At 43.1% G+C, this 72,089-nt stretch overlaps 1 protein-coding gene across 1 annotated transcript; it reads left to right on the top strand.

Moving 5' to 3' along the window:
• The first annotated feature begins 15,522 nt into the window (after positions 1 to 15,522).
• Positions 15,523 to 47,863, top strand: LOC311247446 (cytochrome c oxidase subunit 5A, mitochondrial-like). The gene is made up of 5 exons (XM_084337882.1): positions 15,523 to 15,662; positions 21,785 to 21,901; positions 35,416 to 35,537; positions 45,023 to 45,149; positions 47,724 to 47,863. Exons 1-4 carry the CDS (start codon positions 15,590 to 15,592, stop codon positions 45,134 to 45,136), a joined length of 426 nt encoding a protein of 141 aa, XP_084194008.1. The 5' UTR covers positions 15,523 to 15,589; the 3' UTR covers positions 45,137 to 45,149; positions 47,724 to 47,863.
• The last annotated feature ends 24,226 nt before the right edge of the window (positions 47,864 to 72,089 follow it).

Genomic DNA, 72,089 nt, shown 5'->3' with positions numbered 1-72,089 from the left:
AAATGGGATCCAATGTAATAAAACTAAGTCAACCAACGAACTAGATTCCTGTACCGGATATCCTCTCTGGTAAACAAGAATACCTTGAAGACTCTAACAGGAGCACTCATTCAAGGGTACTACGACTATGCTTGCACCTCATGGTACCAAAGCACCTCAAAGGCACTAAAAACAAGATTACAAACATCACAAAACAAACTGGTCAGACTACTGCTTGACCTTACTCCTAAAACCCACCTCACCCCTGTCCACTTTGACAACCTAGGATGGCTTAGAGTAGACGACAGAGTACAGCAACTTGCAATGGGCCTGGTCTACAAGATACACTACACCACTAAGATACCCATGTGCATGTCGAAATACTTCCCAAAGGTCAGTGAATACCACGACCACAACACCAGAGGGAGTTCCACAAATCATGTTCAACCCAGATAAAATAATAATAAAAAAAAAAAAAAAAAGTAAGTTAGCTTGGTGATTATCATTGTGATGTAGGCTAAGCTGCCTAGCTACTGTTAGCATACATGCACTGTAGCCTACTTACTTTTTCATCCACAACGTTTTTTCTGATCCAGATGCATAAATCCACTTCTTCATGTTGCTCAGTTGCTGGTTTATACTTCGGTCCTAATGTTGGCGCAAAGTTTAATTTAGCCTGACTTGTTATAGCTGTACAGCTTACTAACTACTAAACAACAACTTTCTCATAGTCTCAACTTTCACATAGTCAAAATGGGTCCAGCTGCATGTGAGGAGGATAGGTTTAGCTCGGGCCAATCTCAAGTTTCTCAAGTTTCTTTATTAGTTGTCATACAGAAGTACAGAATACTTTTATACAAAATGCTTCTTTATGTTACATTTTGTATAAAAGTATTCTGTACTTCTGTATGACAACTAATAAAGAAACTTGAGAAACTTGAGATTGGCCCGTGCTAAACCTATCCTCCTCACATGCAGCTGGACCCATTTTGACTTTGCAATGCAGAAATCTCTGATTGGATTTGCAAGGCTGCCAATCATATTCAACCTCCGTGTATTGGATGTCAAGGGCTGTCAATCAATCAATCCTCCATTCAATGGCAAGAGTTTAACTGCACAGACCGTTCTTAGATGAAGTTAATAGCCTATTTTGATTAGCTGTTATTTATTATTTATTTAACAATGGGTCACACCTGTGAAGTTTTCTTCACGAATAATTACTGCAGGCAATACTGCAGTGCAGGCCTGCTCAGAGCTGTCAATTTTGGCCATTTTTATAATATTTTATTTTCAGCTTTTATAGTTTCACAAACATACATCAAGACAAATCACAAACAAAATAAAAAATAAATAAAAAGAACACAAACAGTATGTTGCCAGACACTGTCACATCAATGAACAAACATACACCATGTCAAATGCTATACACTAAGGACGCAAGGGGCTGATTCTCTGACATATATACACATACATATATATATACATATATATATACACACATACATAGTAGTGTTGTCAATACATAGTACAGAAAATACACAGGAGGACATTGAGAAGCACTTATGTTCTAGCTAAGCATTCCAAAAAGGGACCCCATATCATTTCAAATTTGTTCAAGGTCTCAGACCTACTGTGACGAATGCTTTCCAGCTGCAGAGAGGAGACCATCTCAGTGAGCCACCTTTTAAAATTTGGAGACGACGTGTCTTTCCATTCCTTCAGGATAATTCTTTTGGCCACAGCCATACCAAACATCAGGGCCTCCTGCTCATTGTAAGGTAATTCTGCAGTGTTAGCTGAACAGCCGAGTAAAGCTAGAAGGCAGTCTGGGGCAATCTCTCTTTTGTACGCCTTGGTATACCAGTCAAAAATGTCTACCCAGTACTTAAATAGCTTGGGACAAAACCAAAACATATGTGAAAGATTACCCTCTGCGGACATGCAACGATCACAGATAGGCGATACAGAGGGATAGATTCTATGCAGTTTGGTTTTAGAGTAATGTAGTCTGTGAATGACCTTAAACTGTATAAGTTGGACTCTGGCATTAATAGAACATTTATGTATCCTGCTAAGTCCCTCCTCCCACATCTCATCAGAGATTTCCATACTAAGCTCTGTGGACCATACATCTTTAATGTGGTCGGAGGAAGCCATAGATTGGACAGAGAAATATGAAACAAAATCAGATATCAGGTGTTTTGAAACTGGTGATCGGCTCATGAGATTATAAAACTGGTAGTCATCAGGACATGTCTCAAAGTGTGGGATATTACTGCGGACATAATTTCTAACCTGCAGGTAACGAAAGAAGTGTGCGCTTGTAAGATTAAACTTAGACTTAAGTTCGTTAAATGAGGCAAAGTGACGATCAGCATATAGATCTTTAATAGTGGCCAGTCCCTTTCCCTTCCATAATGAAAAAACAATATCAGATTGACCAGGGGGGAAATTATGGTTATCACATATTGGAGCATATGCCGAGGTTGATGGTACTTTGAAAACCTTTTTGATTTGACTCAATATTCTCAGTGAGTTCCGAAGGATAAAATTGTTGAGAGCCATTTTATTAATCGTATCACACTTAGAAAATAACATTGCAGGAAGAGAGCTTTTTAGGTTCACATGCACCTCCATGTCTAGCCACCTGGGGGCGTCCATGGCTACTGTAGCATCATCTATGAAGTAATCTTGCCAGAAGGTCATGGCCCTTGCATTAGCAGCCCAGTAGTAGTGCTGGAATACCGGCAGGGCCAGCCCCCCCATATGCTTTGGCTTCTGCAAGTGTGCTTTTGAAATACGATGTGCTTTATAGCCCCAGACAAATGGCAGAAGTATAGTGTCTATCTGTTTAAAGAAAGAGGCAGTCAAAAAAATAGGCACGCTCTGAAAAAGGTAAAGGAACCTGGGGAGAACCACCATTTTTATGACATTCACACGCCCCACCAAAGACACCATTTCACCAAAGTTCAGTTTAAATAGGAGTTTGGGATCCTTTGGTATAACTACTCCCAGATAGGTGAAGTGGTCATATTCTATTTTAAAGGGTAAGCTGTCAGTAAAGGAAGAGTCTAGGCTCCCTGAGATGGGCATGAACACACTTTTCTCCCAGTTAATGGAGTAACCAGAGAAAGTACCAAACTGCCTGATTAAATCTAGGAGACATGGGACGGAGGAGGCAGGATCAGCAAGATACAGGACCACATCATCCGCATATAGCGAAATACGGCTCTCATACTTTCCCAACTTTATTCCTGTGATGTTGGGATGACTGCTGATACTGATAGCCAGGGGTTCGAGGGCTAAATTGAACAGTAAGGGACTAATACAACATCCTTGTCGGGTGCCGCGATGGAGTGGGAAGGAGTCAGATCTATCAGAATTGGTAAGAATGGAAGCTCTGGGATGAGCATACAACATTCCAATAAGAGAACGAAACCTGTCACCGAAACCAAAGCGCTGGAGGACACTGAACATATATTTCCATTCGATCTGGTCGAATGCCTTTTCAGCGTCAAGTGATATGATCGCCGGCTTAGTGTCCTTTTTTTGGTTAGAGTACAATATGTTTAGTAATTTCAGAATATTAGAAAAAGCAAGCCTGCCGGGAATGAATCCCGTTTGGTCGGAGTGGACGAGAGATCCGACATGCTGAGCCAACCTAGTGGCCAACACCTTGGCAACTGTCTTTTGGTCAAAATTTAACAAACTTATAGGCCGGAACCCTGCTGGATCAGTCCCATCCCTACCTTTCTTGAGTAAAAGGCACACATTTGCTTCGTAAAGGGAGTCAGGGAAGACATTATTAGTGATAGAATGTTGAATCATTCTAAGAAGTAGAGGGGCCAAAATGTCACTGTAAGTTTTATAAAACTCCGCCCCATACCCATCCGGGCCAGCGGCCTTCCCACTAGGGAAAGACTTTATTGCACTTGTTATTTCCTGCAGGCTGAAATCAGCATCTAGCTCATCCCTTGCCTTATCACTAAGCACTGGCATATCAATATTGTCAACATTTTGGCCATTTTTGAAGAAAAAAAAATTCACTGGCATTTTTTTTACAGAGGAAAACATTTATAATAAAAAAAAATATAATAATTAAAAAAAAAAATATATATATATAGTTTTTTATTTTTTTAATATATAGGTATATGTAAATTAATAATAATTATGAATTATGAGTGAATTTGTGTTTCACGTGTTGTCATCGAGAAACCTCCACTGATATATATATATATATATATATATATATATGTTGTGGCCTCTTGCCTTTTTGCCACTGCTTGTGTGGAATTAATATATATATATCTATGTATTGGGCCTTCTGCCTATTTTAGCCACACCTAAGAAAGAATATATACTATTGTTGTGGGCCTCAGAGCCATTTGCCACTTCTTAAGTGGAAGTATATATATCTGTATTGTTTGATGGCTGGGTGGTTCCCAGTGCCAACCTAGTTGGCTGGTGTCCTCCGACACTGTTAGTGCTTTGGTGCTCAACTTAATTATAATGATCTTGTTTGTTCTCCCCTTACCCTTCTCCCTGTTTGTTAATTGTTTGTGGGTTGTTTTTCCCTTTGTTATATATTCATCCTAAAACAGTGGAGGTTTGAAGTCCTACCCTGTATAATAAATATAATTTACTATTTTTGGAACAATGCCTTGTGTGCCTTTCTTACCTGCTCGGGACCGTGCTTAGTGCACTACTGAAGGGGCTGGTTTTCACATACAGCCCGCTTCAGCTTATATTTTATATTGTCATTAGACATTGCTATGTGACATGGGGTTGAAACCAGCCACTTTTTCCTCCGTGATGGTATAAAACTTGCGATTTGGATTTCTGTTTTTGTCATTAGTACAACGCGTAACACAGCAGCTCTTTGGCATTGTGAAGGACTGAAGAAAATTCCGCTTGATTGTCTTTAATTTGCCGCTTTAACGATCCGTTTCTCCACTAAATGAAGCGTACACAATGTACCAGGCGGGGCAGTTTCCCCCCACGCTGCAGTTGCGTAGCAACAACAGACAGGAAGTTGACTTCGAGAATCCAAATGGAATATGACTCTGATATTTTGAGCCCCGAGCCTTGGCATTTAGCCTTTATCTTGTTGTTATACTAGCGCTCGTTTCCTATATGCTTTTTCTTAGGTCTATTCTATTTAAATATTTATTTTAAAATATGTACCCCAGTTGCTATTGTATGCAAGGCCAGATTAAGACTTCAGAGGCCCCTGGGCCAGATTCTTGTGGAGGCCCCCCCACACACACATACACGTGCACGCACGCACAGTGGCGTTTTTATATGTCACTTTAAAAAATAGATAGAATATTTAGAAGTGGTGGGCTCTGAGGGCCAATCTAAAAGGACTTTGATCACCCCTGCCCACTTTGACAACCTAGGATGGCTTAGAGTAGACGACAGAGTACAGCAACTTGCAATGGGCCTGGTCTACAAGATACACTACACCAGGGGTTCCCAAACTTTTCAGGCCAGGGCCCAGAAAATAAGGCGTCAGAGAGCCGCGGCCCAATGGACATCGTCAGGCTTTTTTTTTTTTTTTTTTTGCCAGGTGATCGATTTTTTATGCCAAATATCACTTCAATCCTATTAAGTTAGTTCAAGTTAGTTATTCATTTATATGTGCTATTTATGAGAGGGCTAACTTGTTGCAAAATAATAATGATAATAATAATAGCCTCATTAAAATACTATTGTTGCTTCGGTTGTTTTCAGCGTTTTATGTGCATAATCTGTTATTTAGTTTGAAATGTTCGTTGAAATAAGTAGATTTTTCGTTTTTGTTTATTTATTAAGTTAATATAAAACCATATAGTCACATTTTAGAATAGAATAGAATAGAATTTTAGAATACAACTAGAAACACTGTCCTGGCCTGCTTCTAAGTTCAGTGGCCTGACATTTTTTTTTTTAAATAAATAAAAAAAAGTAAAAATTAAAAATTAAAAAAATATTTTTTTTTATTTTTTTTTTATTTTTTTTAAATCATCTCGCGGCCCACCCGTGGCTGCTCGCGGCCCACCTTTGGGTCGCGACCCCGACTTTGGGAACCACTGCACTACACGACCAAGGTACCCATGTACATGTCAAAATACTTCCCAAAGGTCAGTGAATACCACGATCACAACACCAGAGGGAGCTCCACAAATCATGTTAAACCCAGATTCGGCTCAAACAAGGGACTAAACACGTTTCGCAATTATGCCACATCAATGTGGAACGCCCTACCCAAAGCTGTAAAGGAATGTGAATCACTACCCACTTTCAAAAGCACTCTCAAAGAACACCTACGGGAGACTGGAATTTGAAACTGGCCCCTGTAAATGTCCTAACACAACCCCCTCCAATGTACAGTAAATGACCAAGTATGGTTTTGTCAATATTCCAATGTACAGTTTTGCTTGTACAGTTGTACAGTGTCCCCCACCCACCCACCCCTCCCACCCACCGTACCACCTCCAATGTACAGTCATCCCCACCCCCCCAACCCCACCCCACCTACCCAACCTCCTCCAATGTACAGTTTCTACGTCAAATGTATATACTCTATTTTCTGGACTCTTTTCGTATCACAAACAGTACTGTATTTGCAAATCTGGTATGTCATAAATGTATAGATGTAGCAGTACTGTCTATCTGTATGTCATGTATGTCATATATGTTATGATGAATTGAAAATGGGGGACCCTGATGTAAACAAGACGAAAGTCTTTCTCTGGTCTGCATCCCCTTAACAATTATTGAGCTGTACTGTACTGTACTGTACCCATTCTACAATCTGTTAATAAAGTTTTTAATCAATCAATCAAGAAGAGAAAAGAAACACATCATGTTTAGATGGGGGGATGGCGCCAACCTCAGGAAGAAAAAAAACATGCACACACTTTGGAGACAAGAATATAATATTAGAATAGTAAGCTTACTTTTACGTGAATGTCAATTTAAATTATAATTAGGGAAGGGAGGGGGTTGAAATGTGTTTTTGTCCTGTGTTACTGTTTGTGAATGAATGAATTAATGAAAATTGTATTTAACAGATTGCAGAATGGGTACAAATAATACAGTACGGCTCAATACACACAATTGTTAAGGGGATGCAGACCAGAGAAAGACGTTTGTCTTGTTTACATCAGGGTCCCCCATTTTCAATTCATAGTGACATGTATGACATGCACAACATATATGACATGACATCATGACATTTATGGCATAGGGACATACATGACATACAGGTATATAGTACTGTTACATTTGTGACATATATGATATGCAAATATACAGTTACCCATAGATCCTGACAGAGAGTATATACATATGATGGGGAGGGGACTGTACATTAGGAGGGGGTGGGTGGGTGGGAGAGAAATATACATACGATGGGGAGAGAATATATACATTACATACGGTGGGGAGGGGACTGTCTATTAGGTGGGGGTGGGGCTGTATGTATGTATGTATGTATGTATGTATGTATGTATGTATGTATGTATGTATGTATGTATGTATGTATGTATGTATGTATGTATGTATGTATGTATGTATGTATGTATGCATAGACGTATGCGCAATAGAGCACTCGAAGCAGCTGCTCCCCCACTATTGAACTTGGGGGAGCAAACGTGTCCCTTTGCTCCCTCACTTTTTGATCATATGAAAAATATGATATATCCCCCCCCCCAATATATAAATATAACCATAACTACGTAATTTCAATCAAATTAATAATATGCAATGACACTTAATAGCAAGTTTTTAAGTTTCCAAAGATTGCGACCCCCCCCTGCCCCATATGGTTTGATCCAGTGCCTCCCCCTCCCAGCAGACCGTGGCACGGCGCACAGCGCTGCAGCCTCCAGGTGTAATAAGGCCACCACCGAGTGTGTCATTGCTGGCCGGCAGCGTGAACACTTTAGGCACAGCCAGGCTTTTCCACTAAGTAAGTTGTTCAAACAAACTATTATGTTAGACATGTCTTTACTATTGAGTGGTAGAACTTCTACCACGCAATACAATAAAAGTGTTTCACGTCCCGAAATGCCATCTGGTCATACCGTAAATCCTCTAATAATAATAATAATAATAATAACAACGTTTCTCTCTGGTTGGCGTTAGCTTTAGTGCTAGCCGCTAGCTAACGTTGTCATATTATCTAAATGGTAAATGGCTGCTTTTTTATATAGCACTTTTATCCAAAGCGCTTTACAATTTGTTACTCACATTTTTACCCATTCACTCACACATTCACACACCGACGGCGGAGGCAACCATGCAAGGTGCCAACCTGCTCATCGGGAGCAATTAGGGGTTAAGTGTCTTGCTCAAGGACACATCTACACGCTGCCCGGGAGGAGCGGGAATCGAACCAGGAACATCCGGATTGCCAGATGACTGCTCAACCCCCCGAGCCACTAGATATGTGGTGTCAGCTGGATGACATTGACATACAGTAAAAATCAATATACAGTATATATACAGTATATATATATATATATTAATATATTATTATTATAGTAATTGGCTATCATACTGCAATATAAACTGAGTTTTATAGTGAAAAGAGCAGCTTTATTGGTCAAGATTGAAGGCTCTAAATTTCACGTACAGGTTCATTAAATTAAAAAGAAATCTGCCGTGGAGGACCCCCTCCAAACCACCCCTTGCCTGTACCAAAAAAGATTAAAAAAAAATTAAAAAAAAAAAAAAAATTAATTAAAAGAAATTAAAAAAAAATTGCACCCCCACTTTCAACTATAACTAGGCGGCCATGTATGTATGTATGTATGTATGTATGTATGTATGTATGTATGTATGTATGTATGTATGTATGTATGTATGTATGTATGTATGTATGTATGTATGTATGTATGTATGTATGTATGTATGTATGTATGTATGTATGTATGTATGTATGTATATAATGTATGTATGTATGTATGTATGTATGTATGTATGTATGTATGTATGTATGTATGTATGTATGTATGTATGTATGTATGTATGTATGTATGTATGTATGTATGTATGTATGTATGCATGTAAAATACAATAGAAATATTGACTGACGTTTCTTAGGCGACTCTTTCGAAGTTGGTTAAGGTTAGAGTATGGAATCAGGGCTGGTGTTCTATCGCCCTGCTCTAAGACAAACTCTAACCTTAACCAACTTCGAAAGAGTGCCTAAGCTTAACCGGTGAAAGAAAGAGGCGTCACACGATTGGCGCTACCAGAAACGTCAGTGGCCAATCAGAGCGCAGAACGCAAACGCGGAACTGGAAATCCGTTGGTAAAAGTATTCAGGCGTCGGGGCTGGGATGTGGAGATGCAAGGTTTGACTTTTTATTGCTGTTTTTACCTCAAACGGAAAACCTCAAACTCTTATGAAGAGGAGAAAAAATACTCAAGATTAGCCACTTGCAGATGGCAGGGTGTGACGTACTGTATATTTTAGTTGATGAAATATTTTTGTTGACTAAATATTTTAGTTGATGAAATATGTTTTCATTTCAGTGTCACAGTATGACATCGATCTCCAAAATAAGAAAACAAATAAAAATAAAATGTGGGGCCTCTAGTGACGAGGGGCCTCCAAAATTTTTTTTAATTAAAGTTTAAAAAGAATAAACAAATATAAATAAAAGTTAAAAAAATAATAATACTCATTTGGGGCCTCTTGTGACGAGGGGCCTCCAAAAGGCCTCTAGTGACGAGGGGCCTTCAAAAAAATTTAAAATTAAAGTTTAAAAAATAAATTTAAATGTTGGGGCCTCTAGTGACGAAAAATGTATTAATTTTTTTTTCTTTTTTTTGGAGGCCCCTCATCACTAGAGGCCCACGGGCCGCGGCCCGGACGGCCCGGTCGTTAATCCGGCCCTGATTGTATGTACATTATGTGTTTTATTTCTCCACCCATCGATCATCCATAGCAACACTATATAATCACCAACATCCAAGTTGGGGGATTGTTAGGGTTTGTATGCAACCCCAATAGCACAACACAAGACAGTGATCAGAGTTAGCCAAAAACAGGGCGTAATTTATTATACAACAAAAAATGCAGCACTGTCCCTTTTAAGGGCGAACAAAAATAGCAAGGTGAATACACTAGAGTGAGTCCAGGAATAATGTGAAATGTTCTGAGTCTAGTCTGTTCCAGACTCACCAGGGCAACTCAAAAAACGAGGGTCCATGGAAGGGGAGAGAGCGCACAGAAATCCTCCCCGAGGAAACAAGGGAGCGACACGACGTCTCACACCAAAAACGAGGATCCACGAAAAGATTGAAAACGCACAGGAATCCCCCCTGGAGAAAATGGGGAGCGGCACGACGTCTCACACCGGAGACGCGGTAGTAGATGGTAGTGTACTGTACAGATGGCACGACGTCTCACACCGGAGACGCGGTAGTAGATAGCACGACGTCTCACACCAGAGATGCGGCAGTAGATGGTAGTGTACTGTACAGATGGCACGACGTCTCACACCGGAGACGCGGCAGTATATGGTTGGATACAGACAGTAGATGGCACGACGTCTCACACCGGAGACGTGGCAGTATATGGTTGGATACAGACAGTAGATGGCACGACGTCTCACACCGGAGACGCGGCAGTATATGGTTGGATACAGACAGTAGATGGCACGACGTCTCACACCGGAGACGCGGCAGTATATGGTTGGATACAGACAGTAGATGGCACGACGTCTCACACCGGAGACGTGGCAGTAGATGGTAGTGTACTGTACAGATGGCACGACGTCTCATACCGGAGACGCAGCAGAAGATGGTAGTGTACTGTACAGATGGCACGACGTCTCATACCGGAGACGCAGCAGAAGATGGTAACATACAGAACGACCTGGCAACGAATGGAAGGCAGTCGGCAATACTTGTACTCTCCCGACGAGCTGATTGCAAACTCCTCTCTTCCCCCATTGGGAAGCGTGCAGAGTTCACCCAGCCCTCACAGGGATCCCCCTTTGAATGGCCCTTCTAAGGTTTCTCTCCTCCACATCGCATGTGGTGCTTTTAGGTTTTTAGTGAGTCTTTCCTTACCTTCGCTGGGGTATGTCTGGGAGTGTTGCATATTTGGATTTTTTGGCGGGTTGTGTTCTTGATTTATTGTGATGTTTCTTCTTGATTTGGATTTTATCTTTGTCCCCCTTCTTTTTCCGTTTTTCTCCCATCCCAATGTTAGTCGTTATGCCAATTCCCAATCCCCTTCCTGGTCGTTGCGCACTCTACCCCCTACCGTCGGTCTGGGATAGCGGAGACTATCACATGCTTCCTCTGACACATGTGTAGCCAGCCCACCGCTTCTTTTCACCTGGCAGCGCGGACTCTCACTGGGAGAGTGTAACGTGTGGAAGGTCACACTACCTCTCCCAGATCCTTCCCTTGCTGTGCAGGCGCCCCGACCGAACTGTAGGAGTCGCTGTTTACAACGACCAGGACCTACCCACGCCGGCTTCCCACCCGCTAACACTACCAATTGTGTTAGTATGGACGGTCGGCCAAGCTGGAGGCACCACAGCCAGATTCGATCCCACTGGCTCTGTGGTGGTAGACAGACGCTTAGTCCGCTGCGCTACCCGGCCGCCGTGATGTTTCTTCTTGACTTGTTTAATTAAAGAAGACTTGTCCAGCCCATGGGGGCAGTATGCCTTGTGATTTTGGGTTTTACTATACATTTGATTTGATTTGAGTAGTTTGATAATGGGCATCCTCCCAACACTGGAACCAACAGTCATTGCCATATAGTTATTATAGTAAGGGTTATCACATGTCGGCTATGGGTAAGCTAGAGTAGAACTGTTAAATTATTGATCAAGGTTCGAGCTCACTCACCAATATTAGGCCTATATTTTTTCTGACTTGTTAGTGTGTATCACCATAGATATAAAACAGATCAAATAGATATAAATAGATGTTTTATAACTGTGTGTGTCACACTCCTACACAGAGGAGTATAGTGACACACACACCCCCACCCCCACCCAACCACCTCCAATGTACAGTTACCCCCCCCCCCCCCCCCTCAAATGTATATACTCTTTTTAGACTCTTTTTGTATCATAAACAGTACTGTATATTTGTAGATCTGGTATGTCATAAATGTCTAGAGCTCTTTGGCTTCAGAAATGTGTTCTCCCAAGTCTTGGGAATCAGGGGAGGAAAAAAGTAAGATTTTATCCAACACACGTAAAAAAACGATAACTTTTTTCTAAATAAGATAATGTAAATCTTGTTTTATAAAGGCTAAAAAAAAACTCCAACCTCCAAGATGGATTACAGAGCTTCTGGAAGGGCTAGGACCACACACTAACACTAGTACTGTCTACATGTATGTCATAAATATGTTATGATGAATTGAAAGTGGGGGGCCCTGATGTAAACAAGACGAAAGTCTTTCTCTGGTCTGCATCCCCTTAACCAACACTTTCTCCGCCGGAAACGGCTTACGACGGGTTTCAAGTTCATGCGAATTCTGCCAGATCACGGCATACAACGTTATTCTGATCATATTTCATATTTTCGCCATGGTATTCATATTTCACTCATGGAGGATTGTCTGATGCTGTGTGAGCCGGCACAACTCTGCAACGCTTCAACGCGAGTTGCCAAACCGGATATGCCCGTTGGAGCTCGGTCCGTCCCCTAAATCCGTCCGGCCACTCGTTTATCGACGCGGGACTCAAGACACACACCGTGGATATGGATCGTTGCCATAACTCAATAATATACATGATTTGGGCATGTATTAGTAATATACAAACCGGAAATGGATCGCCTCGATTCCCATCACATAACTGGGATCTGTTTGCTCCAGTATCATCGCCCAACGCTAAGAGGAAGCTGCCGTGAGATTCAGCGTTTTTGTTCATTATTATCCATACAAACTGCTCTGATCTATATATCACCCATACTACATGAAGCATTTAACGACGATCACGGAATTATAAACGACCCCCCCCCCCCCCCCCGTTCACCTGCGCATGATCAGTCATAACGTTTAGGACCATGTACAGTTGAAATTTTTAATATAGCGTCGATCGGTATCAAACAGCATTTGATAATCTAATATATGCATTTATGCCTATATCTCACGTTCTAGGAAATACTGCAGAAAACGATAAAAACATATTTATACTCTAGACCAGGGGTGTCAAACTCATTTTCACAGAGGGCCACATCAGCATTATGGTTGCCCTCAAAGGGCCAAAGACCGTATAAATGTTAATGTAATGTAAAATAAATGTAGCTACTCATTTACATATTGTTAAACATGTTGTTTCTGTATTTATTACTTATTCAAGTTATACATATTGCATATGCATTTGCATAGATGTAAAAATATATGTTAGCTTATGTTATTTTAACAAATAACTTTAGTTTATCAGAACCCCATATTACTCCATCAATCAATGATCAAACCATTCAAGTAAATAACAAAGAAGAATATCATCAAAGCTATGACATTAAGTTTGTTCAAAACCTTTTTGTCACAGTCAAGAGGGGCAGAACTAACAACTGTGAGCTGCAAAGAATGCATGGGACAGATGTAGCAGATGTTACAAAAACAAATGGCTGCACACAACCTTGCAGAGGCCATACATCCAACTAATGGAAGATAGTTTAATTAACTTTAATTAACAGATTGCAGAATGGGTACAGTACAGTACAGCTCAATACACACAATTGTTAAGGGGATGCAGACCAGAGAAAGACTTTCGACTTGTTTACATAAGGGTCCCCCATTTTCAATTCGTAATGAAATTGCTAATATGTGTCTGCATGAACACACAACTGTAACTGTACTCAAAAATAACAAGTTTCAAGTTTCAAGTTTCAAGTTTCTTTAATAGTTGTCATACAGAAGTACAGAATACTTTCATACAAAATGCTTCTTACTGTTACGCTCCAGAGACTGTGCTAGACAAGATAGTATCAAATAACATAGTATAGCATGTAATTTAGAAGTAGAAAATGAGGTCACAGTGTTCAGTATAGACATATGTACAATGTTCGATGCAGAATAGACGTAATGATGCAGAATAGACAAATAGACAAATAGACAAAATAAGGGTTGTCTCAGTTCACAACTATATTGGTCAAGTTTTGGGTGGGACTTGTTTGCGTCCCTACAGCTTCTTATTCAATTCAATTTGGCCCGCGGGCCATGAGTTTGACACCTATGCTCTAGACGGTATTTTCGTATGAATGTGTGAATGAAAAAGTAAAACGTTCCTACATCCTGAACGATAGATAATCGATGTTGAATGGGCCATAGTAATGTCAATTTAGCAATACAATTTAAAAAGTTATAGCCCTGCAAAGAAGGTAAACATCTCCATAGACTTACAGTGCTGGCAGTGATCAAACATTGATGGATATAAGCGTGGCAGAGTTTTGATTGATTGATTGAAAACTTTATTAACAGATTGCAGAATGGGTACAGTACAGTACAGCTCAATACATACAATTGTTAAGGGGATGCAGACCAGAGAAAGACTTTCGTCTTGTTTACATCAGGGTCCCCCATTTTCAATTCATCGTAACATATATGACATACATGACATACAGATAGACAGTACTGCTACATCTATACATTTATGACATACCAGAGTTGCAATTACAGTACTGTTTGTGATACAAAAAGAGTCAAAAAAAAAAAAAAAAAAAAAAAAAAAAGAGTATATACATTTGACGTAGAAACTGTACATTGGATTGGGTAGGTGGGGGTGGGGGGGGACTGTACATTGGAGGTGGTTGGGTGGGGGGTTGGGTAGGACTGGGGGGGGGGTTGGGTAGGAGTGGGGGGGTGGGGGGGGGGGGTTGGGTAGGAGGGGTGGGTGGGGGACACTGTACAAACAAAACTGTACATTGGATTATTGACAAGACCATACTTGGTAATTTACTGTACATTGGAGGGGGTTGTGTTCGGACATTTACAGGGGCCAGTTTCGAGTTGCAGTCTCCCTTAGGTGTTTTTTGAGAGTGTTTTTGAAAGTGGGTAGTGATTCACATTCCTTTACAGCTTTGGGTAGGGCGTTCCACATTGATGTGGCATAATTGCGAAACGTGTTTAGTCCCTTGTTTGAGCCGAATCTGGGTTTAACATGATTTGTGGAGCTCCCTCTGGTGTTGTGATCGTGGTATTCACTGACCTTTGGGAAGTATTTTGTCATGTACATGGGTACCTTGGTCGTGTAGTGTATCTTGTAGACCAGGCCCATTGCAAGTTGCTGTACTCTGTCGTCTACTCTAAGCCATCCTAGGTTGTCAAAGTGGGCAGGGGTGAGGTGGGTTCTAGGAGTAAGGACAAGGTCAAGCAGTAGTCTGACCAGTTTGTGACCAGAGAAAGTGTTAATTAACAATTGTGTGTATTGAGCGCCGTACTGTATTGTACCCATTCTGCAATCTGTTAATAAAATGTTCAATTAATCAATCAATCAATCAAGGTCATCCAACTGTTTGCGTAGCATGACGGAGCACGTAGTTGCTGCGCAGCCGCAGTAGGTCCCCTCTGTGACGTCTCCTCCTCATGTCATTACTACATTACACTGCGAGCCACTGACGGGAACAAAGCGGCACGATGTTCGGAGCGGTGTTTCGACTGTCCACCTCGGGGGTCCGGAGTCTGGCGCGGTCACGACCCTGCTACTCAGGTAGGACTGTCTGCTCGATATTTGTGGGATAACAGATTTTGTCGAAGCTTTCTAATGTTAGCTTGTTGTTGGTAGCTAGCGACGGTTCCTGGTTGACCTGCCGTGTTGAGCAATGTGAAGCCGGGCTAGCCAAGGGTGACATTGGGTTATTTACCAAACGACCAGAGTAGCCCTGATTTAAATGGCACGGTTGTTGTATTTATGTACGAGTAGAACCTCTGTGTGAAGAAGCGACAAATACATTTTAGGAATCTTAAGCCGTGACCTTGCTATGCCCCACGTTCAGTAGTTCTCCTCGCTCACAGTCACAGCGTCAGTGTGTAACGTTCAACAAGCAGCTGTCACTTGCGAGTTGTCATTGTTGAAAATGTGTTCACAATTCAGTTTTAACATCATGGCCCTATTTGCATTACCTGCGCCAAGTGCAGTGGTGCAGTGGCAAATTGACAGTTGGCCCAAGTGGACGTGTTCCAAATTGCTGTCCTCGATTGACTTTGAGGTCATGCGGATGCGGGTCTGATGTCTATAAATACCAGCACCTCCACCCGTCTCGCTGGTACATATTGCGTTAGCTAGTAGGTGATGGGTAATCCAAGCAGCCACCTCTAGGAACACTATAGCCCCTCTTTGTACTTACTGCACAGGTTTCTTTTTCTGTTTTGGTCTGATGTGTGGGTCGGATTTGAGTGGGGCTAGGGGATGAATGAATGAATGAGAACTTTATTTAGCAGATTGCAGAATGGGTACAATACAGCACGGCTCAATACACACAATTGTTAAGGGAATGCAGACCAGAGAAAGACGTTTGTCTTGTTTACATCAGGGTCCCCCATTTTCAATTCATAGTGACATTTATGACATGCATGACATTTATGGCATAGGGACATACATGACATACAGGTATTTTAGTACCGTTAGTTTAGTACAGGTATTTATGGCATGGTTGATCTTGCCGGCCACACCTCACTCCGGCTCTGCCAAGAGGTCTGGAGAAATTCACATGCTTCCCCAGTTCTCTCGTTTTGTCCCCACTCAGTTTAACTGTTGGCATCATGGTACTGTAGGGCTGTAGCCCCTTTCGTGACTGTGATGCACGCCTTGCTTTGAATACAGCATAATAAGGCGTGCATCAGCAGCCAGTCACGAAAGGGGCTAGGTAGGGCTGCTGAAATTAGCATAACGTTTCATTTTCATTGTTATGACTTTAAAATCAAATTTGTATTGTCTCAGTCAAACCAAGTTGTGTAGTATTCTGTATAATCGATCATTTAGAGCTCTGTGGTATGAATACATTTGAACACATTATTCATAAAAAATGTAATCGAAATTAGTGGTTGTACCTTGCTGGTTCAGTATTCCTTGAACTTGGTGTAAGTCTCCCACCTCTCAAGTACCAAAGCAGTCCCATGTCATTACATTTCCTCCACCATGCTTCATCATCATTAGGTGGCTTCTTCGTTCCGAAGGTTGCCTATCACTCTCCAACCCATTCTGTCCCCACTTCTTCTCTCCAACTCCGTGACTCCGCCTCTCACTCCACTCCAATCACAGACATCGTCTACCCAGCCTCTTCTTGGTCTTCCACTTCCTCTCTTTCCATCCACCTTCCCCATCACCACCTTCTTGAACATCTCCCCGCTGGATCCTCTCAGAACATGCCCGCACAACTCCATCTTTCTCTTTTTCAACCTCTCCAGCAGCTGTCCTCCTTGCATATCCGCTCTTCTCAGTACCTCCTCATTCTTGATCTTATCCTTCCATGTTATCTTCAGCATCTTCCTCAGTGTCCACATTTCAAAAGAGTCTATCATCCTCTTTGCCTCTTCATTCAGCGTCCATGCTTCTGCTCCGTATGAAAAGACTGACATAACTGACATATGCTTGACGATGGTGTTAAGCTCTCTCATCCAGCATGCTTTAATTTGCTCTTCATCTCACATGTGTTCTTCTCTTTGATCCAAACACCTCAAACTAGCTTCATCTGTCCATAATGACACCACCAAACTAGAGCCCGACCGATATTGAATTTTTGGGGCCGATACCGATATTGGGGAGTGAAATTAATTAATCGGTCAGACTCTACTCCAAACTTCTCAAACTAGCTTTTACTTAATCTGTCCATAATGACACTGGGAAATACAAATCTAAAAAGATATATATTTCACTTGCAGGCTTGACACAAGGGATAGCGCTAACATTTTAGTGAATCGGCCATATGGGGGTGGGGTTATCAGCTGATGCCAGTTATTTCAAAATGCTAGATATCGGCCAGATTAATCAGTATATCACTAATAACCTACTATATATAATCTATCATTAGAGCTCTCTAGTATGAATACATTTTAACTAGGGCTGACCTTCGAAGCTTTTTTTGGCAATCGAAGCTTCGGGGCCGAGCTTCGATTTTAATTCGAAGCTTCGAAAAGAAAAAAAAAATAATTTTTTTTTTTTTTTTTTTTTTTTTTTTTTTATCTTATGTTGTGGGACTTGTACAGCACTTTCGTAAACGTTGTTGTTTTTAAATGTGCTCTATAAATAAAGTGGGTTGGATTAATTAATTAAGTAGCCCCTTTCGTGACTGACGCATCCAACAAGGTTTCACTCGGCTGTGTGATTTAATTCAAGGTGGATCGCTGTTGTCGTTTGAACAACTTCAGATTTCATGGGAACTACCAATCCCCCAAATCAAGAGTGTTTAAGATGAATGAAGTAAGATTTTGATTATTTGAAATATGGCCTGTGTAGACTAAACTATGCACAGAATTATGTCAGTCTACAAGGTCCGGATTCTACATGGTCCGGCAATGTAGACCTTGTAGACTCCACTACAGACCAATTATCAGTGAATGTTCATGCATTTTTAAGAAGGGCAACTTCCACAAAAAAACAAAGAACTCACCAAAACATCTCAGTAGCACCTTATCTAAATGTTATATTTCATATATGGAGATTCATATTTATTTATGTATTGCATTTCTACATTTTATTTCCTATTTTGTTTATTCATCCCAGTATCTTTCTTTCTTATGTGTGGAATTCTACAAGGTGCGCGCACACACACACACACACACCTACACACACACCTCCACACACACACACACACACACACACCTACACACACACCTCCACACACACACACACACACACTTACATTTAGTCATTTAGCTGACGCTTTTATCCAAAGCGACTTACAAGTTCTGTACGACAAGACAGCAAGAAGGGTACAACTCTATCAGCTGAGTAACAATGTTCATCAAAGTGTTGCGTGTTACAGTGTAGGTTAGTTTATTAGGACAAGTGCATGACAGTAAGGTTAGTCACGGTTAGATTTTTTTTTTTTTTTTTTTATCATTTCAGATAATGGTTGAAGAAGTGAGTCTTTAGTCGACGGCGAAAGATTGGACGGGATTCGGCTGTCCTAACTGGGATGGGTAGTTCACACACACACATACACACACACACCTACACACAAATCGAAGTAAAAAAAAAAAAATTGAAAATGTTTTTTTGATTTTTTTTTCCTTTTTTCCTTTTTTTTTTTAAACTTCGATTTTTTTTTAATGTTCGAAGCTTGTGCCATCGAATCGAACGTTCGAAGCTTCGAAGCATTTAAGACAGCCCTAATTTTAACGCATAAAGAATAAAAAATCAAATAATTTGTTTTGAATCTGATAATGTATGTATCGTTACATCCCTAGTAGTTCAACACACTATTATGTTTGTTAAACAATAGCCTAATTCCCCATCATTTCAATTTTGACCCAATTTTTTTGTTAATATACATGTACATACCTACCGACTGATACTGTGTGCGTATGCCCCCTACCTACTAGAGTTGTTCCGATACCAGTATCGGAAATGCCGCCGATACTGCCTAAAATGCTGGTATCGGCGAGTACACGTAAATTCTAGCCTCCGATCCCATGATGTCATTTATCTCCTGCGGAGAGTGAGGATTATAAAATGAACGTGTTTTAAAGTGTGATGCCGTTTGTCATTTTAACAGCAGATACACTTTCTTAAATTCCATTGTCCCCGACAGAGCGTGTGACGGGGAGCTCGGACGGGATGTGTTTTGCTTGCTGGTGTTATGATAGCATTAGCTGAAAAGCTAGCTAGTTGGAACAACATCCGCTTTAACGTTACATCAAATCAGATGATCGCCTGTCCTTTCTCCAGGACCAGACACTGTCCGTCTATCAACAATAATGCACCCACGGTGAATCGTATTTAAGTCAAGTAGCTACTGACTAGCGTTAGCTGACTAACGTTATCAAATGTCAATGCGGGGAAGACGAGCTAGGCTTGATAACGGTACCTTGGCTAAAGTTGGTGCTATTCATAATCCAGCAATAATGGCTGCAGACCTGCAAGCAAAGTACAGCAAGTTCCAAGTGCCAAAGGATAAGAGTCTTAGGCGGAGTCTCAAAAGAGTGTTGAATATTTATTTTGCATCGAAAATCACAACATGAACGTTACTACTAGCCTAACCTCGTTCCCAGCTTTATCTCGAGCCAGAGCCTCTGCTAGTACTAGCTTACAGACTGGGTAGCGAGTGCAACACCGTCTAATGTCCGTGCGGATCATTGGAGTAGGGTATATCTGCAGTGCCGCAGCCCCATACTCATTGATTAATGATACTAATACTAATCTATACTAGGGCTGACCCCTATTAATCGATTAGTCGACTAATCGGTCGAAAGGAGCCGTAGTCGACTGGCCAACCTCTTAGTCGAATATAATTTAAAAAGATATATATATATATAATCTTTTTTTATTTAATTTTTTTTATCATTCTTTCCAAAAGAAAAGAGGCCTAGAAGCGTGGCTAACGCTAATGGCACGCATACCAGAGGCTTACTGCCTACGAAAACAGGCACTGAAAGAGGATTTTACCCATCTAATGAACACACTAGACTAGACCAATATCAAGATGTATCCATCAGTGGACCAATTGCATGCTTTTGCAGAGCACAAGAAGCCTTCAGTCGACTCCTTCAGACATTAAGCACCCCCCACAGCCCAAATGGAATGATAAAAAAATAAATAAAAAAAATTCTGGGTCCTCCTCACATTGACTGCACCCCTCCTGTTTGCAATTCAGTCCAATGGCACAACTACTCAACAGTTAGAAAATGTCTGCTAATGCAGCCACAGATGTCTTTGTCACTCTGAAAGGACATAGCCAGGCCTATGTGTTTTTGTGAACATTCTTTGACTGTTGCTTGGTTGCCCCATTGGTTTGAATTGCAGCCAACTAGAGTACGCCAAAAAAACACAGCTCACTCAATAGTGGTCCAATTGATGACATTGTTGGTGCTGCTTGATGATAGAAAAGGTTTAGGTTAGGGGTGGGCGATATGGCCTAAATATCATATCACAATATTTTTCTGATTTTTCGGCGATACACGTCACATTACAATGTTTTTCCTTTTTTCCAGAAACAATTTTTTATGTGGCTTACCAAGACCGTATTTAAGTTTGCAAGCTAACATTAAAGACAAAATACCCGGTGGTATTCAAATAAACAGTCTTTATTGTTTCTTAACCTCTAAAATAAATCTTAATTCTGAGTCCACTTGAGTCCACTTGTGAGGTAGAACCCTTTTTCGGAATGAGTTCTTCGGAATTGGAGTCCTGTCTTGCTTTTTTGCCGTGTTCACTCATCTTATGTGAATGTTGAAATGTTTTTCTAGACAAAAGTAACTTAGCTAGCTAGCTAAAATGTACCCGTTTTCTCTCGCTCTCCCTCAGCCGGGTGGGGGTGGGGGGCTGACATCCAATCACATGATCCAATACTTTGGAAAGTCGTTAGTAGCATGGGATTGGATGCTTGTTTTTCACCTAAACAAAGCTTGGTTGCACACGAACCGCTGCACTGGGAACATCCAAATACAGGGTTTGTGCAAAACATCGCAATGTCCACGATACCTTTCAGAAGTGTATTGTTAATGCAACTGTACCCGATATTTATTTAATATCGTCATATTGCCCACCCCTAGTCTAGGTTGAAAATAGACTGAATTATGTCTGTTGTTTCTCTATTTTGGCAGGTACTTCTACATTGAAATGGACCATATAATTGTTAATCTCAGACTTGTGTGTTGTCCTTTATTTTCCAGCTCCCCTGGCCTCCAGATGTTACTCTCATGGGAAGGTGGAGACAGATGAGGAGTTTGATGCCCGTTGGGTCACTTATTTCAGCAAGCCAGACATTGATGCCTGGGAACTGAAGAAAGGTAACCTACCTGAGACGAGTCTCTTTTATATTCTCACCAGGTTTCATGCATTTCTTAGGTGGTGTGTGATCACAAGTGTTCACTGTCTCTGGTTGTTGTTTAATTGTAGAAAGCTGCCATTTGAATACTAACCCCTTGTTAGATTCCGATCAATCAGCCAGTATCACCTCTTCATCTGTTTTGGCTTGTGTTATCACCTCTCCATCCGCTGACTCTGCGTTGTGTAGAGCTGCCGCGATTACCGCATTACCGCGGTATCGCTGTTACATCACGGCCACCGCAGAGTAGGCTGAATACCGCGTCACCGCTGTTTTTTATAATAATAATAATAAATTACCCTCCTCTCGTTGGGCTTGCGGCTCTGCAGATATACCCTACTCATCTATCGAGGTTCCAAGCGACCCTATTGGGTACCAGAAAAGTCACGTGAAACATTGCAGACCACTGATTGGTCAGAAGAGAGACGCGTCACACGTTGTAGCGTCATGCAGTGTGTTACCACCAATCGGCAAGCGCGTATTAGGTTTTTACTTCCTGAATGTCAGATCATCACAACACGGCTAATAACGTTAGCTTTAACTCTCCGCCGGAGTGGACTACGATCGCTCCTAAGGAGTACTAAACGAGACATAATGATTTTACTGTCTGCAACGAATGTTATAATAAAAGCCCTTCGTTCTATACACTTGTCTGATTGAAAACTTTATTAACAGACCGCAGAATGGGACAACTCAGCACGCTCTGAGCAAAGAAAGGAACTGAGATATGAATAGAGTATTGCTTGCCTTGCTATTGTCCGGTAAATACGCTGATGTTATTGAACGTATAACTATATAATGTTAATGCCACAAAACGAATGCCTTTATTATAAAGTAGTAACTTTATAGTAATAATAATAAGAAAGGGTCGGGGGGGTTAGGGGTAACCACCCCTGCCCGTGACACCGAGTGAACGGCGCACGACCAGAGGGTAAACTTCGAATCCGTGTTTCACTTTCAATAACTAATGCGTGCTTGCCGAATCCCAAACAATATTCATGCTGCAAAGTCATCCTCTAAAAATAGACATTTAGACTAGAGGCAGGCTATATGCTATAAAGAGTAGACTACTACTAAAAAAAAAAAAAAGCATTCAAACTTTTTTTTAAATTTTTTTAAAAATTTAATAACCGCGGCGGTAGGAAATATTTTGCAAATTTGTGCGGTAAGGAAATAATCAATACCGCGGCAGCTCTAGCGTTGTGTTTATTTCTTTGACGTCTTCTCATACTGGCTGTACAATCTTTGTCATTCCCCTTTAATGCAACTCCGTAACCATAAGTATTCGACACTGGACAGCGTAGTACCTTTCTTGAAAAACGTTGTTTATTACATAAACAAAAGCCTCAGATCAGATGTTATCAGATTTTATACAACGGCATGCAAATTTCTCTATTCTGATTGGCTGAAACAGTCAATTTACACGTATGTATTCTTCACAATTCCACGCTCCTGGTCCCAGGACCCGCCCACAACCGAATTACAATCACTCCGCCGTGGGATTTTTAAGAAAAAACAAGATGGCGGACAATAATCTTTAACAAATGGATATGTTGATAGCGTCATAACGATTGATTATTTTATTACTGTCCGCCTGGTTTCCAACTGGTTAAGTTTAGGCCCTCTTTCAAAGTTGGTTAAGGTTAGAGTTTGTCTTTAGAGCAGGGCGATAGACCACCAGCCCTGGTTCCAAACTCCTTCCAAACCAACTTTGAAAGAGGGCCTAAACTTAACCAGTTGGAAACAAGGCGGACAGTAATAAAATGAGTAATCAATCAATTCAATAACCCACGCTCACTTAAAACAGCGCACCTCCCAGCTGCTTCTATAGAAAGTAGGTTTAAAAAATAAAATAAAAAAATAGGGCAAAGAGAACTTTTTTAAATTTGTTTTACCTACTTTCTATAGAAGCATCTAAGAATGAAGTTCTATAGAAAGTAGGTTAAAAACTAAAGAAAAGTTGGATGTGTTAGTTGGTTGGATGTCTTAGTTGAAAGACAGTTGGATGTGTTAGTTCGTTGGATGTCTTAGTTGAGAAGACAGTTGGATGTGTTAGTTTGCTGGATGTTGCTGGATGTCTTACTGAGAACAGTTGGATGCACTTCCGAGCTGCTTCCACATGGAGGCAACTTCTCTTTTTTGTTGTTGTGGGAACAACTTTTTGTGGCGGATGGTTTTTTCAATAAATCTTCGATTAATGTGTGTTTATTGTATAGCAATAAGGTTGGATGAATGTGGCAGTTGTATAAAAGCATTACACCACTTGTAGTCGTGATTTGTGAAAAATAAACCATGCCTAGGGGGGTCTAACGACCCTTGCAGGGGGCGAAACTGGAGCCCGCCACCCGCCATTGTTGCTCAGTTTTTACGTTTGGCGCCTCCCACTGAGAGGTCTGCCCGCCGTGTGGCGGGCAATCAAATAGTATGTGAAAACCGAAAATCATGATCCAATTCTGAGCGGAGTTCTCACTCGCTGACTCAGCACAGACACGCAGCGCATTGCTGCTCCTACCCCTCCCCTACCTGTTTCTGTATGCTGCATGTAAGCAGAGGCTATTGCCTCAGACAGTCACCGTGACTGACGTTAGTCTAGTCAGAGGGACCTCCGTGAGCTAATGTTAGCTACTGTTACAAAATGACCCAGTCAACTATTCACTTTTAGTTTAATACATGAGGCATTGTGTAACGTTATCCAGCTGGCTAGCTACTGATAGCTCCCGACATCAACAACTGCTCCAGCAAGTGTCCAGTGCATAATACCTCCGTTGGCTAGGTAGCTTATGTTAGCCCACGTTAGCTCACTAGTCACTACGAAATGTCCCAGTAAACTAAATAGTTCAGAGGCGTTGTCCCAACGCCATCCAGCTCCTGATATCAATGTCCTACAACATGCGTATTCGAGCCCCTGGCTTACATCGCATGAGGGCTGCTGACTAGGGTCCAGGTGCAGCGCAGCAGAATCATTTCATGCTGAATGTAAGAGTTTAGGGCCCAGCGCCGGAGAATCCTTGCTGGAGCTGGAGGCCACATGAGTATACACACAGACAGTGGAGCTGTTTGCAGACAGCGAGGTGGCGATGTCTCGCAGATAATACAACTACAAGTATGATTATATAATATATATATTTTATTAAAAAAAAAATGTATATAAAATAATTTTCTTTTTTTAATCAAAAAAAAGTTGGCAGGTAAGAAATATGCTTGGCGGGTAGATTCTTCCCATCTACCCGCCACTGGCCGGTGAGTCAAAGTAAATTTTGCCCCCTGGACCCTCGGCTGCGCCTCGGGCCTAACGACCACCCCTAGGCATGGTTTATTTTTCACAAACCACTCCTGCGCGTGATGTAATGCTTAAAGGGGAACTCCACCTTTTTGGGAAATTAGCTTATTTAACATCTTCCCTGGAGTTAGACAAGAAGATACATACCTTTTTTGTCTCTGTGCGTGCATTTTAGCTTTGGGAATAGACGCTCCGTTAGCATAGCTTAGCTTCATCACTGGAAGTGAGGCAGGACAGTAGCCTTACGGTGCCTTACAGTGTATTGCAAGGTCTGACATTGACCAAACTTGATATGCATGACCTTGGTGGGCTCTAGGTCAACTCCTGAAAAGGGGGTCAATGTCAGACCTTGCAATCAAAAGTTAGGGGGCGCACTGAAATTATGGCAAGGGTTATTAGCCCCCTAACTTTTGATTGCAAAGTCTGACATTGACCCCCTTTTCAGGAGTTGACCTAGAGCCCACCAAGGTCATGCATATCAAGTTTGGTCAATGTCAGACCTTGCAATACACTGTAAGGCACTGTAAGGCTACTGTCCTGCCTCACTTCCAGTGATGAAGCTAAGCTATGCTAACGGAGCGTCTATTCCCAAAGCTAAAATGCACGCACAGAGACAAAAAAGGTATGTATCTTCTTGTCTAACTCCAGGGAAGATGTTAAATAAGCTAATTTCCCAAAAAGGTGGAGTTCCCCTTTAAGTATTGTCCTTGCTATCGTCTCTTCTGCTGTTCAGTCCAATAGTGGCTAAGGCCTTGTCGTTAGCCAAAACCCTTCTCCCGTTAGCCGAAGCTAATGATGATGTGTCATCTCCCCTTCCCCACCCCTGGCCAGGGTGAGAGGGATGAGAGTCTCTGATGGTTCTTCTCTCCTGTGGGATTCGTTTCTTAGGCAGAGGTTACACCTTTCGTATCATCTTCGTATTGTTTTCTTATGCGTATCGCCGCGACGTCGTGCGCCTGAGTCACACTTTCGTTTTTTTTTCGTTTTTGTCAGCCAAGCACACTGATGTAGTACACTGCCAAAGCAGTAGGTGGCAGTAGGTGGCAAACATGAAGGCAATTTCAACCAATCAGAACGAATGTGCCAATACACTTCCTGGTGGAAGCTCCAGGAAAGAAATGTCAATAAGGCAGGCGCCTATGCCGCGCCACCATCTTGCTTGCTCACTCAATGCAGCAATTCTTTTTTCAGCAAAGCCTAATAAAAGTGCAATAAACAAAACGGATACATTCACTGTGTGTTCTGCCTGTCATTTGTTGATGAAACAAAACTAACATCAACACAAGTGACCACCAAGAGCAGATAGTTTAGTCTAAAAACGATCGGTAGCATTGTTAGCTGCATGCTAACGTCAATGGAGTATGCCATTATAACTATAGCATTGTGGCTAGAAGCTAACGTTAGCTCACGCTACTTAGCCAGCACGAAACTGATGATATCGCGAGCTATCAGTAGTTAGATAACATTAGAGACAACGCTGTGTGTATTAAACAAAGGTGAATAGATGACTGGGCCATTTTGTTTAATGCTTGTTAAGTTGAAAGAGGAACTCTGAGCTAACAGGGTCTGAATCCTGATAGCTCACGTTAGCCAGCTGCTCATGCTATCGGTAATGCTAGCAGAATGAATGGATGTAAACTTTATTTAACATATTGCATATGGGTACAATACAATACGGCTCAATACAAACAATTGTTAAGGGAATGCAGACTGTTGTAGCTTGGACTGGGGTCCTTATAACAATAACTTGACAACACATGGTAGCTGAAGCTATTGGGACACGGAGCTCTGTCCCAAACACACACACACACACACACTGTTGTCACCGGAAGGGCACGCAGATGGTATCTACTGCGCATGGGCGTTTTCGCAACAACGGCTAGCGTGCTGACTACACGCTGTTGTCAACTCGTTTTTTTTGCGTATCTCCAAACGCAAACACAATTTTGCGTTTCAGCCGTATCCACAAAAAAACGCCAAAAAACGCGTTTCTGTGTAGATAGGACATGATACGTCGTCAAAAACGTATAAAAAAACGCCAGGAATACACTAGTCTAACCTCAGCCTTAGTCTAACTCATACACGGAAGAACACTTAGTTATATGATCTTCGTCATAGCAACGACGGGCCCGCCCCCTTTCCTCGTTACTATGTGACATGGCCATCTTTGACCACAGCTATTTGACCCAGATCACTATAGCAACGGCAAAGTTGATATTATTCCCCCTCTGTGGTTATACTGCTCTGTAGGGGTGGACGGTATAAACGGTATACGGTATAAACGGTATGAATTTGCTCTACGGTATGGATTTTGCCTATACCGTGTAACCGGTAGTGCAGCTCTAAAATAGCAATGACGTCATGTAACCACAGCGCGACTATTTCACTCGCATTTGCCCCTAAAAATAGATAGAATTAGTCATAGATAATAGATATGTGCGAACTGGAAAAAGTTATTTAGGAGGCTTCGCGCAGTGGGCGTGCCAGCCCCTCCCGCACGCATGTAAACACGGGTCTACTAGTAGTAGTGGGACGGGACGTCTCCCTGAGCTAACGTTAGCTTAGCTACCGTTACAAAATGACCCAGTCAACTATTCACTTTTAGTTTAATACATGATGAGGCATTGTCTAACCGAACGGTATCTAGTCGGCCAGCTACCGATAGCTCCTGACATCAACAAACGATCCATCAAGTCTAGTAGAGAGTAGACGTGTATGATAGCTCCGTTAGCCGTTAGCTCACGTTAACACAAGTTAGTTCACCGTTCAAAACGAAATGTCCCATTGAACTAAATAATTCACTGAGGCGTTGTATTAACGTTATATATCCGGCTAGCAGTAGCTACAGATAGCTCCTGATATCAATGTCTTATAACACTGATTCGATGCGTATTCGAGCTGAGGGCTTGTGAATGTGATTTAACGTTATACCAATACTAGGGCCCAGCTGCAGCGCCGGTGAATCCTGGCCGTAGCTCGAGGCTACTCGAGTATAGGTCCAGCTGCAGCTCCGGAGAATCCTGGCCGTAGCTAGAGGCTACTAATGTACACACAGACAGTGGAGCTTGTTGCGTGGTGGCGATGTCTCGCAGATAATACAAGTACAAGTCTAATTATATAATATATATATTTTATATAAAAAAAAAAAAAAAAAAATTATATAAAAAAAAAAAAAAAAAATTTTAATCAAAAACGATGATACCGTGATATATACCGTTACCGTCTATGCTTCAAATTATACCGTGATATAAATTTTAGACCATACCGTCCACCCCTACTGCTCTGTGTCGCCAGCGCTGCTGTAGACACTGACCTTGATGCTGTGGCTATCAGCTGTTGATGTTAAACAGCACAGCCTCCTCTGCAACACACTCTCTGACTGCCAGCTACTTTTGAGATCTATAGGCTCATCTCAGTAGACGCTGTCACCCACCGATATATATATATATATATATACATTATATGCATATAGAAAAACATAGACATCCTTAATCAACCTTCAGGATCAACAAACTACTTGGTTTTTCAATTAATTAGGCTGTTGTTTGGACGCTTACCATTTCACCTCTCTGCTCTTTCACCCAGCTGATAACGGCCCTCTGCCCAGTTTGACTGGAGACAGGCATACATGCTAAAAATGATGATAATGGTATTATCCTCTTAAAGCTCATCTCTATATCGGCGATGGTTATAAACCAAATTAAAATCATCGATTTCCTTCACACTGTACTGCCCTACAAAGGCAAAACGGAGTAACTTCAATTAGGCTTGGTCAATACGAAATTCCCCTACTGATGATTCCACCTTCCAATCAGAATTGATAGAGTGAGCGGTGATGGACATGTAGCACTGTAAATTAACACTTGACCACATGTCTGTGGTCAGTGCAAAGAACTATGCTGTGTAACGTAAGGTTATCCTATAACCCTAGTTATATGAGTATAGCGAGTAGGGATGCCCCGATCACGTTTTTTGCCACCGATCGTCGTGAGCCATATCGGCCGATACCGATCCGATACCGATTGTTTTTGATTAAAAAGAAATTAAAAGTTATATTATAAAGTGTTTTTTTTTCTTTTTTTTATAAATATATATATTATATAATTAGACTTGTACTTGTATTATCTGCGAGACATCGCCACCATGCAACAAGTCAAAATGCTCGCTATCTGCAAACAGCTCCACTGTCTGTGTGTACTCTAGTAGCCTCCAGCTCCAAAAAGGATTCTCCTGTGCTGCAGCGGGACCCTATTGGTAACGTTACTGTGCTTTGGTCATTTCACATTCAGCAAGCCCTCAGCTCGAATACGCATTGAATCAATGTTATAAGACATTGATATCAAGAGCTATCTGTAGCTACTGCTAGCCGGCTAGATGACGTTAAGACAGAACTTTTTAGTTCAATGGGACATTTCGTTTTGAACAGAGAACTAACGTCAGCTAACGCAAGTAACGGAGGTATTAACATGGACTACTAGACTTGCTGGATCATTTGTTGATATCAGGAGCTATCAGTAGCTAGCCGGCTAAATACCGTTAGACAATGCCTACTAAACGTGAATAGTTGACTGGGTAATTTTGTTTAAACAGTAACGATAGCTAGGTAGCTAACGTTAGCTCAGGTCGAATGCACTATAGACTCGAGCAGAGGAGCCGCCTCTCAGTCCTCAGTGTTTACAAACTGTACACGGGTGCGGGCGGGGCAAGGGAGCAGCGGCAGGTTGTGTGTGTCTGAGACAGACAGCGAGTGAGATCTTCGCTTGATCGGTTTCCGCGATCGGCGAATATGACTCATCGGAATTCACAGATCGCATATTTATACTGATAATCGGCCGATAACGATCGGTGGCCGATCGATCGGGGCATCCCTAATAGCGAGCGCTCTGCTCTATTGGAACTATCCCTTTATCCATTCTAATCAGGGCTGTACGTTAACTTTTTTTGCACATAGCACTGGTGCTACAGAGGTTGATCGTTTTGTAGCACAGGCCAAAATCTTGTAGCACAAGTATAAACATGTTATATTTGTAACAGTCACAAATGTGCCTATTGTCTTTGTGTTATTTAGTTGCAGTGCCATGTTTGGCTGTCATTTTCATGCTGACAAGTTGACGTCACACAGCCAGACACGTTACGTGTAAGGAATTATGGGATTTGGTGTTTGGTGTATGGACTCTACTAGGGGTGGGAATCACCAGTTTCAGGATTTTCCGTAGCTGCAGCTGGACCTATACTCGAGTAGCCTCGAGCTACGGCCAGGATTCTCCGGCGCTGCACCGGGACCCTATTGGTATAACATTACTTAACTGTGCTCAGCAAGCCCTCAGCTCGAATACGCATCGAATCAGTGTTATAAGACATTGATATCAGGAGCTATCTGTAGCTACTGCTAGCCGGATATATAACGTTAATACAACGCCTCAGTGAATTATTTAGTTCAATGGGACATTTAGTTTTTAACAGTGAACTAACTTGCGCTAACGGCTAACAGGTATCATACCTACCTACTATACTTGCTAGAGCGTTTGTTGATGTCAGGAGCTATCGGTAGCTGGCCGGCTAGATACCGTTCGGTTAGACAAAGCCTCATCATGTATTAAACTAAAAGTGAATAGTTGACTGGGTCATTTTGTAACGTAGCTAAGCTAACCGTTAGCCGACACGCCGTCCTCCTGTGTCTCACTAGACTAGACCCGTGTTTACATGCGTGCAGGAGGGGCTGGACTCGAGAGCGCAGACGCCGCACCACCGGTGTCTGAGACAGAACTCAGCGACAGCGAGTGATCGGGTTTGATTATCGGTGAAAATAAAACATTATCACCGATCGCATATTTATACTGAATATCGGCCGATAACGATCGGTGGCCGATCGATCGGGGCATCCCTACACTAAACTTAAAGTGGTGTATGCAGACACTTTCGGTGGTGAAAGTAGGGAAGGAGCTGATTGTGTGGCCATGACCCCACTTATATAGGAGCGGATGTGGGTGTGGCCAGGCGGAGGTAAATAGTAGGGATGGGGGAAAAAATCTGTGTAGTAGTATCGCGATACTTTGCGTGGCGATACTGTATCGATACAGGGACGCCAAGTATCGATATTTAATTATTCATAAAAAAAATTGAAAAAATGTATTGAAGTGAGATGAACAGACTGAACTTTATTTTATTAGATAAAACATGTTGACAAAGTTTCGCGATATATTTAGTATCGCGACACTATCGTATCGTGACACAAGTATCGCGATATTATCTTATCGTGAGGTCTCTGGCGATTCCCACCCCTAGTAAATAGGTGTGTACATGTGGAGAAAGTTCTTCACTATTAGAATGGATAAAGGGATAGTTCCAATAGAGCAGAGCGTAAAGCTATACGATCTATAACCTAGGCCTAAAAAAAATAATGGTTTGTTTCCGGTTGCCGACCGACCCTGCCGATTTAGGTTCCAGAGAGCGGGAGCGTGACCTTAGCAGTGTATTAAATTATAGTGAGAGTCACAGATACACTGTGTATTGTTTTATTAGCTGTGCAGTATTGTATTTGCTGTTGAATTAAATAAAGTGCGAGTTCCCACTTGGAGTTGGTTCGGAAGTTTGAAAGTGTGAAGTGTGAAAGCTTGTTACCAGCTACGAGCCAGGCTAGGCTAAGTCAGCTAGCTCTATTCCAGAAGACTCCCAACTACGGTTGGAGCCCCGAAGCCTGAAAGGTAACCGTAACACAACCTGCCTCCCATACGCTCGCACTCTGCAGTAATGTAAAGGGACTGATAACAGTGGCATCACAATCACATTGCATTGAGTTTCCCAGGCAATGACAGAGGTTGACTCGTGTTTCGGAACAATGCCGCTCGGAGGTGAATGATTATTAATTTGTGAATTCATTGTTTTTAGGCATTATTTTTGGCCTGGCGGGGGTTCTCATTGGCCTGACGGCCAAATTAGTTAAAATTAGGCTAATCGGAATTGATGTGTGTTTATTTATTTAATAAATGTATATGGTAGATAAAAGGTCTGTTAACAACCTGGTCTGGAAGTGTTATTCCTTAAAGATTTTATTTATAGCATTTTCAGCTTTTTTGGTCAACGCAGGACCTTTTGGCCACGCAGGACCGACGGAGGAGAAGGGGTGAAACGGGAGGAGGAGAGGGGAAGACATGCGGGTCGGGGAATGGAACCCGGGGCGACCGCTTCGCGACTCGGCGCGCTATGTGGTGTGCTACTGCAGCGCCCTGGAAGTGTTATTCCTACATGTAGAATCCATGACACGTGACTCGCTCTCCATTAAAACTCACTATCTCAGCCTGCACCAATGACAACACATAACACGAATGAGTTACAAGGTATTCATTGCCAATATGAGAATGAGGCATGGACAGATGGCAGAGGTTTTGTTGGATACATGCATTACTGGCTGTAATGAGCGCACAGCTAGGTGGAATGAGTAAGGAGTGAGAGTGTTGCGCACAAGTGGCTGGACATCAGAGTGGCAGAGACAAAAATAGAGGCGGCTGACCCCCTTTGATCGACACCCAGAGTGGCCAGCAGGTGGGCAGGGGCGAAGCAAGGGGAGTCGAGGGCACGGGATGAGGGGTGAGATCCAGCATTACACGGGGGTATGGCAAGCCCCGTCTGACCTGGATGAGGGGTGAGATCCAGCATTACACAGGGTATGGCAAGCCCCCCATCTGACCTGGATGAGGGGTGAGATCCAGCATTACACAGGGTATGGCAAGCCCCCCATCTGACCTGGATGAGGGGTGAGATCCAGCATTACACGGGGTATGGCAAGCCCCCCATCTGACCTGGATGAGGGGTGAGATCCAGCATTACACGGGGGTATGGCAAGCCCCCCATCTGACCTGGATGAGGGGTGAGATCCAGCATTACACGGGGTATGGCAAGCCCCCCATCTGACCTGGATGAGGGGTGAGATCCAGCATTACACGGGGTATGGCAAGCCCCCCATCTGACCTGGATGGAAGAGAGAAGAGTTCTCAGCCAATCTTCTGCCGTTTACTAAAAACACACCTCTTCAAAAACAATATCTAAAATAATATTTGGAAGGAAAAAGACTCTGTCTTTTTACTATTTCTACTATACTTCTACCCATCTTGCTAATATCTCTACACTACTATACACTCGAGTGTAACACTCAAGCTCAATACTATGTGATGAACAATGCTGATGTATCCCTCCTGCTGACTTGTTCACAATCTGTAAGACGCTTTGGATAAAAGCGTCTGCTAAATGACTAAACTGTATGTATAGGGGGGGTGGGTGAGTTGCAAAGCCTAAAGATACAGAGGTCTGGTGATGTTGGGAGAATTATGAGATGACTGTAATTGTGTATAACATAGTGTAACCACACGTTGATATCTACTCCTGGATTAGTTTAGCTGAGCTACAAGAAAGCCAAAGGGAGATCCATTATAACTTTGTTGTAGGTATTTGTCAAATTGTCAAATTTCCCTCGGGATAATTAAAGTATTTCTATTCTATTCTATTTATTCCTCCATACCGATACACAATTACAACGGTGAGCGGCCAGGGTAATCTGTAACATCAACTGGGATTTTACCCAGAGTAGTCTTATAAACAAAGGTATACCAATGCCTGAGCATGGACATATAGTAATTTGATTACTCATATTTACCTGTTGAGTGTTGGTCGTTTTATCAAGAGCTCAGTCAGTCAATAATAATAATGCAGGACTTTGGAGAAGTCTTTATTTGGCATGCAGTGACACACATGCGATGGGCAGCACACACACAGGAACACACACAGGGAGCTAAATTAACTTTTTGACTCACCGGCCAGTGGCGGGTAGATGGGAAGAGTCTACCCGCCAAGCATATTTCTTACCTGCCGACATTTTTTTGATTAAAAAAAATATATATATATATTTTATATAAAAATAAAATTGAAATAAAATATATATTATATAATCATACTTGTAGTTGTATTATCTGCGAGACATCGCCACCACGCAATAAGTCAAAATGCTTGCTATCTGCAAACAGCTCCACTGTCTGTGTGTATACTTGAGTAGCCTCCAGCTCCAGCAAGGATTCTCCGGCCCTGCAGCTAGACCCTATATTCAGCTAGACCCTACATTCAGCATGCAAGGATTCTCCGGCGATGCAGCTGGACCTATTTATAACGTTACGGTTCTTTTGTCAAATCACATTCAACATGCCCTCAGCTAGAATACGCATTCAATCAATGTTATAAGACATTGATATCAGGAGCTATCTGTAGCTACTGCTAGCCCGGTAGATAACGTTAAGACAATGTAGTTTACTGGGACAGATGAGATCTAACGTGAGCTAGCTAAGCTAGCTAACGAGGGAACGGAGGTATTATGCACTCGAGTCGACTATTGCTGGAGCATTTGTTGATATCAGCAGCTATCAGTAGCTAGCCAGCTAGATACCGTTAGACAATGCCTCGTCATGTATTAAACTAAAAGTGAATAGTTGACTGGGTCATTGTTTAAACAGTAACGGTAGCTCATGGAGGTCCGATATAGACTAGAGCAGACTGCCCGCATATCGCAATGGTGGCGTTTCAGGAAGTAAACAAGCCAAATGAGAGCTTCCGATTGGTCATTTGCTTTCTTTCTCATGAAACCAGTCACGTCACTCTACTGTGATTGGACCGTTGACTTGAGTGCAATGTGGGACTTGTAGTTTTTTAACGATCTCGCGGCGGAGAAAAAAAAGACGAGGGAGGCTATAATCTGTACTCGCACAATCAAAATAAGAGTATCGTTATGAACTACACGTCTACACGCCACACGGCGGGCAGCCCTCTTAAGTGTCAAGCGCCAAAGGTAAAAACTGAGCGCCCCTGGCGGGCGGCGGGCTTTAGTTTTGGTCCCTGAACACACGCATGCAATTGTTGGGTCGCCGATGCGATTGAGTCTCTGCACTTGACCCATTGTCAACTAGAGAATGAAAACATCTCTCCATTCCAGCCTAATGTACAATAGCGAATATCCCTGACTGACTGACTCACGACATGCGTGAGTGTCGTCCATTTGTTTTGGATGACCTGTCGCATACCAGGCTACTTCAACAAGAACTTTAGCTCCTTTAAGTCCTGTCATTGGACCTTCATACAGTATTTTAATTGTCACCTGTTATTTTAAGCCTTCATATTTACTATTCATGTTATCTAACTAGTTTTCTTTCTTGCAGGCATGAACACCCTGATTGGGTACGACCTGGTTCCTGAAGCTAAGATCCTGGACTCGGCCCTGAGGGCCTGCCGGCGGCTCAACGACATGGCCAGCGCCATCCGCATCCTAGAGGCAGTCAAGGTGAGGACACTCGGGTCCTAGAGGCAGTCAAGGTGAAGACACTCAGGTCCTAGAGGCAGTCAAGGTGAAGACACTCAGGTCCTAGAGGCAGTCAAGGTGAAGACACTCGGGTCCTAGAGGCAGTCAAGGTGAAGACACTCAGGTCCTAGAGCAGGGGTCAGCAACCTTTTTGACATGGAGTGCCTGTTTGAAATATAGTTGTAACTAGTGTGCCTCAACAATATTCCATGCATCGTAATTTCTTTTTCTCATAATCAGGTCTTTTTAATGATAATTTTTACATTATTACATCATTATTGTTATTGTTATTATTAACAATATTATTATGATGGTTGTATCAACCCTAAATCTGAGTTGGGGCGGGGGGGAATGCAATGCAGACAAACAGCTGCATACAGTGCGACCATTTCACTCACATTTGCCCATTCATTTTTGGACACATCAAAATGTACGTGTGCTGTCATAGCTCCACCTACAGGCCTAATGGAGAACACCAGGATGTGAATGGAGGGTGAATGTGAGGTATATCGTGTAAATAAGTTTTGATTGATCGCAAGACTACACTGTAAAAAGAAATATAATAATAAGTTACCAGAACTTAAAAATATTGAGTTCAGTTACTGTGCATTAAGGTTTTCAGTTTTCAATCCATAATAAGTTAACAGAAAAATAACTACACAACCACATTATTTCAACCTAATACAACTATGTTTATTGTCATTGTTTTAAGAACACAAGTTGACTTGGTAATACTCACATTTTGAATAAAAAAATTTTTAACATGTGCAATGTTCAATGAAATAGAAAAATAAATAATACAATTTGTTGATTAATCCCACTGGTCACAATGGTGACCGTAATAATGTTTTTGTTATAAGGCTCTGCAAATGTTACTGAATGATGTAGCAATGTATTTCCAGCTAAATTGAAATAATAAACAAATAAAGGGTCTCAATTAAATATGTGGTAGTAAAAAGAACCTGTGGGAGGATTTCAACAAGATAAATGCGACAACAGTGCAACATATTTCACTATAATATTTCAAAGCAAAAAAAAATATATATATATATATAATTTTCATTTTTTTTTTTTTTTTTTTTTATAATGCTGCCCCCTGTGCCTATGCAAATGCCCCCGCGTGCCTATGCAGGCACGCGTGCCTAGGGTTGCCTACCCCTGTCCTAGAGGCAGTCAAGGTGAGGACACTCAGGTCCTAGAGGCAGTCAAGGTGAAGACACTCAGGTCCTAGAGGCAGTCAAGGTGAGGACACTCAGGTCCTAGAGGCAGTCAAGGTGAAGACACTCAGGTCCTAGAGGCAGTCAAGGTGAAGACACTCAGGTCCTAGAGGCAGTCAAGGTGAAGACACTCAGGCCCTAGAGGCAGTCAAGGTGAAGACACTCAGGTCCTAGAGGCAGTCAAGGTGAAGACACTCGGGTCCTAGAGGCAGTCAAGGTGAAGACACTCGGGTCCTAGAGGCAGTCAAGGTGAAGACACTCAGGTCCTAGAGGCAGTCAAGGTGAAGACACTCAGGTCCTATAGGCAGTCAAGGTGAAGACACTCGGGTCCTAGAGGCAGTCAAGGTGAAGACACTCAGATCCTGCCTTCAACTCAGGACAGACTTTCCCTTGGGGGCAGTGTTAATTTAGTCAACGAAAATTATGACTAAATATGGTCGTCAACGAAGCTTTTTCCCCTGACAGACGAGACGTCACGTTAATGGAGATCATGTGACACTAACTTGCCGAAATTATTCATGCAATGTCGTTGGCTAAAAATGCAAAATGTAGTTTGCAAAATAAAATCTTTCTAAACGTTTATTCAACTTCAACGTCAACACTGTTTACTTGCTATGCTAGCTAACAGGAATTTTTTTGCCGACAGGAAAGTAACAAACATAATTGTCCGTGCGGAACCCTTATCCCCAACACATCGTTCCGTGGGTGAATTATTGTAATGTTCTGGGGTTTTGTGTGTCGCTCTAGAGTCTAAATGTATGGTATTAGGGGCACCACTGTTATGCTGGGGGTGTTGTTTCCCCCCGGGAGATATGGGAGGACGGACCGGATGTTATGTTGTTGTGAAGCTAGCACTAACGTTAGCTTTTTTTTTTTAGCTAACGCCAACTTATGAGGCCGTAACTGAGTGGCGAGACTAAACAAAAAAGACAAAATCAAAACTAAACAAAAAAGACAAAATCAAAACTAAACAAAAAAGACAAACGAAAATGCTCAGACCTGTAGTTGACTAAACTTGACTAAACGAAAAATGGATAAAGGTGACTAAATATGAGAAACGAAAAAGAGCATTTGATACATGACTTAAGACGAAAACGAAAATTCAAAAAGCTGATGAAATTAACATTGCTTGGGGGCTAGTAGCTCCTGGAAAAATCCCTCATAAACTAACAAAGGGTGGGGAGCCCTTGACTTCTGATCTTTTTGGAGAATTTGCATCAAAAGGTTTGTCTCAGTGGAGTAATTTGGAAACAGCTTGGAGCTGGGACTGTTGAAATACATATACAATACAATGCAAGATGGTGCATATACAATATAAAACAATACAAGACAATATATGCAATACAATACACCTGCCTGAAGAAGTCTACTATTATCCCTGTACCCAAGAAATCCAAGCCTGCTTGCCTCAACGACTACCGCCCTGTAGCTCTCACCTCCATAGCCATGAAGTGCTTTGAGAAGCTAGTAAAGGGATACATCTGCTCCTCCCTCCCCATCAACATGGACCCCCTGCAATTTGCATACCGCCCCAACAGGTCCATGGAGGACGCCATAGCCCATGTGCTGCACACAGCAGCATCACACCTGGACAAGAGGAAGGGGAACTATGTGAGAATTCTATTCATCGACTACAGCTCGGCATTCAATACCATAGTCCCCTCCAAACTCATAGCCAAGCTCAGGGACCTGGGCTTGAACTATGACCTCTGCCAGTGGGTCTTGGACTTCCTGACGGGCAGACCCAAGGTGGTGAGAGCAGGCAACTGCACCTCCTCATCCATCACCCTCAACATAGGGGCCCCCCAGGGCTGTGTTCTGAGTCCCCTCCTCTACTCCCTGTACACACACGACTGTGTGGCTCAGCGGAGTAGCAACACAATCATCAAATTTGCTGACGACACAGTGGTGGTGGGCCTGATCTCTGCAAACGACGAGAGGGCCTACCTGGATGAGGTCAAGGTCCTGGCGGGATGGTGCCAGGAAAACAGCCTCTCCCTGAACGTCAGCAAAACAAAGGAGATGATTGTGGACTTCAGGAGGTCGGGGGTCAAGGACTACAGCCCCCTCAGCATCGACGGGGCACCGGTTGAGAGAGTGAACAGTTTTAAGTACCTCGGAGCCTACATATCCGAGGACTTGACATGGACCACACACATTGACAGTGTTGTGAAGAAGGCACGACAACGCCTCTACTTCCTCAGGCGCCTAAGGAAGTTCCAAGTCAGTCAGAAGATCCTTAAGAACTTCTACTCATGTACAATAGAGAGCATCCTAACTGGCAACATCACCTCCTGGTTTGGGAATAGCACTGCACAAGACCGAAGCAGACTACAAAGAGTGACGCGTTCAGCCGAACGCACAATTGGAGGGGGGCTCCCCACCCTCCAGAACATTTACAACAAGCGGCGCAGGGGCAAGGCTAAGAGAATCATTAAGGACTCCAGTCACCCGAACAACTGCCTCTTTGAACTGCTGCGGTCAGGCAAGCGATACCGGAGTCTCAAGGCGAGCACAGAAAGACTCAGAAGAAGCTTCTATCCCCAGGCCATCAGGCTGCTCAACGAACAATGAACACTACACAACAACCATCAAACGCACATAGCACACACATCCACACGCACACACTCACTTTAAACAAACACACTGTAGCACCCACTCCCCACACTTTATAGCACACACTCACTTTAAACAAACACACTGTAGCACCCACTCCCCACACTTTATATTTATTGATAAATGATTGCACTACAACTCGTACACCTTACTGTAAATTGTACCTAAATTGTACCTCATCCCATTTCTGCTTTGCACTATATAGTATTGTATATTAGTACTAGAGCTGGGCCGTTAACGGCGTTAACGTGTTGCGTTAACGCTATACTAGTATCGCGCGATAATATAATTAACCCATTAATCTAATTTTTTTTTTCTTTTTTTTTTTTTATAATTATACATTTTTTTTTTTTTTACCTTTTATTTACCCAGGGTAGGTTCGCTGAGCACAGATGCTCTTTTTCAGGAACGCCCTGCTTCACATTCACACAGGTCCATTCACACCTGGGAGCTGCCCAGTACAACCACAGTTGACACCATTGGCCACTGAGCAACTCCACTGGAGCAGTTGATTCAAGCCATGTCACATAGTTCAAGTTTGAAATGATTCTTTCTGTTTTGCTCCGGAGAGTGCTAGATACTGTACTGTACTGGTAATATTATTTATTTGTGTTTAACTTCTGAATAAAACAACTTATTAAACACAAGTACATCTTATTGAACATTATTTTGATATTTCATTACCAATTATCATAGCAAAACAGCTTTTTCAAACAGTCTGTAATGCATTTTGGAAACAGGAGATCGGCTCATGGTGTAATGGGCCACCTGGCCTGAGAAACATAAGGAGGAAAGAAAAAGTAAGGACTGATTTCTGGTCATTATTTGGGTAGAACACACATATTTTGAATGCCTTCGGCAGGTTTTTTTAAATCCAGGATTGCAGATAGATTAATCTAGATTAAAAAAAATTATCTATGCCCACCTCTAATTAGTACACTGCATAGTATTGTATATTATATGGTAACTCAGTTACATCTATTCTGCATCGAACATTGTACATATGTCTATACTGAACACTGTGACCTCATTTTCTACTTCTAATTTACATGCTATACTATGTTATTTGATACTTATCTTGACTAGCACAGTCTCTGGAGCGTAACAGTAAGAAGAATTTTGTATAAAAGTATTCTGTACTTCTGTATGACTAAACTATTAAAGAAACTTGAAACATATCGTTGCTGGCGAGAAAACCTTGTAACTCCAAAAACCCAACTTTTCAGGAGATGAAAAAAAACGACCTGGTTTAACGTAATTGAACACCATGTCACAATAGCTGGTACAGTGTCTTCATATATGGTCAGTTACAAATGGATACATTTGTAAATTTCAAATGGAGTTACGAGGTTTTGTAAAACAAATGAAAATATGGCTATAAGAGGTTTTGTTATTCAACGATTCAAACGGCAGTAACATGTATTCCATAAATGTTACCAAGTGTCTATTTGCAAATACTCACCAGAAATTGTCACTGACCCTTTCTGCTGAAAAACAACTTTATATAGGTGCTTTTTTAATCTTAGCCTACAATGCTCCCAACGCAGCCAGGGGGAACGTCGCCTACGCTGCGCTGCAGTCTTAACGTTGCGGGTCTTATTCTCGTTTGCAGACTTTGGCTGTGTCTAAATTCAAGGGTTAGGCCTACATCCTACCTAGGTCTTATTTTATCATTGGGTCTGAAGAGGAGTCTTGGCGACCCAATGACAAAATATGACCTAGGTAGTAGGGCTGCACGATTAATCGATTTAAAATCGAAATCGCGATTTGGAATGATGCAATTATCAAATCAAAGAAAAAGAAATTAAAATCGCACTTATTAAAAAAAATTATTTAATTCGATTTATTTTTTACATTTATTTAACCAGGAAGTCCCATTGAGATACAAGATCGGTTTGGGAGAGGGAGGTAAGGGGTTTTAGATTGTGTGTGGAGAATAAAGTACAGAAAAAAGGGTACCGTTCGGTACCGGTATCGATTCCCAGGTAAAAAGAAACATTTTCAGGCTTGGTGTCCCGAACAGACCCACCGCGTAGGCCAGATGCAAGCCGCATTTTACAATAAACCTCTGTGGGGCTGCTTAAAAAAATTGCAATTAGATTATTTCCCCAAAATCGTGCAGCCCTACTAGGTAGCCTAGGATGTAACCCTTGAATTGATACACAGCCTACCATTTTGCACTAAAGGTGTCGGTTTCTAGCTCGATACTGCTACCTACTGAACACAACTGAATACAAGACTTACCAGTAAAAGCGGAACTAGTTAGGTGGTGTGTTTAGTAGATTTATTTAGATAGATAGATATAACTCAGACTCACTTAGCACATACAGTACATTGGAGAGAACAAGCTAGAGATGCTGAACAATGATGCGTCATTAGTGAACAAACATCAGTGTAAACTCATTTAATAGAAAACACACATTTTGAATATTATTGTAAGCTACAATACAACGAAGCCCACATTAACAATACTGGCAATTCAAAAAAGGGGCACCAACACTCCAGGGGTACCCCCCCCCACACACACAAACACACATGCACAAACACAAATCTGTATAGATTTTGATTTCAGAAAAATTTATTACTTAAACAATTGGGACAATAAAGATCTAAAAATCATCGGCTACAATACAACAATATGGTCAATAAAAAATAGGGGCACCAACACTCCAGGGGTACCACACACACACACACACACACATTCACTCACTCGTACAACTAGACAAGCCTTTCTCATCAATCACCATTTCCCTAGCAAAAATAAGCTTAGCTAACGTTAGTGGTGCTGTACTAGCGAACATAATGTTTACATGTTTTCAACAACTTACTTCACAACTTTCTATCGTTCAATGTCCTAATGAACCACTTTGATCTATATTCATAACGACCGGTAGGCATACACTGCATAGTTTACATGAGTTTGCAAGCTATGGGTAATTTGAAAACCGTTTATAATCTTACTTCACAACTTTCTATCGTTCAATGTCCTAAAGAACCACTTTGATCTATATTCATAACGTGACAATCAGACATAACGACCGGTAGGCATACACTGCATAGTTTACATGAGTTTGCAAGCTATGGGTAATTTGAAAACCGTTTATAATATTGATCAATTTAACTCTGAAGTCGCAGCAAATTCTGTTCCATTCTTCCACGAGCAGGCAGCCAAAACACTGGAGATGCGTGTGCAGGAATTGGTGGTTACAAGGTTTTTATAGACAGATTTGAGGGCGAATAGAGTTACAAGGTTTAGACAGATGATCGGTTTAATGCTTTCCCATTGGTTAAACTTTGTAAAACCACACACACATTATGGAGGATGATCTAATGAGTTGATTTATTTAAAATTGAGTTACAAGGTTTTCTTCCGCCGGTGACGATATACAATTAGGCATGGGCATGTTCCACGGTTTACCGCAGGTTTGAAAACGTTGCGGTGTCAACACCACTAATATTACGTTCAGACTAGCTAACGTTAGCTACATAGATAGAAGCTATACAAAATGAAACAGTTTTAATTGTGACTGAGCTAGAATCAGAATATACCACCCATAAATAGCTCATATCAAATATAAATAACGTACCGGTCATACCAAGCCGTTCGTTTTGACAGGAGCTAGCTAACGTTACCTAGCTAGCTAGCTAGTAGTATCGGTGATATGTTGCCAATTGATTTCGGTCAACTAACGTTAGCGAGATTGGCCCACGTTCCGTTACATATTCATAATCATGAAAGTGTAGTGCCGAAGGATAGGAGTCTGAGGCGGGGTGTCGAAAGACAATGCTAAACATTTATTAACACATTCCCTGCCACGGTTATATCCATCAATGTAGCCTCACTGCCACCACTCTAAGCCTATGGAGATGTTCACCTTCTTTGCAGGGCTATAACTTTTTAAATTGTATTGCTAAATTGACATTACTAGTATGGCCCATTCAACATCGATTATCTATCGTTCAGGATGTAGGAACGTTATACTTTTTCATTCATAGATTCTTCCAAAAATACCTTCTAGAATATAAGTGTTTTTATCGTTTTCTGCAGTAATTCATAGAACGTGAGTTATAGGCATAAATGCATATATAGATTATCAACTGCCGTTTATTCCCGATACACGCTATATTAAAAAATTCAACTGTATATGATCCTATACGTTATGCGTCATCATGCGCAGATGAAAGGGGGGGGGGGGGGTCGTTTATAATTCCGTGATCGTCAGTAAGTGCTTTATGTAGTATGGGTGATATATTGATCAGATCGGTTTGCAGTGAAAAGAATAAACAATTGGGCTGAAAATAGCATCAGCGTCCTCTTACCGTGTGTCAATGAGACTGGCGGTGAAAGATCCCAGGTATAGGACGTTGATCACCTAGGTCCATTTACGGTTTGTATGTCGCAATAAACGCCAAAATCATATCTATTATTACGTTTATAAAGCGATCGATATGTACATTGTGTCTGTCGGGAGTCATGCAACAATATCTGACCGCTGGATGAATTTAATTGACGCACAGCCCCCATATCCTGTTTACCAGTGTAACTCGCCCGACCATCCACCAGGCGGCGGTATTGAGCCGTCGTTTTTTTTAGCCGTAGGGTCCAGCTGCAGCGCCGGAGGTGTATATATGAATTATGAATGCCATGGCGAAAAAATGAAATATTGATCTCAATATCGCTGTACAGCGTGGTCTGGCGGTCAAAGCATGGCGGGCAATAACGTTTTAAAGCATTTCCGGCGGTGGATGTGTTAAACATCAACTCAACGGCAACACTCTGTTTACTTGCTACTGTAGCTAACATGAACTCGTTTGCAGACAGGAAAGTAACAAACAATATGGTCAGTGCGGAACCCTTATCCCCAACACATAGTTCCGTGGATGAAATATGTTGATCTACCACAAAAGATGAATTGTGTAAATGTATGTTTAATCCAGTAAGAATACTACTAGGCTATATAACATACATCTGTGCAAGTAGATTACATTAACAAAACGTATTGCCCTTTGACATGTAGCCTACATATTCATAATCATGAAAGTTTATTTTGGAAGTATTTTTTATTCTGTACTTAGTTTTAAAGTGGTCAGACAGTTCCCTCTGTGTGTAATACAGACTGTCTTCACACATTCATAAATAATAACACAAAAAGCTGATTTGTGCACTGTAATAAAAGAAATTTTTCTTAAATGGAAGAGACATATTTTTTCTCCTCTTTAATTCTTTTTAATACTGTGAAACCGTGGTATTTTGCCCAAGGTTATCATACCATCAAAATGTCAGCTTTTAGTTGAATTATTCCAAAAATAAATGATGAACATATTTCCCAGCCTCATCAGCAGGTGGTTTTGCACATTAGTACTTTTTGACGAGGAATGCGATGGTGGTCTTTCCAATGTGATCCCAGGAACACCACTTGGCAGGCCAAAAACATCTGATTGGCCATCAGCTTCCTGCTCCCCAATCAGATGACCACCTGCTTCAGAGGCTGGGAAATATATATTTCTTTATAAAAATAAACCAAAACTTGTATTGTTGAAGGGATTTCATCACTTCAACAAAAACTTTATGAACTGATTGCATGAGGATCCCTGTGCTGTTGGCATCATGGTGTCACATTTTATTTCTTCCAGGACAAAGCAGGACCCCACAAAGGCATCTATCCTTACCTGGTCCAGGAGCTGCAGCCCACTTTAGCAGAGCTTGGCATCTCCACACCAGAGGAGCTGGGCATTGACAAGCTATAGACGCGACTGTCAGGTGAGAGCGTCAGGTGTGACTATCTTTCTGCATTTTAACCTCTTAAGCCCGAGCGGTCCGGTACCGGACCGACAATGACATCACGCCATAAATCCATCTCTACAGAATGTATGAATTAATGTTGCGTTTTATTTTTCAAATGTAGCCAAGAGTAAAGACCCTAACCCTGTCAAAACAGCAGTCAAATTGTATATTTTCAGCACTACGTTTGTTTTGATTGATTGATTGAAAAGTTTATTAACAGATTGCAGAATGGGTACAGTACAGTACAGCTCAATACATACAATTGTTAAGGGGATGCAGACCAGAGAAAGACTTTCGTCTTGTTTACATCAGGGTCCCCCGGTTTACCAATGGTTTTAATTGTTATTAGTGAAATATGAGTTATAGAAATCTGAGGGCATCGAGGTGAGGATTGACGCGAGGATTTGGCACAACCTAACTTGAGTGTAGTCTTTTTAGAGAAGAGACCCAGGGCTTTTGTTAATTTTTTTTATTTTTTTTAAACTACACTTCCCAGCCCCTGTCAATCATCTGACTTCTTTTTCAGTTTATTTTTTCTCTTTATTTTCGGGATGATATCTTACGGCGGGAACAAACCTGAACGTTATTGCCATAAATTAGTAGTAGTACCTTTCTGTGAACGACTAGCAAAAAATGGCGTTGCAATCTGATGAAAATTGGAGAAATGGTGATACTAATTCCAGATTGTACTCTGCCATTGGAAAGAGGAGATTTGGCCAGATCCATAGATGTGTGACTTGGCCATAATAAGGTCATTTATATGCCTGATATTCTATAATCATATTTCAAATTGCATGTGTCCGGATGGCAGAATTCAGTACTGTATCTACAGAACCTTCTGTTTAATCATCTTCCCTTTATTCATTAGCTTAGTTTTTTGTACACGTGATCTCTCTGTATGCCATTCTGCAATCTGTTAATACAATTTTCAATCAATCAATTCCTGTTCGCGGACGACTCAGCCCTGCTGGTCTCTGACAAGAACAAATTACAGGTTGAAAAGAAACCCTCAGCTCCGAACTCGGCAGAATCTGCACCTGGCTCGCTGATACTCGCTGAACTCTGGCAGGAGCACTCATTCAAGGGTACTACGACTATGCTTGCACCTCATGGTACCAAAGCACCTCAAAGGCGCTAAAACATCACAAAACAAACTGGTCAGACTACTGCTTGACCTTACTCCTAGAACCCACCTCACCCCTGCCCACTTTGACAACCTAGGATGGCTTAGAGTAGACGACAGAGTACAGCAACTTGCAATGGGCCTGGTCTACAAGATACACTACACCACAGGCGGCTACGTGGTGCAGTGGGCAAGGCGCTTACCACGAATACTGGAGACGCTGGGTTCGCCTGTTCGAGCCCAGCGCTCCACATTGCTTTCAGTTTAGCTGGTCGTCCGTACTAATACACATTGGCAGTATTAGGGGGTGGGAAACTGATGGGTGGGGATCGGGCGTTGTGGACAGCGACTCCTACAGGTCGGTTGGTGCGCCTGCGCAGTAGAATCAGGAAGCGATGGGGGCGGTGCCCCTCCAAAGCGCAGACCCCTGACGCTGAAAGATCGCGCCGCGCAGGTGAAAAGATGCGACTGCTGTTACCTCGAGTATCGGAGGGCACTCGTGCTATGTATGACTTAGTCCACATTGCAGCCGGATTGTGGGAGGCAAGAAACAGCGTTCGAGACAGGGGAGGGTTGAATTTGATGATACGAAATTGGGATGGGAGAAAAATAGAAAATGGGAGAAAAAGTGGATAAAAAAAATTAAAAAAAAACACTACACCACTAAGGTACCCATGTACATGTCAAAATACTTCCCAAAGGTCAGTGAATGTCACGACCACAACACCAGAGGGAGCTCCACAAATCATGTTAAACCCAGATTCGGCTCAAACAAGGGACTAAACACGTTTAGCAATTATGCCACATCAATGTGGAACGCCCTACCCACAGCTGTAAAGGAATGTGAATCACTACCCACCTTCAAAACCACTCTCAAAGAGCACCTATGGGAGACTGCAATTCGAAACTGGCCCATGTAAATGTCCAAACCAACCCCCTCCAATGTACAGCCCCCCCCAACCCATGATTAATTGAAAATGGGGGACCCTGATGTAAATAAGACGAAAGTCTTTCTCTGGTCTGCATCTCCTTAACAATAGTGTGTATTGAGCTGTACTGTAGTGTACCCATTCTGCAATCTGTTAATAAAATGTTCAATCAATCAAGAAGGTGCTGAATGAGCTCAGGTAAATTTTTGCATGATGAGAAAAAGAAAAAAGAAATTATATTCTCCTTTGGTTCATTACAATTTACTCAAGCCTAGTAACAGACACTGGCAATACTTTCCCTGAGATCCATAGCTGTCCCTAGATACCAAGAACATGCAAATGGACCTTGTAGAAGTGGAGCGATCTTCCATTTAGGTGTGTATTTTAGGCGGATTTTCAGAAAATAGGGCTTAAGAGGTTAAATGATGGGTATTGTAGTGTTTTTACATTATTGTTGAGCACTTTCAATGGTAAATGTTTTTTCCCCCCTCTCCGTAGGTCATTTCATGTGTAGAAGACGTGAATCCTTGCTGTTCCAATGTCTGTGATGTTGACCGTATCCATATTATGGTGTATTGTATAAAATGATGGTCCTTTGAATAAAGGTTATGTAAGCAAAGCTTGCCTTTGGGCTGTTTATTTTTTCATGTTCAAGCATGGTTCAAACAGAGTCTACATTTCATACATTTAATTTCAGTGTACGGTAATGTGTTTTTGTTTGAATCAGTTTACTGTTGCAAATTATTTATGTCTCTGTACCCTGAAAACAATAGTATTGTTTATATTAATTCCATCTACCGTATATCCGTCATCCATCTACACCAGTCGTCTATCATCCTTCTATACCAGTCATCTATCATCTATATAACATATCTATCTATCATCCATCTATACCAGTCATCTATCATCCATATATAACATAATCCATCTATCATCCATCTACACCAGTCATCCATCTATCATCCATCTACTCTACACCAGTCATCTATCATCCATCTACACCAGTCATCTATCATCAATCTATCATCCATATATATCCATATATCCAGCCTAGACCTGTTATTCACAGTGATATTGTTAAGTAGGTGTATGTAGACCTGCATGTAACTGCAGTGATATAGGCTACCTTAACTTTGATATATCTAACATTAAATCACTGTATGAGGATGGTGCTTTGTGATATTGCATGAAGGACATGACTAGTTTGGGTAAGATGAGTAAAACAAACATTACCCATATTTAACATATTTGAGGATCTTTACTAGAAATATATATAAGAATGTCTTAAAAAAGATTGTCCTCTGTGTAGAACAACTGACTTTCAAGTAAAAATCTGAACATAATACAATATGTATTTTTCACATTCAACAGTTGACTTAAAAAAGAATATATATATATATATATATATATATATATATATATATATATATATTTAACTTTGTTTACTTGCATTGGAATCAGTCAGCCAATAGCCAGCAAGCTTCCTTTTTAAAGTGGACACATGTATATTTTAAACAATTTTATATGACTTTATACGACCTTGAATCTGGAACATGTTTGTTGTAGTTTTTGTGTGTGCAAAGAAACAATTTTCGAGCACCACTTTCTTCCCTTGTATTAAACTCACATTTTTGGTGGACAGAATGATCAGATGGTGCCATCTAGTGAGGAAATGGAGAGTTACACCTGTTCAGAATCTGACTCATTTCACGATTTATAAATTCAACCACTGGTACCGAACCGCCTTCGGTAAAAACACCCTCAGTCCAGGGCTGTTTAATCTGGAATTATCTACCATTGACCATAAGAAATTGTACATAATTTCCATCTTTTAAATTCAATCTAAAAAAAAATTGTTACACAACCAAACCTGTGACCATGTATAGTCAAATAGTATAGTAGTGCACCTTGACAACATCCTACAACTTTATACCTTGTACTTTTTTTTTGTATGTTTTTATGCTTTGTCTCGTAGCATGATATGCTTCATGCCTGCGGCCTGCCTGTTTCGTTTTTATGTTTTGTGTGGGGACTGCGGATGAAAACTAGCATCCTTGCTAAATCCGGTGTATTTACACTGCATTTATTTGTAGTGTCCATTAATATGCTCTGTCCCGTCTAAATAAACAAATAATAAATAAATATTGCAAACATAAACATAAATGGTCTAAATAAACAGGTCACTTGATACATTCGCTTGTTTGCTGAAAGGTCTTTATTTTACAATAATAATGACTACAGTTGGTCTGTATAAAATATGTGGCTGCTCCATAGACAATGAATGGGGCTCTGAATTTTTGGGGTATAAGATCTTGATTTGAAGGTATGGATAATGTATAATAATAATAATAATATCTTAAATTTATATAGCGCCTTTCAGGAGACCCAATGCGCTTAACAGGAGGGGGCAGCTAAGGGAGGGGAACAGGGAACGGGGAACAACGTAACAATAAAATAATAATCAAAAGGAAAGAGAAAAATCTTGAAATTGAAGCGACTTGACGACGCCAGTGGAGGTGGATGAGGGTGGGGGTGATGTGGTGCCAGGCAGTGGCGATTTTACCACTGGGGCACCAGGGGCACGTGCCCCCCCTGAAATCTCAGGTGCCACCCCAGATTTTTAATTTTTTTTTATAAATATAACCCTAACTAACCTTACTGTCATCATGCACTTGTCCTAATATACTAACCTACACTGTACCACTCAACACTTTGATGAACATCGTTACTCAGCTGATAGAGTTGTGCCCTTCCTGATGACTTGTCGCTTTGGATAAAAGCCCTGCCCTAAATGACTAAATGTATGTGCCCCTGCCCTAAATGACTAAATGTATGTGCCCCTGCCCATATTGGTGCAAGCTGATGCAAATTTAAACCAGTCCGTAGCACTCTGGTTACAGTAGTTACACAGGGGACTATAATTTGCAGGCGCGGAAGGAATAAAGGATACATAACCTCTCAAGTTCAATGTGGGTTCTTCTGAACCGGTCACAGCTGATGTCGAAATGATTGACAACCATAGTAGGTGTAGCCAAGGAGCGCATTTTGACTGCTTCAAGAAGCAACCCTTGACAACTCCAGCGCTGATTGCAATTTGGAAGTTTCAAGTTTCTTTAATAGTTGTCATACAGAAGTACAGAATACTTTTGTACAAAATGCTTCTTACTGTTGCGCTCCAGAGACTGTGCATGACAAGATAAGTATGAAATAAAGACATAGTAAAAATTAGAAGTAAAAAAAGAGGTCACAGTGTTCAGTTTAGACATATGTACAATGTTCGTAGACGTAGTTACCATACAATATACAATACTGTGCAGTGTACTAATATACAATACTATATAGTGCAAGGCATAAATGGACGAGGTGCAGTTTAGGTACAATTCACAGTAGGTGTACGAGTTGTAGTGCAAATCCTTTATCAATAAATATAAAGTGTAAGTGTGTTTGTGTGATCTAAAGTGTGGAGAGTGGGTGCTGCAGTGTGTTGTTTGTTTGAGTGAGTGTGTGCGTGTGGGTGTGTGTGCTGTGTGCATTTGATGGTTGTTGCATAGTGATTATTGTTCGTTTAGCGATTATTGTTCGTTTAGCAGCCTGATGGCCTGGGGATAGAAGCTCCTTCTGAGTCTTTCTGTGCTCGCCATAAGACTCCGGTATCGCTTGCCTGACGGCAGCAGTTCAAAGAGGCAGTTGTTCGGGTGGCTCGAGTCCTTAATAATTCTCTTAGCCTTCCCCTTGCACCGCTTGTTGTAAATGTTCTGGAGGGTGGGAAGCCCCCCTCTAATTGTGCGTTCGGCTGAACGTGTCACTCTTTGTAGTCTGCTACGGTCTTGTGCAGTGCTATTCCCAAACCAGGAGGTGATGTTGCCGGTCAGGATGCTCTCTATTGTACATGAGTAGAAGTTCCTAAGGATCTTCTGACTGACTTGGAACTTCCTTAGGCGCCTGAGGAAGTAGAGGCGTTGTCGTGCCTTCTTCACAACACTGTCAATGTGTGTGGTCCATGTCAAGTCCTCGGATATGTGGGCTCCGAGGTACTTGAAACTGTTCACTCTCTCAACTGGTGCCCCGTCGATGCTGAGGGGGCTGTAGTCCTTGACCCCCGACCTCCTGAAGTCCACAATCATCTCTTTTGTTTTGCTGACGTTCAGGGAGAGGCAGTTCTCCTGACACCACTGTGACAGGTTCTCTACCTCTTCCAGGTAGGCCCTTTCGTCGTTGGCAGAGATCAGGCCCACCACTACTGTGTCATCAGCAAATTTGATGATGGTGTTGTTCCGCTGTGCTACGCAGTCATGTGTGTACAGGGAGTAGAGGAGGGGGCTCAGAACACAGCCCTGGGGGGCCCCTATGTTGAGCGTGATGGATGAGGTGGTGCAGTTGCCGGCTCTTACCACCTGGGGTCTGCCCGTCAGGAAGTCCAGGACCCACTGGCACAGGTCATAGTTCAAGCCCAGGTCCCTGAGCTTGGCTATGAGTTTGGAGGGGACTATGGTATTGAATGCTGAGCTGTAGTCGATGAACAGCATTCTCACATAGTTCCCCTGCCTCTTGTCCAGATGTGATGCTGCTGTGTGCAGCACATGGGCTATGGCGTCCTCCGTGGACCTGTTGGGGCGATATGCAAATTGCAGAGGGTCCAGGTTGATGGGGAGGGAGGAACAGATGTAGCCCTTCACTAGCTTCTCAAAGCACTTCATGGCTATGGAGGTGAGGGCTACAGGGCGGTAGTCGTTGAGGCAAGCGGGCATAGATTTTTTGGGTACAGGGATGATGGTGGACTTCTTCAGACAGGTGGGGATGACGGCCTGTTCCAAGGACAGGTTGAAGATGTCAGTGAATACCGGGGCCAGTTGGTCGGCACAGACTTTTAGGACGCGGCCGGGGATGCCGTCCGGTCCTGCTGCCTTCCTGATATCCACTTTTTTAAAGATCCGTCTCACCTCATGCTCTGTTACCCTGAACACTGAGTCTCCATCAGCAGACCCCCCCCCCCCCCCCCCATTGCCGTGGTTTGTAGGCTGGTGTTGTTATTCACAGCCTCAAACCTCGCATAGAAGGAGTTGAGATCATTTGCTAAGGAGATGTCACTGTTCAGTTTGAGGGGGGTTCCTTTGTAGTCTGTCATTGTTCTGAGGCCCTGCCACATGCCTCTAGAGTCAGCCTGTTCAAACTGAAGTTCAACTTTATCCTTGTAACGCCGTTTTGCCTCTATTACTGCTCTCCTGACGTTGTATCTTGCCATCTTGTGTTCTTCCATGTTGCCTGTCACCAGCCCGGTGTTGTATGCTGATGTGCGCACTTTCAGAGCCTCACGGACGGATTTGTCTACCCAGGGCTTTTGATTTGGGTAGATATTAATTTTGGTGGTGGGGATTATTACTTCTACCTGAGTACAGACATAGTCAATCACCGTTTCGGTGTATTTGTTAATATTGGCTGTGTTATCACGGAATACACTCCATTCTGTGCTTCCCAGCACTGCTTGGAGTGACTCCACTGACGTCACGGCCCAACGCTTAACCTCTCGCGAGACCACCGGTGTTCGCTTGAGACTCTGTTTGTACTTAGGCAAAAGAAAAATGGCGGCGTGATCGCTTTTACCGAATGGACTAAGAGCCTGTGACTTGTACCCATTCTTAAATTGCGAGTATACATGGTCTAATATGTTCTCGCCTCTGGTGGGACAGGTCACATGCTGATAGAAATTCGGCAGCACCGTTTTAAGACGCGCGCTGTTGAAATCCCCCAAGACCAAAATGGCAGCGTCAACATTAGCTGCCTGGAGTTTGTTTACCTCGTCGTGAAGTTTTGAAAGTGCGACCCCAGTGTTCGCGTGTGGTGGAATGTACACTCCGATGAGGATGATGGACGTTAACTCTCTTGGGAGGAAGAAGGGTCGACATTTTATCGTGATAAACTCCAGGTCTGGGGAGCAGTGGTTAGACAGTTCCTTTGTGTTGCCTAAATCGCACCACTCCTTGTTTATCATGAAGGCAATGCCGCCTCCTCTCGTCTTTAGTGACTCTAATGCCGTCCGGTCTTTGCGGAGAACGAAGAAATGGTCTGCCGGTTCTATTGCATGATTCGGGACATCTGGACTCAGCCAAGTTTCTGTGAAACAGAGGACGTTACAATCCCGAATGTCCCTCTGGAATTGGATCCTTGCTCTGATGTCGTCCAATTTGTTTCCTATCGATTGCACATTGGCCAACAATATGCTGGGCAATGTGGTTCTGTGTCGTTTGGACCTCAGTCTGTTCCGGACCCCGGCTCCGGACGACGACAGACTGAGAAGCCGGGTGCACTGCAGATTCAGTCAGAACAACTTCAAGAAGACAAACTTACCTCACTGCTTTCATGTTCAACCCAGATTTGGCTCAAACAAGGGACTAAACACATTTCGCAATTATGCCACATCAATGTGGAACGCCCTACCCACAGCTGTAAAAAAAAAAATGTATCCCACCTTCAAAACCGCTCATGTAAACAAGACGAAAGTCTTTCTCTGGTCTGCATCCCCTTAACAATTGTATGTATTGAGCTGTACTGTACTGTACCCATTCTGCAATCTGTTAATAAAGTTTTCAATCAAAGAAAGACGAAGAGCACCTGGCCCCCGTAAATGTCTAAACCCCACCCACCCACCCCCTCCGAAATAATGTACAGTTTCCTCCCCCTCATATGTATATATTTTCTGTTAGGATCTCTATTTAACAGTACTGTATATTTGCATATCTTGTGTGTCACAAATGTAATAGTACTGTATATCTATGTCATGTAGATGTATGTCATAAATGTCATGATATATATCTGTATGTTGTCGTGTGTCATAAATGTCATTATGAATTGAAAATGGGGGACCCTGATGTATAGAGTGTTTGTGGTGTTATAGAGATCTTGACTCAGTCGCAAGCTATAACTGCGGGGAGGATTAGGATGCTATCAACATTTGTTGTTGGGCATGTTTGGTTGGAGCACTCTCTTGGGGAAGAGGATAGGTTTTCTCTCCTCACGACTCCTTTTTCCACGGAAAGGCTTTTTGGTCATTCTGTGGAGGCGCAGGCGGTTGTTGATCTGGGTCCTACACCGCCTCACGCTGTGCAGCCAGAGGTGGGAGCACGGTCTCGTCAACGACTGTGGCGAGATCCTCGACAGGCGGCCATGTTTCCCCCGCCAGTGGTGCCCTGGGCGGAGAGTCAACGGGGTTCCACAAGGCCGACAGCCTTGGCGGCCGAGGGATCGGCCATTTTGGGTGAATTCGGTTTGGATAAAACAAGCCGTCGTCACTTTGCCGCGAGCAGCCCGCTCCCCGTTCAATCCTCTCTCTGTTACCCACGGAAGTGGGGCTCTGATCGTTCTCCTTTGGCTGCGGGGCGCGAACCTTCTTTGAAGCGCATGCGGCCCCATTCTTCACTTCTCATGGGAACGGGCTGACACCCAGTTGATGGCTGAGCCTGGGTCTGTCCGTGAGAATGTTGTGCTGTCGCGTGGCTCCTGCACCACGCGTTGTGTGATGGATGAGCCTGGTGTTACAGCTGCCACTAGCTACGGTGGTCAGCAGGGGGACTCGAGGCCTCTTCTGTTGAACGCACAGCAAGGGTTACCCCGGCCTCGCCTTCGCCAGGCGGGTTATCGCGCTGATGCCTCCCACTCCCGTGAGAGCGGCAGTGGTCTGCGAAGCAGAGGCGAGCGTGATTTGGGTGGTAGCAATATTACTGCAGGGCTTCGGTGTGTATGAGCCCATGGGGTCCTCATGCCTTGCGTGTCTAGCTGCGGAACGACTCCTCAGCATGTGCTAGAGGGGTGTTCAAGGGGGGGGGTGTGTGTCAACCAGTTTGATGACAGCTTCTCCCGTATCAAACCGGCCCTTTCTGTCGGGGTCCCCTCTTGGGTGCGTCGCACAGCGTGAGGGACCGGGCCAACTATCTACTGTTCCTTGCGGCCCAGCGTCAGTTGACAGCGGGTGCGCTGTGGGATTGTTTTCACATATGGCGACAAGAATGCCGTTTGGAGGGGTGGATAGAGAGAACATTGAGGGAGGGGCTTGTGTTGCAGTTCGCACAACCCCACCCTCCGTTCTCAGGTTTGGTGCCGACCCTATTGTCAGGGTCAGAAGCAGTGACAGCCCTGGCCGACGAGATCCAATCTCTGTTGGCGAAGCAGGCCGTCGTTGTGGTTCCGAGAGAGGACACGATGTCAGGCGTCTACTCCCGTTATTTTCTGGTACCCAAGAAAACAGGGGGGGTCAGACCTATACTGGATCTGTCCGCGTTGAATCGTATGATTGTAGCGAGACCGTTCAGGATGTTGACCGTCAAACTCCTTCTGCTTGCTGTCAGAAGGGGAGACTGGTTCACCTCCATAGACCTGAAGGATGCGTATTTTCACATCCCGATTTTCCCTCCTCACAGGAAGTTCCTACGGTTCCTGTTTCAGGGCGTAGCGTACGAGTACCAGAGGATGCCGTTCGGCTATTCTCTGGCTCCCCGCACATTCACCAAGTGCGTGGCGACTGCACTGGAACCTCTACGTCGTCGGGGGATACGGGTAATATTCTATCTCGACGACATTCTACTCCTCAGTCGTTCGGAGGAGGTTGCCAGGTCTCATACCAGGCTGGTGGTGGAATTCCTCACCAGGCTGGGTTTTGCTGTGAATTGGAAGAAGAGTACCTCTTCCCAGTCAACAGGTGGAGTACTTGGGCTTGACGTTGAGGTCGAGGCCCATGATTGTAACCCTCTCGGAGCAGCGCTGAGTGTCTATCATTCGCGCGCTCGGGGGTTTCCGTCTGGGAGGGACGGTCACGGCGCTGCAAGCGATGCGTCTGCTCGGTATGATGGCATCTGCTCACACGGTGGTTCCTCTTGGCCTCCTCTTCATGAGGAGGATACAGAGGTGGTTTTTCTCTATGAGAATAGATCCGGTGAGGGACAAATGGAAACGGTTGACGGTTCCTTTGTCGATATGGGGAGATCTCGCCCATTGGAGGAGGCTGGGTATCCTCACCATTGGGGTCCCCATGGGCAGCAGGCGCTCACACGTCGCGGTCTTCACCGACGCCTCTCTCACGGGTTGGGGAGGGACGTGTCGGACCCATGCAGTGGGGGGCAGCTGGATGGCGGTTCATGCTGGCCCATCTGCCCCGCACATCAATGTGTTGGAATTGAAGGTGGTCCTCCTGGTCCTCAAACGGTTCGACCACCTGGTGGTAGGCGAGCACGTTTTGGTCAGGACAGACAGTGTGACGGCAGCGGCGTATATCAACAGGCAGGGTGGGACTCGTTCCATCCACCTGCACCGGGCGGCGGTCGAACTTTGGCTATGGGCATCTCGCAGGCTGCGCAGTCTGAGGGCGCTCCACATTCCTGGTGCAGAGAATATGGGCGCGGATATGATGTCTCGGGGCGGTCCTCGTCGCGACGGGTGGGAACTCCGCCCAGACATAGTCAGACAGATCTGGGATCGGTTCGGGGAGGCCTCGGTAGATCTGTTTGCGAGCCGACACTCTCACAAGTGCCCCTTGTGGTTCTCGGTCAGTCGAGCAGATCATCCCCCCTTGGGGGTGGATGCCTTCTCGACCTTTCCATGGCCGCCCGGTCTTCTGTACGCCTTTCCTCCTGTACAGCTGTTGGGTCAGCTGTTGGAGCGGATACGGAGGGAGCGCAGGACGGTGATCCTGGTCGTGCCGGACCGGGGCACGGCAGTGTGGTTCCCGGTCTTGATCCAGCTTCTGGTCGCTCCTCCTTGGGTTATTCCTTGGTCGGCGACGGCCCTCTCACAGCACAACGGGTCACTGTTCCAGTACCCGATGTTGGGTGTGGTTGGTGGGAGGGTGAGTCTGGAGAGGATGGACCCTTCTGTGGTTGATACCATCCGGAATGCACATGCTCCCTCCACTGTCGCGCTTTACGCGGGCAGATGGCGTATGTTCCAAGAGTGGTGTAAGGCGGGGGGCTGGGACCCAGTCTCCTGCCCCCTGGATGCTGTCCTGAGTTATCTCCAGTCTCTCCTTGGTAGACTGTCGGCTTCGACGGTGAGGGTATATGCGGCGGCTATATCCTCCTATCATGAGGGGTTTGAGGGGACTGTCTTGTTCAGCCACCCTCTTGTGAAGCGTTTCCTGCTTGGCATCGACGCATTAAGCCGGTGCAACGCTCTTTGGCTCCGACTTGGGATCTTCAATTGGTCCTCGGTCGGTTGTCCTTGGCCCCGTTTGAGCCGCTCGAGCAGGCGCCGTTGGGACAGGTCTGTCCTTCATGACCACGTTCCTGCTGGCTGTCACCTCTGCTAAACGCGTGAGTGAGCTCTGTGCTCTTTCGGTACGTCCAGAGTGCCTGTCTTTTCGGGCCGATTGCGGTGCCACTCTGCGACCTAATCCTGCTTTCATACCTAAGAATATCCGGAGTTCCTTCCGCTCCAGGGATATTGTGGTTCAGGCGTTTCGTCCTCCTCACACTAGTGAGTTAGATGCGGGCCTTCACCTGTCATGTCCGGTCCGTGCTTTGGGAATTTACCTCAGCCGTACTCAGGACTTCAGGGTTACCGACCAGCTTTTTGTCTGTCACGGTGGTTCTCGTGCCGGTAAGGCACTGTCGAAACAGCGCCTGTCCCATTGGTTGTGCGAGGGCATTGCCCTCTGCTACACGTTGGCTGGGCAGGATCCCCCTGGGGGCGTCAGGGCGCACTCCACTCGTGGGGTGGCTGCCTCTGCCGCTCTCCTGGGTGGGGCTTCGGTGGAGGACATCTGTGCTGCAGCTTCATGGTCCTTCCCCGGCCCCTTTGTAAGGTTTTACCTCATGGACATGACCGGGGATTCTGTCTCCCAGGCGGTTCTGGGGTCTGTGGCCTTTCCTGCTTCCCGTCCTTTGGTAGGGTAGCAGGAGTGTGTGGGTATGGGCCACAGTGTGTTAAGTCACACGTGGTTCCGCCTGTGCTGTGTGTTCAAGGGGTTCTAGTTCCTCCTTGCTCGCACTCCGGTGGAGTTGACTGTGCCCCCCCTTCGTTAGGAAGGATGGGGTGACAGGACTCCCCAAACCCCTTGATGTGGGCTTACGGGTCCTCAGGGGGTACATTGGTCGGGTCTTGTGTCCGCTCTAACCCATATCTCGATAGGCTTAAGAGCGGGACGCGATAAGCCAAGTACGATATATAACGATAGGTTATGTATATAACCTAGTTATATGAGTACTGGCTGAGCGTCCCGTTCTTAAGCGGCCCTGAGTCCCCTTGAGGAGTCTTTTACTGGAAACAAGATTTTGGCGAGGAAGAGTGTATTGGTGACCATTCCTACTGTCTTATAGGCTACGCCTCCATAGAGGCGGGACCCGGCAGGTGTGGGTGTACTGGTTTTTATTCGTGATGGAGTACAATAGGTACATGAGATGAGGTATATCTCGATAGGCTTAAGAGCGGGACGCTCAGCCAGTACTCATATAACTAGGTTATATACATAACCTATCGTTAATGCCATTCAGAATTTATTAACATAGCATAACTAGGGTTATAGGATAACCACCGGTTAATTCGCGATTTTATATTGGTTTGTCATGACAAACCAATTACATAATCCAACATATGTGTAAGAAACTAACATATTCCAGTTAACGGTATATATTTTTAATGATTCGTTACGGTGAAATCAATACTTCCATTTGTTTTTTTTTGAACAAATGTTTTTTATTTACCCTTTTTTTACATAAAACCAGACACACAATACATTAACAGTAGAAATCCACAATAAATCACAGGACTATTAGTATATATGAGTAAGTGACGATAAAAATCAGAGACGAAGCCTCTCGATGTCTCCTTTTCATAAAATAATTTGTGATATCTGTGGTGCTCAAGTGGCACCTTTAATGGGACTCCATGAGCCCTTAAATCTGCTCTTAATTGTAGATGGAAATAAAAATTTGGTGAGGTTACATTTGTTAGATATATCTTTAAAGCTGCAAAAACCCCGGTCGTTGAAGACATCCCCCAATGTATGTATGCCCTTCTTTTCCCATTTGGTAAATCTGATAGGTTGTTGTGCAATAAGGAGTGAATTGTTATTAAATAGGGGAGAATGACTATGCCATTTATGTTTGTTAGTAAATTTTTTCTGTGTGTCATGCCATATCCGGATCACATGTGTAATAAGAGGGCCAAATTTCAAGTTGCATTGCTTAATTGATAAGTTGGTGTATACTATATCCTGCAGTCTATGTGGTGCCACTATGTTCTCCTCTAATGGTCTCCAGGATACAGATGCTTGAGAATCAAACCAGGTGATCAGTGGTCTTAAAGAGAACGCTTTAAAATAGTAGTTGAAGTCTGGGAATGCTAAACCCCTGTCGGCTTTATTTCTCTGTGCAGTGGATCTTTTTATTCGTGGAGGTTTGTAATTTTTGCCAGTAACCAACAGGGGGAGTAATGGCAACATTGAGCTGAAAAAGTTTATTCTAGGCAAAACATCCATCTTAACTATTGATGCTCGGGCCTGTACTGAGTTTTTTTTGTTTTGACCACCTGCCGAAGTCGTTTGTGATCCTATCTAGGAATCCGGTATAATTATACTTCACCGTTTAGCAAATAGTGGGGAATATTTCAACTCCAAGTCATCTAAAGTGTTCTACCATTGGTATATTTACTGGGAGTGAGGTAGCCTTCGCAGTCACATTAAGTGGAAGGAAGGCCGATTTTGGCCAGTTTATCTTAAATCCTGATAGATTGCCAAAATCATCTATTACCTTGAGAAGATGAGGTAGTGAGGTGGTAGGGTTTTGCATGAACATTATTACATCGTCCGCATATAAACTGATATGATGCTGTGTGCCCTTAATTGAAATCTGCTCTATGGATTGGGATTGTCTTATATACTGTGCCAAAGGTTCTAGAGATAGCGCAAAGCCGCAAACAGTCCGGGACTAAGAGGACAACCCTGTCTGGACGAACGCGACACAGGGAAGTTTGGGGAGGTGAATTTACCTGTTATAATCATGGCCGACGGATCTGTGTATAGTACTTTGATCATATTAATTAATCCATCTCCTAACCCCATCATTCCAAGTACTGCCCATAAATAAGACCATTCCAACCTATCAAAGGCCTTCATCGCATCCAAGGATAATACAGCTACAGGAGGTACAGATTCCTTGCTGGCGTCTATCACATGCAGTAACCGTCTAATATTATCCGTGATCAGGCGGCCTCTTATGAAGCCTGTCTGATCAGGATGAACTAAAGATGTCATATGCTTTTGAAGTCTGATGGCTAGTACCTTAGCGTACAGCTTAATATCGGTTCCGAGGAGGCTTAAGGGTCTATAACTACCACATTCGGTGGGGTCTTTGTCTTTTTTAAGGAGGACAGTTATAAGTGCCATATTAACGTCCCTGGAGAAGTTCCCCTCTTTGATTGAGTATAAAATCATGTTAAGTAATAGGGGTCCAATTACATCCCAACATGAGAGGTACAGTTCTGGTGGGATACCATCCCATCCAGGGGCCTTACCACTTTGCAATTCAGATATAGCCTCCCTAAGTTCCTCTAGTGTAATAGGTGCATCTAACTGTTTAGCGTCTTCCTCTGAAATTTTAGGTAGGTTAATTTGATCAAGAAATGTATCCAGTTTATTATGATCGAATACCACTTCTGACTTGTATAGGTTAGAGTAAAACGCACTAAAAGTCTTGTTGATTTTCTTGGGGTCTGTAACAAGTACCTGTTGGTCCTTAATAGCGGGTATATCAGCAAATTGTGCATTGGATCGTATCTTCATAGCTAGTAGGTGACTCGGTTTAGAGCCATGAAAGTAATAATGTTGTCTTGTACTGTGTATTTGAAATTCAGATTGTTGTCTTAACACTTTGGCTGCCGGGAACCGTCTTTAGACGTCTTTGCTGGCCATGCTAAAGTTGCCGGAGGACGCGTTACGTCGTCCTTATATCAATATTTCAAAAATCTGCGATCGGATTCATATGTCCCCTCCGCTGGCCTGAGATCCACCAGCAGGACCCATTGAGCTCTCTGGCGGTTCAGGAGCGCCATCTGGTGGCCGATCGGCCAATCGCCAAACAGGATGTGCCATAGAGTTGTGCTAGACGTCCGTAGTACTTCCGGGCGCTCGCTATAGGTCATGGGACTCTGGCTCGTCACGCTACACAGTGATCGATTGGCAATAACTCGATAAACAACATGATTTGGACGTATATACCATTATACAAGCTGGAGATGGACCGCGTAAAAATATATCCCATAATGATAAGATTTCTACTCTACGATGATCGCCCAACGGCGCGCGGAGACTGGGGTGAGTTTCAGCGTGTAACGTTACCGTCTTCGATACTAACTGCTATTATCAACATTTGACCCACATTAGATGATTGGTATAACGCTGCCCACGGAATTATAAACGCCCCCTCGCCCATCCGGTCAACATCAGATGACGTGTAGTAACTTCTAGAAGTACGTCTAGTTGGAATTTTTTATATCGCGCTGATTGCCATCAAACTGTATTTCATCATCAATATAATGCATTTGGGGCTATATATCACGTTCTGGAGAAAGCTGCAGAAAGAGATGAAAACATACTTATACATTAGACCATACTTTACTATGAATATGAATGAAAAAGTTTAACGTTGCTACACAATGAACAATACATATAGGACTTTGAATGGGCCCTAATAATGGCAATGTAGCAATAGAATTTAAAAAGTTATAGCCCTGCAAAGAAGGGGACTTTCTCCATAGACAAATAGCGCTGGCAATCTATGGTATATCATGAATTTAACCTTAGGCAGCCAAAGTGTTAAAATGGAGTTAATCTCCTTTTTTAACACTTTAATTTGAGACTCCAATTGACATGAGTAGTTGCGTTGTAAAGAGGAGAACAACGACGAGTGTAGCGTTTCCAGTTCCACCAATTTGGATTGACGTTTCTTGCGGAGGTTGGAGGCAAAGACAATAGTGTTTTCCTTAATAAAACCCTTTACCGATCTCCATAACATTCTGGGGTCTTGTACCGTACCCGCATTAATCTGCAGGAAATCATTTAGTTTAATGTTGAATTGTAAATTGAATTCAGTGTTTTTCAACAGTGTCGAGTTAAAACGCCATCTTGGGGCTCGGGAAGACATTCTACTCAAATGAGCCCTTTAGGAGTAAATAGCTGTGATCTGATAGTGCACTGGGTACCAATTCCACGTCAAAGCTATCAAATAGTCTAGGGGAAGCAAAAACATAATCTATTCTAGAAAATGTCTTGTGTCTTGCTGAGAAAAAAGAGTACTCTCGGGCCGTTGGGTTGAGTAATCGCCACAGATCATTTACACCTGTATCCTTGGCCCAAGCCTGTAATGCATTAGAGGCCTGTTTCTGATCATTGGAAGTGGTGAGATTAGATTTATCAATCAAGGGATCCCAGATGGCATTAAAATCCGCACCAGTTATAAATGAATACTCAGGGAGATCCATCATTGTTCTAGTTAGAGTAGCGTAGAAGTTAGCGTCGTAAAGATTAGGGGCATAAGCCGCTACCAAAGCGATTTTCCTGTTACTGTAGTCTATTTTAGCAATGGTTACTCGTCCGTTTGCATCAGACCATACATCCAACAATTTAATATTCAACTTTCGTTTCACAACTATAGCTACACCACGAGATCTAGTTCCAAAAGATGAGTAGCTTATGTTTTGATATATTTTATCCGCCAGCTTTACATTGTCAGCCAATAAAAGGTGCGTTTCGCTTAAAAGAGCCACATCAACCTGTTTGCTTTTCATCAATGTAAGCATGCTTTCGCGTTTATGTTCCATGATTAGACCTCCAGTATTCCAAATCAATATATTCAAACTAGCCATAATCTAAACATGTTGCAGTATTTCTGTGTGTAATTCGTCTGGAGTAGCGATTCATAATAGATATATATCCAACTATTGAGGTCCTGTTGAGAGCCGCGCTTGAGCATGATAACAAACATATAGAAGACACATACATATAATCCCCTATCCCCATTTCCCTCCCTCCCTTTAAAATACACGACCAGTCTGCCCAAAACGAGCAATTCATCCTTAACTTTCCTATGCTAATTGCCATAGGATCTAAAACTATCGATTCTACCATTAGTAGAATGTCAACAATGGCTTGGCCACTCTCCCGTTAAATAAAAAGGAGATGTGAAAATAAAAATAAAAATATGCCTCAAATATCAAAGTATATTCACTTAAACCTTATACGAACTTGTGTAAGTTAAAACACACTGAAGAATAAAAGAGAGGTATTGGACTAAATTAGAGAACTTTGCTAAGTTCACCTGGATGAAATAAAATGGAAAAGTAGTGGAGCAATTGCAAAATGATAAAAAGAAGGTTTTTAAATACGTATATGCAGTTCCTCCCCCAAGCCAGGGGTGGGCGATGTTCCGCTGTGAAGACTGTTGTTCCTCCGGAGGTGATGTAAGCTGTGTGTATAGTCACAGAATGTTGTTAAAGTTCCAGAACATTCAATATGTCACAGAACGTTGTTAGAGTTCCAGAATGTTCCAATATGTCAGCAACCGGAAAGTGTACCCACACGATGACTTGCATAAAACTCATAGATCTAGCCGGCCCAGATATAGCGAACCATTAAAATAATACTATATCCAGCATCAAATATTAACCTATTTATAAATCAAGGTTACAACATTTATTTGACGTCGTTTGGTGTTTATGCCATAACGCAGTAATCAGAAAAAAAGAGCCTATCCTCCACGTAGTGGGTCCTCCATGTATTCCTCTGCATCTTTAGGCGAGGAGAGATGAACCCTCTGTCCGTCTTTATCGACGATGGAAAGCTTTGCAGGATACCACAGTGTGGGCTTGAGACCTTTCCCATAAAGTAGAGACATCGCTGGCTTGTAACGGGCTCGTAGAATCACAACTTCACGGCAATAATCCTCGTAGAAATAAACTGGTTTCCCGTTGTATTTCAGAATACCCTTCATCTTCCGTGCCTCCCGAATAATCATATCTCTTATTCCAATTTGACGTAGGCTAGCAATAACCACCCTAGGTTTGTTGTTGTTGTTAATTCGGGATCCAATTCTGTAGCACTGATCCACTTCAGGTGACATAGAGAGGACACCAGGAAGGCGGCTGGCCCAGATGGAATAACAGGACGCATACTCAAGTCCTGTGCTAACCAGCTAGCCCCTGTGTTCACCACCATATTTAATCGATCCCTGAAGGAGTCAGTGGTCCCTGCCTGCTTCAAGATGTCTACCATTATCCCGGTACCAAAGAAACCCTCCCCAGCAGGTCTCAATGACTACAGACCGGTGGCACTCACCTCTGTGGCCATGAAATGTTTCGAGAGGCTGGTCAAGGATCACATTTGTGCCTCCCTCCCCAGCGATATGGACCCTATGCAATTTGCATACAGGCCAAACAGGTCCACTGACGATGCGGCCTCCCAAGTACTGCACAGCACCCTCTCTCACCTGGACCGTCAGAAGGGGGGCTATGTGAGACTGTTGTTCATTGACTACAGCTCAGCGTTCAACACCATAGTCCCCACCAGACTGGTGGACAAGCTGATCGAGCTGGGTCTGAGCTCCGCTCTGAGCGCCTGGGTACTGGACTTTCTGAGTGAAAGACCCCAGGCGGTCAGGGTGGGGGGTCAGACCTCCAACACCATCACCCTGAGCATCGGGTCCCCCCAGGGCTGTGTTCTGAGCCCCCTGCTGTACTCACTATACACACACGACTGTGTGGCCAAGTTCAGCTCCAACTCCATAGTGAAGTTCGCAGACGACACGGTGGTGGTGGGGCTGATCTCGGACAACGACGAGAAGGCCTACCGGGAGGAGGTTGAGGTACTGGAACGCTGGTGCCAGGACAACAGCCTGCTCCTGAACATTGGTAAAACCAAGGAGCTGATCGTGGATTATAGGAGAGGACAGCAGGAGACACACACACCACTGATGATTAACGGGGCTACCGTGGACAGGGTGAGCAGCTTTAAGTACCTGGGGGTCCACATCTCAGAGGATCTGACATGGTCAACACACATAGACACAGTAGTAAAGAAGGCGAAGCAGCGCCTCTACCACCTGAGACAGTTAAGGAAGTTCAGAGTATCGGGGAAGATACTCCAGTCCTTCTACTCAGGAGCTGTAGAGAGCATCTTGACCGGAAACATCACTGCCTGGTATGGAAACAGCACGGCACAGGACAAGAAGGCCCTACAGAGAGTGGTGCGCTCAGCCGAGCGTACCACGGGTATTGCACTACCTCCCCTGCAGGTTCTATACAACAAGAGGTGCAAATCCAGAGCCTGCAGAATAATGAAAGACCCCCACCACCCCAATAACAGCCTGTTCCAGCTGCTGAGGCCTGCGAACCCCATCTACTAGGACAGAGAGGCTTAGGCTCAGCTTCTTCCCCCAGGCCATCAGAGCCTTGAACAATGAACATTGAGTGCCACAGAACACTGAACTATCCACACACAAGCACACATGAGCACACACACGACACGCACACTGTGCACGCTCACACACTAGCAGCCACTTTAACACTTTAACATGAGCGGGCACACACTCATGGTAAATGGTAAATGGCTGCTTTTTTATATAGCGCGTTTATCCAAAGCGCTTTACAATTTGTTACTCACATTTGTTACCCATTCATTCACACATTCACACACCGACGGCGGAGGCGACCATGCAAGGTGCCAACCTGCACATCGGGAGCAATTAGGGGTTAAGTGTCTTGCTCAAGGACACATCGACACATTGCCCGGGAGGAGTGGGAATCGAACCGGGAACCTCCGGATTGCCAGACGACTGCTCTACCTCCCGATCCACTGTCGCCCCTGTCGATCCACTCATGCCGCACACACCCACGTATGGCCAAAAGGAAAGGCCACTTTAAATTAGTATAACAACAGTAACAGTGTATTGCACTACCAAAGCTACCTAGCATGTCCTATATGCTCTGTAAATAACTATGTACAGATACCGAGATGTCACACCATGTTACCTGTTACCTGTTTATTGCACAATGTTGTTTTTATTGGATTCTATTATATGTTGTACCACTGTATTGCACATCGTTGCGGGCAAGACCACCCGCATTTCATTGTATACTTGTATGCCGTGACAAATAAAACTCTTGACTTGACTTGACTTGGATACCCGATCCCAGAATTTGGAGTAACACTGCCGCAAACGAGGTATTGGGTTGTACACAGCTCACTGACTCATCCAAACCCACTATACGAATATTCAATCTGCGGGAATGGTATTCGAGTTCGAATATCTTAGCCGTTAGCTTCTTGTTGTTTTCATCTATCTTAGCCGTTAGCTTCCCGTTGTATTCATCTATGGCCCCATCGATCACATCGAATCTCTTGCGTGTGTTCGTCCAAGGTGGCTTCCACTGCAACAGTACGTTTGATATGTTCACCAGCCGCTGTCCTTAACTCTTCGATTTTGGATTCGATAGAATCTTGGATAGCGTCAACCTTATCGGTTAAGGTCTTTATTAGCTTAGCAAGATATTCTATATCGGCGGAGGTGGTGGGGACGGTGGAGGAGGTGGCAGTCTCAGCAATTTTTGTCTCGATATCTCCTGCTCTGCCACGCACGGAAACCGTATCCACAATCGGATCGTTTGCAGTTGATTTAGTTCCCGGTCTCTCTTTCCTCGGTGCCATCTTGATTCTTTCCAGTAGGAGTTAGATCATTTTGTGTACTGTACTGTGTAGGGACTGTCCTGCTCCACTAGGGGCAGGCTTTTCTCATTCACTAGGCTGGGGGCGGGGCTGGCTTTTCTAATTCACAGGAGCGATCTTTTCTACTCTACGTTGGCTTTGAGAGTTGTGAATGAATGAATGAAAACTTTATTTAACAGATTGCAGAATGGGTACAATACAGTACGGCTCAATACATACAATTGTTAAGGGGATGCAGACCTGAGAAAGACGTTTGTCTTGTTTCCATCAGGGTCCCCCATTTTCAATTCATATAGACATTTATGACATACACAACATACATGACATTTATGGCATAGGGACATATAGGTATTTAGTACTGATACATTTGTAAATTGTGACATAACCGGTATTCAAATATACAGTACTGTTTTCCCTAGATCCTGACAGAGTATATACATATGATGGGGAGGGGACTGTACATTAGGAGGGGGTGGGTGGCTGGGAGAGAAATATACATACGGCGGGGAGGGAATATATACATGTTTGATTGATTGAATTGATTGAAAACTTTATTAACAGATTGCAGAATGGGTACAGTACATAGATGTAGCAGTAGGCCTACTGTCTATCTGTATGTCATGTATGGGGACCCTGATGTAAACAAGACGAAAGTCTTTCTCTGGTCTGCATTCCCTTAACAATTGTGTGTATTGAGCTGTACTGTATTGTACCCATTCTGCAATCTGTTAATAAAGTTTTCAATCAATCAATCAAAACAGCTCAATACATACAATTGTTAAGGGGATGCAGACCAGAGAAAGACGTTTGTCTTGTTTACATCAGGGTCCCCCATTTTCAATTCATCATAAACTGTACTGTGCAGGACAGTGATGCAACAGTAGCAGGACAGTGGATCACAGTGATGTAGCAGGACAGTGATGTAGCAGGACAGTGATGTAGCAGGACAGTGATGTAGCAGGACAGTACATCACAGTGATGTAGCAGGACAGTGATGTAGCAGGACAGTACATCACAGTGATGTAGCAGGACAGTGATGTAGCAGGAGTCAGGACAGTGGATCACAGTGATGTAGCAAGACAGTGGATCACAGTGATCATTTTGTGTAGTGTACTGTGTAGGGACTGTCCTGCTCCACTAGGGGCAGGCTTTTCTCATTCACTAGGCTGGGGGCGGGGCTTGCTTTATCTAATTCACAGGAGCGGTCTTTTCTACCACATTGTACAACTGCCGAGTCCCGAGGCTGGTAAGTGCTAGTTAAAATGTACAGTAGTGCACAAACTCTACGTTGGCTTTGAGAGTTGTATTATACTGATATAAAAGTTATGCTGTAGGTTGTATGTGGGAGGGGGGCGGGGGGCTGCGTCGCCCACAGTATTTGGTTAACGTTACTGTGGGAAGTTATGCTGTAGGTTGTGTATGGGGGGGGGGGGGGGGGGTACGTCGTCCACGGTCTATTTAACGTTATGTACAGTAGTTGTGTTTGATTGATTGAAAACTTTATTAACAGATTGCAGAATGGGTACAGTACAGTACATAGATGTAGCAGTACTGTCTATCTGTATGTCATGTATGTCATATATGTCCTGATGAATTGAAAATGGGGGACCCTGATGTAAACGAGACGAAAGTCTTTCTCTGGTCTGCATCCCCTTAACAATTGTGTGTATTGAGCTGTACTATATTGTACCCATTCTGCAATCTGTTAATAAAGTTTTCAATCAATCAAAACAGCTCAATACATACAATTGTTAAGGGGATGCAGACCAGAGAAAGACGTTTGTCTTGTTTACATCAGGGTCCCCCATTTTCAATTAATCATAAACAGGGGTGTAAAAAGTACCCAGAAATTATACTTTACTACTACTATTATACTAAGTACACTGTACAACTGTACAAGCAAAACTGTACATTGGAATATTGACGAAACCATACTTGGTCATTTACTGTACATTGGAGGGGGTTGGGTTAGGACATTTACAGGGGCCAGTTTCGAATTGCAGTCTCCCGTAGTTGCTCTTTGAGAGTGGTTTTGAAAGTGGGTAGTGATTCACATTCCTTTACAGCAGGGATCAGCAACCTTTTTTATACGAAGTGCCATTTTAAAATGTTCTTGTTAACCAGTGTGCCATATCAATGTTAAGGTTAATTATGACACCACATCACAATGTAAATCTCCAACAGATCTGTAATTCTATTCCATCCATATAGGCAACGTGCATAACAATAGTTTTAATAACCATTTTCCTCTCATAAATATATAAGAGAATGCTGCCGTCTTTATGAGATGCTTGCTTGCCATACCTGGACACATTCAGCCTTGTCTGCCTCATCCTTTAAAGTTCTCATGTTTGGTCTCAAAATGGCGTTTAACACTCAGTGTTCGGCAAACAACAACAGACTGACCCTTCTCATTGGCTCTGACCATGAAATATCCCTGGTATATCAGTCAACCTACAGTACCATAAATAACAGGCTGTGCAACTGCCAATGGCTGTGAAAGAGGTAACTCAACATTTCCAAAAAGGTTCCTCTTACACATTTGCTAGTGTGCCATGTTGGTTTAGATAATGTGTACCAATGGTGGCACTCGTGCCTAAGGTTGCTGACCCCTGCTTTACAGCTTTGGGTAGGGCGTTTCACATCGATGTGGCATAATTGCGAACCGTGTTTAGTCCCTTGTTTGAGCCGAATCTGGGTTTAACATGATTTGTGGAGCTCCCTCTGGTGTTGTGATCGTGGTATTCACTGACCTTTGGGAAGTATTTTGACATGTACATGGGTACCTTAGTCGTATAGTGTATCTTGTTGACCAGGCCCATTGCAAGTTGCTGTACTCTGTCGTCTACTCTAAGCCATCCTAGGTTGTCAAAGTGGGCAGGGGTGAGGTGGGTTCTAGGAGTAAGGTCAAGCAGTAGTCTGACCAGTTTGTTTTGAGATCTGCCAGGTTATGACATTTATGCTTCTACCTAAAACCAGGTTATGTGAGTAGCTGGGATTGGTTCAGGTTCTGATATTGCTGTACAGGCCAAGATTTCACTGATCGCTTTAGTACTTAGAAACATAGCACTATGTTGTATCCTCTCACCAGGCTCCAATGCAATGGGGCACATTTTCACATGATGTTGCTGTCAATGACTCATTATACAAAATGGTCATCAGTAGTGGCCAAAGAAATAAACCCATATTCCATAATGGGACTTGAATATTTGACCATACCAAATATCTCATATAAAAGGCCTTCTAGTAGGCCAGTTGACTAACTCACATAATTAGCATCATATAGCCACAATACTAACTAACAATGCTTTACTTTTTCTCTTTCCTTGGCATGTCTCCCAGGGGGCCCGGAATCACTACTTACTGGTCTGTTTAGTCCTATCTCATTCCTCATCTCTCCTGCTCCATCCCTCATCTGCTGACTGTGGTCATCCTGTCCTGGGTGTGTTTGGTCTCCTGCTCCACTCTTCTTCAGGCTCTGTGATCCTGCACCTTTTTAGGGTGGAGGATATCGGCAGCCATTGGACGTGGTTGGCTGCCTGAATTTAGCTTAAGTCTATTGCTCTTTTTGCCCAACAAAGTAACTGCAATTTTTTTGAGGACCAGCACCATGAAAGGACAAGACAATCTGAATGTGTGCACATAACCTCACCATGCTCACTGAGAACACCTGCACAATGAGGATTACAGTTGATCACAAATGATGTGCTTGTTTATGTGTTGTGCTTGTAGTAGTAGTGTTAGCTTGTGTGCTATTTGATTGTTATTATTTACACTGTAACTGATCAGAAAAAGATACTGGAATATGTTGTTTCTTTACACATATGTTGGATTATGTAATTGGTTTGTCTTTTTTATTGGTTTGTCATGACAAACTAATTACATAATCCAACATATGTGTAAAGAAACAACATATTCCAGTTAACGGTATATTTTTTTAATGATTCGTTACGGCGAAATCAATACTTCCATTTGTATAAATTGCATTAAGCGGACCTTAGTATTGCTGCCTGGCTGAGGGGCTTGTTGCGGCTCATGTGCATGCGCACGCTCGGCCAATCGGAGCAACGCGGAAGGGCTTGTTGCTTACCGAAAGTATTCACGCGGTTGGGGCTCCTTTTGCACAAATTACTGCATCAATACAGCTAAATATATACTTTTCCACGATATTCTAATTTATTGAGCTGCACCTGTACATCACTGTGCTCAGGAGGCAAAACGATGTCTAACATGCCTGCCATGTATCTCAAACGGTACTGTATTTGCAAATCTGGTATGTCATAAATGTATAGATGTAGCAGTACTGTCTATCTGTATGTCATGTATCAAGTTTTAAGTTCAAGTTTCTTTAATAGTTGTCATACAGAAGTACAGAATACTTTTATACAAAATGCTTCTTTCTGTTACGCTCCAGAGACTGTGCTAGACAAAAGATAAGTGAAATAAAATAGTATAGCATGTAAAAAAAAATAGAAGTAAAATAGAAGTCACGTACGTAGACACAGTGTAAGGGCCATATGAGTGTTTTGATTATGTCGGTAGCTTCTCCGATATATATATATATATATATTTTGTAATTGTGTTTAGTTTAAGGCACAATTAGGCGCCGGTGTGTAGAGGCCAAGGCCAACTTGTTGGATTTGTATTGCTAGAATATTAGAATAAATTTTGTCTAGAATAGTGTCTTATTTATGTTTGAACACTAGAGGGCTCACCGCCTCCATTATAGCCAGCTGGAAGTCATGAGATTACTTGAATGTAATTCAAGCATATATACCTTTAGGAGTTGAACATGAAGTAGTATTTTAACTTTGGGTGGAATAAAGTTTTAGAAACATTTGGGATGAATACACCTTTAAAGCTATTTGTGGGAATACACATACAAAAATAAAAACGAAAGAATGGAAAAACATGCAGAACTGATCGCTAATGCTGTCACGTCCCTGATGAAGATGAACAGGAGCACTTGGATTGGCAAGGTATTGTATTGGAGCGGACCCACGACAGGATGAAGGATGACAGGATGGGTCAAGCGCAGATGACATTTCAATGGCAACCCCCCCAAAGGAATGCGTGTGTGCTGCCCATCTCACATGTGTTACAAATAAAGACTTCATAGTCCCATTTCATTCATTTATTCATTCAAACGATTTGGGGTTATAAGCTTT

Source organism: Notolepis coatsorum (genome assembly GCF_963971535.1).
Source record: "Notolepis coatsorum genome assembly, chromosome: 20".
Lineage (NCBI taxonomy): Eukaryota > Metazoa > Chordata > Actinopteri > Aulopiformes > Paralepididae > Notolepis > Notolepis coatsorum.
Note: the sequence above shows the minus strand (reverse complement) of the source record. Positions and strands in the feature narration are given on the sequence as shown.

Bases quoted from the DNA above. Each gene is read 5' to 3' on its own strand.
- LOC311247446 (XM_084337882.1), top strand. From the start codon at position 15,590: ATGTTCGGAGCGGTGTTTCGACTGTCCACCTCGGGGGTCCGGAGTCTG. The intron at 15,663-21,784 runs GTAGGACTGTCT...TTTATTTTCCAG, and splicing joins GTCACGACCCTGCTACTCAG to CTCCCCTGGCCTCCAGATGT. The intron at 35,538-45,022 runs GTGAGGACACTC...TATTTCTTCCAG, and splicing joins GCATCCTAGAGGCAGTCAAG to GACAAAGCAGGACCCCACAA.